Source organism: Hyla sarda, chromosome 1, assembly GCF_029499605.1.
Source record: "Hyla sarda isolate aHylSar1 chromosome 1, aHylSar1.hap1, whole genome shotgun sequence".
Classification (NCBI taxonomy): domain Eukaryota; kingdom Metazoa; phylum Chordata; class Amphibia; order Anura; family Hylidae; genus Hyla; species Hyla sarda.
The window spans coordinates 432108592-432180680 of NC_079189.1; the positions used below are offsets into that span (position 1 = coordinate 432108592).

At 43.7% G+C, this 72089-nt stretch overlaps 3 protein-coding genes across 3 annotated transcripts in view; 1 reads left to right on the forward strand and 2 right to left on the reverse strand.

The window, feature by feature from the left end:
* Positions 1-6255: 6255 nt before the first annotated feature.
* COQ5 (coenzyme Q5, methyltransferase) lies at positions 6256-34139 on the reverse strand. Its single transcript, XM_056530245.1, has 7 exons — positions 33972-34139; positions 33411-33560; positions 28557-28781; positions 28219-28325; positions 18372-18460; positions 16841-16952; positions 6256-6660 (listed from the first exon to the last, which is right to left on the reverse strand). The coding sequence occupies exons 1-7, from the start codon at positions 34123-34125 to the stop codon at positions 6559-6561; spliced, it is 939 nt and encodes a 312-aa protein (XP_056386220.1). The 5' UTR covers positions 34126-34139; the 3' UTR covers positions 6256-6558.
* Positions 34140-34255: 116 nt separating this feature from the next.
* Positions 34256-58710, forward strand: RNF10 (ring finger protein 10). Its single transcript, XM_056530239.1, has 17 exons — positions 34256-34807; positions 41505-41686; positions 42368-42564; positions 43305-43395; positions 47159-47343; positions 47638-47774; positions 49910-50070; positions 50255-50374; positions 51468-51687; positions 51771-51904; positions 51991-52108; positions 52361-52462; positions 53292-53453; positions 53546-53631; positions 53751-53808; positions 55307-55462; positions 55554-58710. The coding sequence occupies exons 1-17, from the start codon at positions 34702-34704 to the stop codon at positions 55625-55627; spliced, it is 2289 nt and encodes a 762-aa protein (XP_056386214.1). The 5' UTR covers positions 34256-34701; the 3' UTR covers positions 55628-58710.
* Positions 58711-61335: 2625 nt separating this feature from the next.
* POP5 (POP5 homolog, ribonuclease P/MRP subunit) overlaps positions 61336-72089 on the reverse strand; it is a 16801-nt gene continuing 6047 nt past the window's right edge. Inside the window, exons 3-5 of the mRNA XM_056552306.1 lie at positions 70492-70641; positions 62595-62678; positions 61336-62524 (exon numbers count right to left, since the gene is read on the reverse strand). Of these exons, the coding sequence (XP_056408281.1) occupies positions 62430-62524; positions 62595-62678; positions 70492-70641 (329 nt within the window). The 3' untranslated portion in view covers positions 61336-62429. The remainder of the gene's footprint in view (positions 62525-62594; positions 62679-70491; positions 70642-72089) is intronic.

A 72089-nucleotide genomic window follows, 5' to 3' on the forward strand; every position in this document is an offset into this window, starting at 1 on the left:
CAGCGAGCAGCAATCAAACTAGGCAATGCCTGTCCACTGCCTCATCACATCATTTTAGCAGGTTGAAAAATGTGTTGTTTGCGGCTGCACATCTTCCTGCACATAAAAAAATCTATTATTTGTTTGTAATAGGCTCCTTAAACAAGCTGCAGTCAGCTTTTGGCCGTATGTTCCCTATTACAATGGGGGAAAAGTGAGGCCAATGATTTTTCAACAGATCAGAATGGCCCGATTGGCTGACGAATGAGCAAACCGGTTTTCTAGGACGATATTCGCCTTTTAAGTCAATAATTGCCTTGTATAATAGGACCGTTATGTCATAACATAGTACTGATCAGTACTATTGTCAATCCTCTTGTGCTGCCTGACTGCAGCCTGCAAAAGAGGATCGACCATTCTGCATACCGGAGGAAGGTGAGATACCTCAGGCCACCATTTGCACTCATTGGACCCCCGTGATCGCACTGCCAGGGTTAGATATGCCCAACCCAACAGCACATCTATTTTGTCTATGGATGCTGCGATGCGGCGTTGATCATTACATTTTTTAGGGTTAATGGCAGACAAAAGCCTTGTCGCTGATGTCCACCATTAGCGGTGAGCAGTGGAACTTAGCCGCACCGTTCATTTACAGTGCGTGTCCTTATGGGGTTAACGTTATGGTTGATCATTGTATAACAAGCTTTGCAATGCTGGAACAGCAGAATCCTTGCACTATTGCATTCAGGTCTGAATCCACTTTGAGGCTGGCAGCTCATGCTGCGTTCCCTTAGGAACAGTATAAAATCTTGATGTTCACAGCAACGGATGTCTTCCTTAGTATGAATTCTAAATCAGCTCATCTTGATGCATGACAGTAGCTTGTTGTCTAGTTTAGATTTGTGAAAAGCTTTTGGTAAAGAAAACTTTCTAACAAATAAGCAGTGTCTAAAGTAGACGATGGCCCAAATTTACTAAAACGGTCTCAATCTTAGATGGAAAGACCTCAAATGTGCCAGATCTATCAAAGTGTCTCAGTCTAATTGATAATCTGCAGACTGTCTGATTTCAGTTTATTCCAACTTTTAGTTGGTGCACTTTAACCTCTTAAGGACCCATGACGTAAATGTATGTCCTGAATCCGCTCCCGTTTTATAACGCTGGGCCCGGCCTCTAACAACGGCCAGGACCTGTGGCTAATAGCGCGTGGCACTGATCACGGTGCCCCGCGCTTTTAACCCTTTAGACGCGGCGTTCAACAATGATTTACTAAAGTGAAAGTAAATCATTGCTGGTTAGCTCAGGGAGCTGTTCAGGATGTCCGCGGCGAAATCGCGGCATCCCGAACAGCTGAGACACAGCAGGAGGGTCCCAAACCTTGCCTCCTGTTGTCCGAACGACTGCTCAGTGCCTGAGATCCAGGCATGAGCAGTCGAGCAGCAGAATCATTGATCAATGGTTTCCTATGAGAAATCATTGAGAAATGTAAAAGATCAGTGTGTGCAGTGTTATAGCCCCCTATGGGAGCTATAACATTGCAAAATCATTTAACCCATTCCGTAATAAAAGTTTGAATCCACCCCCCTTTTCATATAAAAAAAAAACAAAAAAAACTTTGTAAATAAAAATAAACATATGTGGTATTGCCGCGTGCGGAAATGTCCGAATTATAAAAATATATTGTTAATTAAACCGCATGGTCAATGGCGTACGGCAAAAAAATTCCAAAGTCCAAAATGTATTTTTGGTCACTTTTTATATCCTGAAAAATGAATATAAAGTCGATCAATAAGTCCTATCAACACAAAAATGGTACCACTAAAAACTTCAGATCACTTCAAATCAGATCACAGCACAAAAAATGAGCCCTCATACCTCCCCATACGCGGAAAAATTTTAAAATTATAGGGGTCAGAAGATGACAATTTTAAAACGTATACATTTTCCTGCATGTAGTTATGATTTTTTCCATAAGTACGACAAAATCAAACCTATACAAGTAGGATATCATTTTAATTGTGTGGACCTACAGAATAAAGAGTAGGTGTCATTTTTACCGAAAAATCTACTGTGTAGAAACGGAAGCCCCCAAAGTTACAAAATGGCTTTTTATTTTGTCTCACAATGATTTTGGGGTAAATTGACTGACATCATTACAAAGTAGAATTGGTGGCGCAAAAAAAAGCCATCATGTGGATTTTTAGGTGCAAAATTGAAAGAGTTATGATTTTTTAAAGGTAAGGAGAAAAAAACGAAAATGCAAAAAAACAGAAAACCCCCGAGTCCTTAAGGGGTTAAAGCATGCGCCAACATTCTGAATAATTTTTGGTGCATATAGGTCACGCCCCCTATGTCAGAGCCTGCAGAAAAGTGCCACAAAAAGCATGTAAAACTCATTATAAACATGGTGCAAAGTCACGTACACCAGTACCCAATCATAAGCTAGGTTTCCTTTTGGCAGCCACTGCAGTTTTTGAACCACAGCCAGAAGTGGATTCGATAGGAACGGAAAATATAAGGAAGGAATTTAAATTTCTTCTTCCTCATGGATCCACTTCTGGTTTTGGCTCAAAAACTGGAGTGACTGTTCTCCAAAAACACGGCCAAGCGGAAACCCAGCCTAACTGCAGGCTTACCCTGGTAGCATGGTTTCATGGAATGTTGCTGAGGGCTCAGATAGCTGTCGATTGAGCAAGAACACTATTAGGCTAGATTCCCACACAGGTTTTTTTTTTTTTTTTTTCCTGGAATACTGCCACTGCAGTTTTTGAGCCAATGACAGAAGTGTATCCAGCAGGGAGGAGAAGTGTAAGTTCTTTCTTTATTTTTCCTATTCCTTTTGAATACACTTCTGGCTTTGAATCAAAAACTGCAGTGGCAGTTTTCCAAAAGGAGAAAAAACACCAGAAAAAAACCTTGCTGACACAGCAGAATTCCACAATTCTGCACAAATTCAGTTCAGCAAAGTTTGAAGAACGGAATTGCAACAGAGTTTTAGAGGACTTCTGTGTTCTTAAAGGGGTTGTCCAGTAACAGAAAAACCACTATTTTCTTTCAAAAACAGTGCCCTGTCTGTCTCCAGGTTGGGTGTGATATTACAACTTGGCTCCATTCAATTCAATGAAATGTAGCTGCAGAACCACACCCAACCTGGAGACAGACAGGACGCGGTTTTTGAAACTAATTTTCTCTGTTTTTTCTATTCCTAGACAACTGCTTTAAAACACAGAATGCTGAAATTCAAAGCCCCATTGACTTCAATGAGATTCTGCAGCAGAATTCCGCAAAATTAAAGACCGGTCTTTAAATTTAGCAGAATGCTAAACTTCTGCGGAAATTCTGCTGTGTGAATGGGAAAGCGGAATCCCATAAAAGTCAGAAGGCAGTACATTTTGGCAGAATTCTGAAATTAAATTCAGCCGTGTGAACATAATTTCAATTTACTTTCATAAAAATAACCTAGTATAAATACACTGAGTAAGGCATGTGATCGTTACACAGAAATTAGCTCCTAGTCCTACTGAAATAGGCAGTTTGTCAACTTGGCTGCATTAGGACAGAGTTTAGTAAAGAGCCATAATTGTTCACACAGGGCCTTTACTACATCTTCAAGGTAAGAGTAAGGTCGCACGGAGCGCATCCGCAGTGAAAAATACGCCGACGTCAGTCACAAGAGAGAGATCCCTGCTGCGGTTGGGTAGCTGTGTGTGTCCGCTCGTAACGGCAGATTTCCCGGTAATCCGCCACCACAAGCGGACATACAGAACTACCCAGTTACAGCAGGGAGCTTGCTCTTGTGACTGCTTCGGCGCATCCACAACGTGAAATATGCTGCGGATGCTCACCGTGTGACCCTACCCTTAAAAAGGTTATCTAGGAATAGAAAAAGAGAGAGATGTCCCCAGATTGTGTGTGTGGTATTATAACTTTGCTCTTTTCACTACAATGGAACTGAGCTGCAATACCACACACACAGCCTAAGGACACGCATGGTGCTGTTTTTGGTAGAAAATAGCTTTGTTTTTCTATTCCTAGATAACCCCTTTAACTGATACTCCCCATTGGATAATACTTTCTGCAGCCTCACAGAATGAAACTGTATGGGACTCTGTGCTACTATACAGTCTTCAAGACGTATGCATTGAGCTTTTGGACTTACTAAGAATTGTTTAGAAACATATTGCCATATTAATGAAGCCTAAACCATGAACAGCCCAACATGTTACAACAGTGTATAATTTGCTCTAAAACGCTAAGGCGTTCCAGAGAAAATAGTTTCAAAATCTGCTAGAAACTGCGCTTTGAATCACCAGGAAGGTCCTAATCAGCTTCCTTACACCCTGCCGGGCTTAAAGGGGTACTCTGCTACTTTACTTCTTTCCCATATCAACAGGGCTAGTCTGACCATCTCTCCATGTCCATCGAACCCAACCAACATGGCCCCTCCATACATCTCTTTGAAAGAGCCAGAGATACACAAAGCTCAGCGCTCATGTTCGGCTTTGATCAACGGGGGACTGACTGCTAGGACCCCCCGCCATCTCCTGTCTGGTGCCCTGGATCTCCTTGTGCATGGATCGGGGGATGGAACACTGGCTCTATGTATCTCTATGGGAGATCCAGAGGTACACGAATACAGCAGAGTGTATCTCCAGCACCCCATAGAGATGCATGGAGAGGGGGTGTGCCAACCCCGTTCCATACATGGAGAGCTGGGGGCCGTACAGAAGATCACAGGGGGTCCCAGTGGTTGGACCCCAGCAATCAGACATTAATTCTCTAACCTGTGAGTAGGGGATAACAAGTAAAATAGCGGGGTACTCCATTAAAGTGTACTAGTCAAAAGTTTTGATCAGGGGGGGTCCGTGTGTTCAGACTAGGGATCGACTGATTATCGGTTTGGCTGATATCGGCCGATAATCACGATTTTGGGCATTATAGGTATCGGCAATTACCTTGCCGATAATGCCCCCCCACCGCACCTGCCCCATTGCCTCCCCCATCCCCGGTTTTATAATTACCTCTTCCAGGGGTCCGCACTACTTCTGGCTCCTGCGCTGTCCTGTGTTATGCTGTGCGCTGCGCAATGACGAGTGACATCCTCAACGCGACGTCACAGTCAGTGCGCACAGTGACAGTTCAGGACGCTGTCGGAGCCAGAAGTAGCGTGGGCCCCGGGAACAGGTAATTATACAACCGGGGATGGGGTAGCAGTTAAACTCAGGACCGGCAGGGGGAGAGAAGCGGGCGGCGGCGGTAGCGCCGACCCCGGGAACAGGCAATTATAAAACCAGGGATGGGGGAGGCAATGGGCCAGCTGCGGTGGTTAAACTCAGGACAGGCAGGGGGAGAGAAGCGGGTGGCGGTGGCAGTCTCTGGCCCCGAAAAAGCCGCTGCAGTTCATTGATTTAAAGCTCCCACTTTAAATCATTGATCTGCAGGGGGGGGGGGGGGGGAATAACTTATACTGATATTCCGGTATAAATCATCAGCTATCGGCCGGAAAGTCCACAGATTATCAGTATTGGCCCTAAAAAAAATCAATATCGGTCGAACCCTAGTTCAGACCTTCACCAATCAGGAGAACAGGCCTGGAAAAGGCTGCTCCTCTCCCTGCTCTGTGTTACATGATCGAAACAGGCCCCGAAGACTTACATTAAATGTATCTCGATCATGTGATACAGAGCCGTGAGAGAATGCGCAGAGCATGGACTACTCCTGGCTTGTTCTCTTAATTGGTGGAGGTCTGAATACGCAGTCCCTCATCAATGAAAAAAACTTTTGACATCTATCTGTCCAAGTGACAGTGCCCATTTAATTGATAGTTCTCGTTCGTTCGTTCGCTCTCTCTCTCTCTTTCTTTCACCCTTACTCACCCCCATTTGCCAGGGGCGGGGATTATGTTTAAAGTCCCATACAAATCTATGGTAAATATATGTTACTGCATAACTTCCAAACGGCTGAAGATATTTTGATAATACTTGGTCACATGTTACTTATATCTCCACTTAAAATATAGGATAGTCAATTTAACCCTTAACTACCCCCATTTGTGAGGGTAGGTGTTTTTGTTTAAAGTCCCATGCAAATCAATGGGAAATGTTTATTCCCACATAACTTCCGTACGGCTGGAGATATTTCAATACCTGGTACACATATTACAGGTTGGGATAGGAGGTTGGGATAGGAGGACTGGATAGGAAGTCGGGATAGGAGGTCAGGATATGACAACAATATATAAGGACGGGATATGAAGTCAAAAGCTTCCTCTTGTTTATTTTCCGCCCCCAACAAGGATTAGGAAGGAAAAACTGGGCAACGCCAGGTACTCAGCTAGTATACAAATAAGAAGATAGTCATCAACATGTATATAGTTACATACTAACCATTTTCTCTGTTGACCTTGCTGTATCACATGGTTGCTTTTTTGTTCTTAAAGTTAAACATAATGAACACGTCTAAAGCAAAAGCTCTTTAATAAAAAATAATTTATACAGTTTTTGAAAAACTTTCCCATCAGGTTTATAGCTGGTCTGCATTACAGTTCCATGTTATTACAGAAACTGTATCTAAACAGAATCATAATTTAAAACCTGAGTGGACTGCCACAACGCCAGATGTCCAGTTGTGATAGGTGACCTTGAAAAAGCCAGCATCTTCTATCATCTCTTTAAACTCCTCCTTTAATAATAAAAAAAATATATAAAATAATTACACTATGAGTAAAAAGGTGTAAAATGGCTTTTTTTAAGGTGTAAAACGGCTGTTATGCATGTTATGTCATGTCATGCATTAAAAATAGACATTTTACATCTAATTTTTTTTGCCCTGAATTACATTAAATTTGGAACACAATTTGCTGCACAATTGATGTGCCATTTTTTTTTTATTACAGCTGTAATTACAGATAAAAAAGTGGCATACTTATATTGAAAACTATACGGCAATTTTACATACTTTTTATGCAATTTTTTTGTGTGTTTTTGACACTTTTTTTCATGTAAAAATACTTGCGAGCCATAATTTACATAAACCACAATACAAATGGCTGGAAAAAAACCCAACAAGAAATACATGCAAAAAACACTCTGTAAAACAATGCTTTAATTAGCAATAAAAACACTTCAGGCTCACTTTACTTGTAAGTAGAAACATATATTTGAGCCTGAAAATACGCTGTGTGCACCTAGCCCACAATAATCAGCCATAGCACCTAAACTGTAACTTCGAAAAATTTCGACATGTCATAGAGAAATGTTAAAAGTTTTTATTGGTGAGGTTTGCTGAGACCCCCCACCAAGAAAGAATGCCCAGCTGAACTCCCCGCTGTCTTGTGCTCACTGAAGACAGTCTCCATGGAAAGTCTACAAAGCCTGTGATCAGTGAGGATGCAACAGCTATTTTTGCCCGGTATCCGGTTTTCTGGCCAGAATGAAAACTGCAGGATACTACGGTTTTTGGTCTGGCCATAAAACTGGATACGGGGCAAAAATGAGCCAATTGGAGTCACTATCTGACTCTGGTTGGCTCATTCAAATGAATGAGATGCGGGCCGGGTCTGGCTGGGATATGCGAGTGTGTCAGCAAAAAAAAATCAGCACTCAGCGCTGTGTACTTATCCCCGCTGGTCTCAGCACCAGACACCCCGCCTATGAAAACTTATGACAAGTCAAAAGTTTCTAAAATGACAAACATTAAAACAAACAGCTTAATATTGTCTAGGTGCCCTGTCTGGGATCCCTCGCAATCTCTGGCCCGGCACCCGGTGTACTGAAAATTTATGTTCATCTGGAGACCAAATCAACACCTTGAGCTACCTTTTATGTTCCTCAGACTACTCCTGAACAATTTTTTTACAGTATGGTAGCGTGCATTATCCATCTAAAAGAGACTACCACCATTATTGAGCTCTGCTACCCTAAAGGGGAATAACGAAAGAAGACAGTTAGATCAGCTCACCCGGTATTATTTAAATCCAAGCGTCCAGCACAACCTCTCCACATGGAAGCTCGAGAACAGACACTGAGGCTGGGTCCTCAGGTGGTTTGATTGCAGACAAGGAAAATGGATTTCCAGCTCCCAACTCAGAGTAAAATTTCAGGTTTATTTCATATCAGATAAAATCCAAGTACAGCATGCAAATAAGGAAAAATAAAAAAACACTAACGAAACCCACCAACGCGTTTTGACTTATTAATAAGTCTTAGCCATGACTAAGACTTATTAATAAGTCGAAACGCGTTGGTGGGTTTCGTTAGTGTTTTTTTATTTTTCCTTATTTACATGCTGTACTTGGATTTTATCTGATTTGAAATAAACCTGAAATTTTACTCTGAGTTGGGAGCTGGAAACCCATTTTCCTTGTCTGCAACCTAAAGGGGAATACTTTATCTGCAACGATGCCTGGATCTGCCTGTCAGTCAGTATTGCACTGACCACTGCCTTTCTGCTCCCAGACATGTTATAAGAAAAATGTACTAAAGGACTTTATTTGCAGGGGAGTGCCGCTCCTTTTTCTTTTTTTGAGTTACAGTGTTGCTGCATTCCCATTTTAGTAATTTGTGCACCCCTGAATTTTTACTACTCCCTGCTGCTATTACTTGCTTTATTTAACAGCCTAGTAATGTTTGGTGGCACATGATAAAAGGGACATCTACATGAACGCCTGGACCCAAGGTTTCCCAGCAGAACATTGCCGAAAGCAGTACACTGCCTGCACCGGTTTGGCTTTTTCCAATAGCATCCTGGTGACATTTGTTCCTCAGATACATTACGTACACATAACTGGCCATCCCCATGATGTTAATAAAAAAAAAAAAAAGGGACACACATTATCGGACTAGGCCAAGCTCTTCCTTTTTATCCTTTTACGGTTCTGCTGCTACTTAGAACCCTGTGCATCATAGCTTTCTGCGTATGGGGGGCTGACACCATTCTATTATATAGACAGCAGAAACTATTTCGGGGAGATATATTTACCAAAAGCGAACAGTCAATTCTTCGAGTTCAAGCAATAAATAAGGAGAAAAAAAACACAACGCACTGACTTGCACAACATTTTTTAATTAGTATAAGCCTGGGTCAGAGCATCTCCCAAACAGTAAGTGTTGAAGGGTATTCAGTTGTTAGTACCCGGAAAGTAAGTGGTCCAAGTAAGGACAAGTGGTGAACCAGGGAGAGGAATATGAGTAACCAAAGCTCAATTATCTGCAAAGCTCAATTATCTGCATAGTGAAGGCTAGTCCTTTTGGTCACATCCTGCAGCAATGTAGCTGTAGCTGAAAAAGGTTGGTTAATATAGAAAAGGTCAAAATAGGTGCAGCTCACAACAAAAGGACCGAGGTAATTAACCCCTTAAGGACAAGGCCATTTTACACCTTAGGACCAGAGCGTTTTTTGAACATCTGACCACTGTCACTTTAAACATTAAAGGGTACCTCTCATCAAATAAACTTTTGATATACTTTAGATTAATGAATGTTGAATAACTTTCCAATAGCATGTTAATGAAAAATATGCTTGTTTCTATTGTATTTTTTCCCGATCAGTCCTGTCTGCAAGCATTTCTGACTCATGCTGGAGTCCTAAACACTCAGAGCTGCCAGCCTGCTTTGTTCACAGCCAAACAGGCTGTGAACAAAGCAGGCTGGCAGCTCTGAGTGTTCTCTTTTGTGAACAAAGCAGACTGGCAGCTCGTAGTGTTTAGGACTCCAGCATGAGTCTGAAATGCTTGCTGCCAGGACTGGTAGGGAGACCCCTAGTGGTCATTTCTTCAAAGTGGAAAATTTTATAGAAAGAAGCATATTTTTTAATAACATGCAATTGTAAAGTTATTCTGCATACATTAATCTATAATATATCAAAAGTTTTTTTGATGAGGTGCCCTTTAATAACTCTGGAATGCTTTTAGTTATCATTCTGATTCCGAGATAGTTTTTTCGTGACATATTCTACTTTAACACAGTGGTAAAATTTTTTGGTAACTTGCATCCTTTCTTGGTGAAAAATCCCAAAATTTGATGAAAAAATTGATAATTTTGCATTTTTCTAACTTTGAAGCTCTCTGCTTGTAAGGAAAATGGATATTCAAAATAATTTTTTTTTATTCACATATACAATATGTCTACTTTATGTTTGCATCATAAAATTGACAAGTTTTTACTTTTGGAAGACACCAGAGGGCTTCAAAGTTCAGCAGCAATTTTCCAATTTTTCACAAAATTTTCAAACTCACTATTTTTCAGGGACCAGTTCAGGTTTGAAGTGGATTTTAAGGGTCTTCATATTAGAAATACCCCATAAAAGACCCCATTATAAAAACTGCACCCCCCAAAGTATTCAAAATGACATTCAGTCAGAGTTTTAACCCTTTAGGTGTTTCACAGGAATAGCAGCAAAGTGAAGTAGAAAATACACAATCTTCATTTTTTACACTCGCATGTTCTTGCAGACACCATTTTTGAATTTTTACAAGGGGTAAAAGGAGAAAATTTAAACTTGTATTTGTAACCCATTTTCTCTCGAGTAAGCACATACCTCATATGTCTATCTAAAGTGTTCGGCGGGCGCAGTAGAGGGCTCAGAAGCGAAGGAGCGACAAGGGGATTTTGGAGAGTACGTTTTTCTGAAATGGTTTTTGGGGGGCATGTTGCATTTAGGAAGCCCCTATGGTGCCAGAACAGCAAAAAAAAAAAACACATGGCATACCATTTTGGAAACTAGACCCCTTGAGGAATTAAGTGAGCCTTAATACACCACAGGTGTTTCACGACTTTTGCATATGTAAAAAAATAAAATAAAAAATAAATAAAAAATTCACTAAAATGTGTTTCCCCCCCAAATTTCACATTTTTGCAAGGGTTAATAGCAGAAAATACCCACCAAAATTTGTAACCCCATCTCTTCTGAGTATGGAGGTACCCCATAAGTTGACCTGAAGTGCACTACAGGCAAACTACAATGCTCAGAAGAGAAGGAGTCATATTTGGCTTTTTGAGAGCAAATTTTGGTCGGGGGGCATGTCGCATTTAGGAAGCCCCTATGGTGCCAGAACAGCAAAAAAAACCTACATGGCATACCATTTTGGAAACTAGACCCCTTGAGGAACGTAACAAGGAATAAAGTGAGCCTTAATACCCCACAAGGGTTTCACAACTTTTGCATATGTAAAAAAAAAAAAAAAAAATGTTTTCACTAAAATGTGTGTTTCCCCCCAAATTTCACATTTTTGCAAGGGTTAATAGCAGAAAATACCGCACAAAATTTGTAACCCCATTTCTTCTGAGTTTGGAAATACCCCATGTGCTGACGTCAAGTGCCCTGCGGTCAAACTACAATGCTCAGAAGAGGAGGAGCGCCATTGAGCTTTTGAAGAGTGAATTTGTTTGGAATGGTAGTCAGGGGCCATGTGCGTTTACAAAGCCCCTCGTGGTGCCAGAACAGTGGACCCCCCACATGTGACCCCATTTTGTAAACTACACCCCTCACAGAATTTAATAAGGGGTGCAGTGAGTATTTACACCCCACTGGCATCTGACAGATCTTTGGAACAGTGGGCTGAGCAAATTAAAAATTTAATTTTTCATTTTCACGGACCACTGTTCCAAAAATCTGTCAGACACCTGTGGGGCGTAAATGCTCACTGCACCCCTTATTACATTACGTGAGGGGTGTAGTTTCCAAAATGGGGTCACATGTTGGGGGGGTCCATTGTTCTGGCACTATGGGGGCTTTGTAAACACACGTGGCCTTCAATTCCGGACACTTTCTCTTCAAAATCCCAATGGCGCTCCTTCTGTTCTGAGCATTGTAGTTCGGCCGCCGAACACTTTACATCCACATTTGGGGTATTTTCTTACTCAGAAGAAATGGGGTTACAAATTTTGGGGGGCTTTTTTTCCTATTTTCCCTTGTGAAAATGAAAAATTTAGGGTAACACCAGCATTTTAGTGAAAAAAAATATTTTTCTTCATTTTCCCATCCAACTTTAACGAAAATTTGTCAAACACCTGTGGGGTGTTAATGCTCACTATATGCCTTGTTACATTCCGTGAGGGGTGTAGTTTCCAAAATGGGGTCACATGTCGGTATTTATTTTTTTGCGTTTATGTCAGAACCGTTGTAAAATTAGCCACCCCTGTGCAAATCACCAATTTAAGCTTCAAATGTACATAGTGCACTCTCACTCCTGAGCCTTGTTGTGCATCCGCAGAGCAATTTTACGCCCACATATGGGGTATTTCCGTACTCAGGAGAAATTGCGTTACAAATTTTGGGGGTCTTTTTTTCCTTTTACCTCTTGTGAAAATAAAAAGTAAAGGGCAACACCAGCATGTTAGTGTAAAAAAAAAAAAATTTTTTACACTAACAGGCTGGTATAGACCCCAACTTTTCCTTTTCATAAGGGGTAAAAGGAGAAACAGTCCCCCAAAATTAGTAGTGTAATTTCTTCCGAGTACGGAGATACCCCATATGTGGCCCTAAACTGTTTCCTTGAAATACCGCAGGGCTCCGAAGTGAGAGAGCGCCATGCGCATTTGAGGACTAGATTAGGGATTGCATAGGGGTGGACATAGGGGTATTCTACGCCAGTGATTCCCAAACAGGGTGGCTCCAGCTGTTGCTAAACTCCAGTGACTGTCCAGAAACGCTGGGAGTTGTTGTTTTGCAACAACTGGAGGCTCCGTTTTGGAAACACTGCTGTAAAATACGTTTTTAATTTTTATTTGGGGGGGGGGGGGGCAGTGTAAGGGGTGTATATGTAGTGTTTTACCCTTTATTATGTGTTAGTGTAGTGCTTTTAGGGTACATTCGCACTGGCGGAGGTTTACAGTGAGTTCCCTGCTAGGAGTTTGCGCTGCGGCGAAAAATTTGCCGCAGCTCATACTTGAAGCAGAAAACTTATTGTAAGCTTGCCCGTGTGAATGTACCCTGTACGTTCACATGGGTGGGCAAACCTCCAGCTGTTTCAAAACTACAACTCCCAGCATGTACTGACAGATCGTGCATGCTGGGGGTTGTACTTTTGCAACAGCTGGAGGCACACTGGTTGGAAAACCTTCAGTTAGGTTCTGTTATCTAACTCAATATTTTCCAACCAGTGTGCCTCCAGCTGTTGCAAAACTACAACTCCCAGCATGTACTGATCACTGGAGGGCATGCTGGGAGATGTAGTTATGCAACAACTGGAGGGATCGCAACTACAACTCCCAGCATGCTGGGATTTGCAGTTTTGCAACATCTGGAGAGCTACAGTATAGAGACCACTGCAAACTGTGGCCCTCCAGATGCTGCAAAACTACAAATCTCAGCATGCCCAGACAGCAAACAGTTGTGTGGGCATGCTAGGAGTTGTAGTTTTGCAACATCTGGAGTGCTACAGTATAGAGACCACTATATAGTGGTCTCGGACTACAGCCCTCCAGATGTTGCTAGGCAACTTACCGGCTTCCGTCGGATCCAGGGAGCCTGCTGCACCACATCGCCGCCCGCCGATGTCCGACGCCGATCGTCGCCCGCAGCCTCCGCAGATCGGTAAGTGGACTCCGGCGCCGGTCCTCTGTCGTTTCCCCGTTCTGCCCCGCCTATTGTGGGTGGGCAGAACGGGGAAAACGAAAGTTAACCCCCCTCCCCCGATCTGCTATTGGTGGTCGCGTCTAGTCCACCAATAGCAGGGATAGGAGGGGTGGCACCCCTGCCACCTCACTCCTATCTCTTCAGGGGGATTGTGGGTGTCTTAGACACCCGCGATCCCCCTTATATTCCGGGTCACCATAGACCCATAATGACCCGGAATCGCGCAAATCGCAAGTGTGAATTCACTTGCGTTTTGCGGCGATCGTCGACATGTGGGGGTCCCGGGACCCCCTCGGTGTTTGCCTGGGACGCCTGCTGAATAATTTCAGCAGGTGTCCGGTTTCGCAACCCGCCCGGCGCACGGCGGGATGCGAAATATGCTGGGATGTAAGAGTACGTCCCTGGTCCTTAAGACCCAGGGCGCAGGGACGTACTCATACATCCGTGGTCCTTAAGGGGTTAAAGCTATAGCCGGACCCCACCGGCATCCAATTGAAAGAAAAAGTCAAAGCGTTAGCTTATACCTCAAGGACCTCACCATTCGTGGTGCATAATGATAGGAATGGAAATAAATAATAACAGCATCAATTTTAAAAATGTAATATTAAAATATAAAATATGGTCAATATCTTAAACACATTAACTGGCACTTTACAAGATATTCCCACTGGGCCCTAGTGGGATATCACATGAATAATAGTGAAAAAATGCTAAATTGTGAGAAAAATGCTGAAAATCGGAATATAGTCCAATAATCCGGTAAAAATCTGTTAGTCCTGCGAGTGCAGCGTGAGACCGCCGTGCCCCCCTGCCATTGGGGCAACGAGAGCAGCGTGGGAACGTGACATACGGGGTAGAGGACACTACAGCTGTCAGCGACTGACATCCAGCAGTGGTGAGAAACATCATTTATTGACTTTGCATTATTTCTTCCAAGTGCACATTTATTTTCACCATACAACGGGACTTTCATAGTGTTTCTGGACTAATGGATTTTTACCGGATTATTGGACTATATTCCGATTTTCAGCATTTTTCTCACAATTTAGCATTTTTTTTCACTATTATTCATGTGATATCCCACTAGGGCCCAGTGGGAATATCTTGTAAAGTGCCAGTTAATGTGTTAAGATATTGACCATATTTTATTATAAAAAAATTTAAATTGACGCTGTTATTATTTATTTCCATTCCTATCATTATGCACCACGAATGGTGAGGTCCTTGAGGTATAAGCTAATACTTTGACTCTTAATATAGAAAGGTGTCCGAACACACAGTGCATCACAGCGTACTGCCCAAGAGGATGCATAGCTGTAGACCAGTCAGAGTTTGGATGCTGACCCCTGTCCACCGCCAAAAGCTCCTACAATGGGCACATAAACATCAGAACTTAACCACTGAGCAAAGAAAAGTTGCCTGGTATGTAAGTATACAACAATTACCTGGGGAAGAGATGAAGCAATCCAGCACAATGGGAAGAAGGCAGGCTGGGCAAGGCAGACTAATACTCTGGGCAATGTGCTACAGTGAAACCTAGCATTCATGTGGATGTTATTCTGACACATACTACCTACCTAAACATTGTTGCAGAGCAAGAACACATAATAGAGGCCTATTATGGCAGGATAATGCACTCAAACTATTCTGAACAGTTTTTGTATAGATTTCAAGTTGTTGAATTGGCCTCCAAATCCAATTGAGTATCTGTGGGATGTAGCGGAAAAACAAGTCTGATCCAATAAAAGCGCTTCTTTCATTTTTTAGATGCCTCTTTATAAATGAAAGAAGCAATCTGATTGGTTGCTAAGGGCAACTGCACCACTCTTCCTCTACTCAAATTTCGGTAAATCTCCCTCCATAACTTTCTCACATATGTTGTGTATTTTATTTTAAACCTTTTATTTGCTTTTTGCATTTCAAGGTGTATTTTTTTTAAATTAATTTCTGTTGCCAAATTTTAAATTACTATACATCCTAAACAAATGCCCAACACCAGTTTGGACACTACTGTAATATGGTTGTATTTATGTACCTATATTACAGCTGCAAGTCTGGACCAACTGCAGGTCTAATGACCTGATCTATAGTGATCTGTGATGCTGTCAGTTTGGGTGGTTAGACCTGCGGTTGGGCTGGGACTTGCAGCTTCAAAACGTGCTTGTATTACGCTCATGTGAAACCGACCTTAGGGATATATGTGAATGGGACAACGGAATCCCATTGAGGGGACTGGCTATAAATTCATGCAGAATTTTCATGGAGAATTCCATGCAGAAATTCTGGCGTGTGAATATAGACTAACAGGTTATGTTAGGTCCGCACTTCACATGACCGTCTCCGAGACCTCTCCTGCGCTTCATCCATACACTGGAACTCGCTACCCCAGCACAACTGGCTTTCACCCACCATCAAGACCTTGAAGACCCATGTATTCAAGCAAGCCTATGACCTTCAATAATCCTGCTGCCTCTGCACCATTAATGGCTACTTCACTTGCTCACAGATGACTTGACGTCCCCCTCACCTACTGTTTCTTTCCCCTCTCCTTATATATTGTAAGCCCTCTGTCAGTCGGAAAGTTAATCTGTGTTCTGCTCAATGTTCCCATGTTAGAGTTATGTACTGCTACCTTTATCATATGTAAAGTGCCCTGGAACCTAGGGTGATATATATATATATATACACATACACACACACACACACACACACAGATGATACCGGGAGAAGCAGCACAACTAGAAGTTGATCAGGTGCCAGCTGGTATAGGCTCTGGTCCGGAGACTTGAAGTAAACATCCAAAAATAAGAAACTCCAGCAGCACACCAGTATAGTGAAAAACAATTGTGAAGTTTATTCACCCAAAGTCTTGCGACATTTCGGCCGTCCAATTACAGCCTTTCTCAAGCATTTGGGTGAATAAACTTCACAATTGTTTTTCACTATACTGGTGTGCTGCCGGAGTTTCTTATTTTTGGATATATATATATATATATATATATATATATATATATATATATATATATATATATAAATAAACAACAACAACAACAACAGGTATTTACACAGGACAGCCCTGGAAGCCTTTGCTAGCTTCAGGCCTGTCCCTTTAACTGGTCAGCCTCTAAGATTGCTATTGTCAGGGCTGTACATCTGGACCACAAGGATTAAATGGCTGGGATCAGAGTTTTCTGTTACTACGATTATAACTGCTGCCAGTCAAAAATAGTAAAAAGAAACATGTGCTATTAAAGAATTACATTGACTGGCTTATTTCATAGGTTACCTGAGGAGGAAAGCGCCGGATACTCTCTACTAGGTACTGGTAAGACTTCCAGTCTCCAGCAATGATTTCCCCAAGCACTGGAATAACCTGGAAACTATATAAGTCGTAAATGCTGCGAAGAAAGAGAAAACATCCAATAAATAAGACTGCTACCATATGTTTGGACTTGTATGTTTTGCTACACTTAATCTCTCTCTACAAGGAATGTGGGTGCATAAGAATGTGGTGGGGTGTGGGTGCACCAAGTCACTTCATTTACATATTTGGATTTTCATGTATAACTCAGGAACTGCACCATATATATGAAAAAAAAAAAAGGTAAACAAGCATTGGAATCAGCATCACCCATACTATTACCCTGCACCAGCAAGTTAGTGTGGGTGACAAATTCACTTCGAATGGCTCATGGATACACATAGGAGGAAATTACTGTCACTGACATTTAGTATGTTAAGGACTGCAATGTGTCTGTTAGACTGTTGCAACAGTCACAACAGCTGCCTATCTGTGGGTGTTGGAAAGAAAATTCTGAGCATTTGTAGTAAGTGGCATGTGTCCTGGACTGGAGCAAGCTGTATCTGTGTATGCCTCCAGAATATCTGTTGTCAGTGTTAGCTTGTGTTTGAATGAGAGGATTTCTTCAATAAACACACAGTCATAATTCCAGACTTAAAGGGAACCCGTCATGACATTTTAACCTCATGTAACCATTAGCAACAGATTCTAGAGCAGTGGTCTCAAACTGTGGCCCTCCAGATGTTGTAAAACTTCATCTCCCCGCATGCCTGGACAGCCAACGGCTGTCTGGGCATGCTGGGAGTTGAAGTTTTGCAACATCTGGAGGGCTATAGATTGAGACCCCTGTTCTAGAGAAATGAATTAGCGTACCTACCATGCCTCTATATCCGGTAATTATGCCAGCAATCTTCATAAAACAATGTTTAAAAATGCCCAATTTTTTACATTGTTTTATGAAGATTGCTGGCATAATTACCAGACATACAGGCATGGTACAAACGCCAGCTGATAGCTCATGAAATTGTTGTTAATGGTTACATGGGGTAAATGTCATGACATCTGAATCTGCAAACTTTGGTGAACAATCTAGGACTGTTATGGGAAAGAAGGATTGGGTATGTTGGATTTCGACATGCTCAATCCTTTTTTTCTTGGGAAGATAGGCCACTGCTAGAAGAGTATGGCAGCAGTTTACTATCCCTCTCACCACTATAAGACATATGAACACTTGAATGAGCAGAGCATTTACGTGAGCAGGAAAGATAGCCGTTCATTCGGTGTTCAGATATATTGAAGGTGTACTGCTTCCTTCAGCCTAGAATCCTCAAAACTCAGGCATTTTAGGATGATGAGGACTGGGCAGTAAGTAAGCCAATATCCTTTTCCCCATCTATGAAAGGAATTATTCATTTCTCAGTTACAGATATCTACAACTGTGACATGCAGTTTAAGTTAAGTAGAGATCACATGATAATAATAATAATATTAATACCATCACAACTACATTAATTACCGAGCTAGTAGTGGATTGTTAACTTGGCTGAATTCCAAACATAAAAATCTTCCTCCTGGTTTCAAGACACGGTAAGCTTCTTCAAGAGCCTGTAGAAATAAAGCATTGTAAAACATACAAAAATACAGGTTAGAAATGAGAAATTGATACATAGACATCTGCTGCTGTGACCCATTCATTTGCAGAACTCGTGAATGTCCCAGAGCACAGATCTACATTTCTGGCTGGATGACAACATGATGACAATGTTAGAGAAAAAGCCTGGCGATGACAACAGTGTAATTGCTTACTGGCACATTGGACCTAAAATGTGAAGGAACATCGCAGGCAGAACTGATTTTCCATTTCATACCCGTCGGCAGCACATTAAAGGGTTAACAGTTTCCTCTTTTCCTACTAGGACAGAAGAAAATACAATACGCCTGATTAGTTGATCAAAGCTAATTTACCACAAATAGCAATTAGAAGCCTATAAAGCTACCAGGAGACAAAGACCAGGCATATGATTTCTTCTGCTCTATTAGACAGATGTCTGTTAATCGGTGAGCACTATGATGGGCTGCGCTGTTGTTAAGTCTGCAAGCTGGAGAGCCAGCAGAGCTCAGGCACGCGGAGGAGAAAGGAGAAGCATAGGTATTGTCTACAGTGCAATCCGACGATTCCTGAGGACCTTTAAGGGGACGTTTGCCAGATCTGTGACATGCATCCTGTCATACTTATTGTAGGCCCCAAATATGAATCACTGTGTTTAATAGCATGATGTGTCTGCCATGGTGTATGTTCTAAATAGACTACAGTGTATTCTAAAGTTCTGGGAGATTACTTGTTGTCTCCTTAGATATTTGCGACAGTGATAAATAAGACAGAGGCGTTTGTTTAAGTTCTCACTGAAGAATAGAGCCATATTCTCTAGATGACACTACTACAATTCACCCAAGGTAAAGGGGGGGGGGGGTGAATGGAGAGAAGGGGGGTTGAGATAAGAAACTGTGAAATAATTATGTTTTATCTGAATGAACATATATAGATTAGATATAGATAGATATATAGAGAGAGATAGTAATCAGTGGGACATATGATAGTCATATATTGTAAGTATTGTAAAGGACATCATGATTCTTACTAGGAGTATTGCTAAGTCCTTGCATTCCTTAGGCTATGTTTCCACTTGGTTTTTTTTCTGGCAGTTTTTGGAGATCTGCCACTGCAGTTTTTGAGCCAAAGTCAGAAGTGTATCCATAAGGGAGGAGAAGTGTAAGTCCTTCCTTTATATGTCCTATTCCTTTTGAATACACTTCTGGCTTTGGCGCAAAAACTGCAGTGGAAACTTAGCCTAAGACATGGTGGTAAGGTTATAGCGTCTCAAGTAGGGATGCACCGATATATCGGCGGCCGATACATATGCAGGGGGGGGCGGCCGCAACATCTGGGGGGGGGGGGGGGCGCGCACTCTCCGGGATAGGAAAACTTCTTTTTATGTGCCCGGGCCGGCTCCCGTGTGTGTCTGCAGGCGGGTGCCGGCCAGAGCATTTAAAACCTAATACTGTATACTAAAAACCAGGGGGCCTCCAGCTGTTGTGAAGCTACAACTCCCAGCATGCCCAGACCGGCAAAGACTGTCCGGGCATGCTGGGAGTTGTAGTTTCACAACAGCTGGAGGCCCCCTGGTTTTTAGTATACAGTATTAGTTTTTATATGCTCTGGTCAGCCCCCGCCTGCAGACACACACGGGAGCCGGCCCGGGCACATAAAAAGAAGTATTAATATCCCGGACATCCCTGTGTCCCGAAAAATCTTTTCGGGACATAAGGATGTCCGCCGGTCACTCACCATTCCCCAGCCAGCGCGCGTCCTCCTTCGGTCCTTCACTTCTCCGCCTCTATGGTTGTACGCATGGGACGTCACTGACATCCCGTGCGTACAACCATAAAGACGCAGGAGGACCGCAGGATCTTCGCAGGAGAACGCGCGCTGGCCGGGGCCTGGTAAGTGACCGGCGGCGCATCATCTTCTTCGGTGTTCCGGTCACCGCTCCTCCGGTCCCAGCACCTACTGCTATGGTCCATAGGCCATAGCAGTAGATGTGACCCCGGGCCGGAGGAGCGGTGACCGGAACACTGTGGGGTCAGCAGTACAGACATACAGCCTCCAGCCATACACTGTATATGGCTGGAAGCTGTATGTCTGTGGGGTGGGGGGAAGCTGCCTACTATTGTGGGGGAACTGCTGACCTAATGTGGGGGGGGGAGCTGCCTAATATTGTTGGGGGGGGAGCTGCCTACAAATGTGGGGGGAGCCGCCTACTATTGTGGGGGGGGGGGGGGGGAGCCGCCTACAAATGTGGGGGGAGCTGCCTAATATTGTTGGGGGGAGCTGCCCAATATTGTGGGGGGAACTGCCTACTATTGTGGGGAACCTGCCTACTACTGTGGGGGAAATGCTGACCTAATGTGGGGGAGCTGCCTACTATTGTGGGGGAGCTGCCTACTATTGTTGGGGAGCTGCCTATTAATGTGGGGGAGCTGCCTACTATTGTGGGGGAGCTGCCTACTATTGTGGGGGAGCTGCCTACTATTGTGGGGGAGCTGCCTATTAACGTGGGGGAACTCCCGACCTAATGTGGGGAAGCTGGCATTCTAATGCGGGGGAATCTAATCTAATGAGCGGAGCGCTGCATTTTACCAGAAGACAGGGAGAAGTCATTTTCGGCCGGACATTTTTTATTTCGGTTTCGTTTCGGTTCTGAAATTTCCATTTCGGTGCACCTCTAGTCTCAAGTATAGATTTTGATAATGAGACCTTGTCCTAAGCTGTGCTAGTCTTGTGAATGTTATTCTGACTAACAATTACCCATTTGACTAGACACAGAAAGAGAGATTCACATGTCTGTGTGAGAGACCTCCATGGTATCCTTATCTTCTCTATAAATTTGATAGTTTGAGAAGTGTCTAGTTGGTGACTATGTCTGGAGAAACCATATTTTGATTACTTAAATGTGTCACACTTAATCCCCATACTACTGATTTAGGGTTCCATACGTCATGTCTTGTCCCGTACCCCTCCTCCCTGCCCCTGGGGGGCTATTCAGCAAATATGTGTCAGATTGTAACATGGAATGTCAAGGGACTACTGTGTTCCCCTCAGAAATGCATGAAAGTTCTGTGTTTTCTGAAGCGTCTGCATCCAGACGTGGTCTTGCTCCAGGAGACCCACCTTACGGAACAGGACTTTCAGAGAATGCAGAAGTTGTGGGTGGGTAAGGTGGTGGGCAGCTCAGCGGTAAAGGTAAATCTGGAGTATTGACATTGATCAATAAATCTCTCTCTCACTGCATTCTCTCACATGATCGGGACGAGGAGTGGCACTTTTCTCACTTACAGCTGGTCCATAATGGCAATACTTATCATATTTACAATGTCTATGCTCCCAATGGTGATAACTCTTCTTTTTTCCATTCTCTAGCAGCTACAGTTAATGGTGTTAATGGTCCGCTTACCATCCTGGGTGGGGACTTGAATTCAGTGGTAGACCTGCTAGTGGATCGTAGACGCTCGACCCCTCCGACTACCTCCCTGCATGAGAGTGACAAAGTCCTTTCCCCTTTCCTAACGCAAACAGGGCTTCTAGACTCTTGGCAGCACCTACACCCGGAAGGGCCGGAGTACACACACTTCTCACATGCACACGATTCTTGGTCTCGCATCGACTATTTCCCGATTAGTCCCATGCTGTGCTCCCGCTTGGGAGTGGTGGACATACGGGATCTGGTTGTTTCGGACCATACTCCGGTAGTTCTGGAGCTTCTGCAATCGTTCCCCCAAGGGCTCTGGTTTCTTATGGCGGTTTCTGTCTTATTTAACAAAAGAGGAGTCCTTTCTGAGTCTTCTCCGGGGTTGGTAGCTGGAATTCCTTCCCTCTGCTGGGAAACCCTTCGGGGTAAGATCAGGTCTTATAGTAACATGATCAAATGCAAAAAAACTCTGGAAGGTCATGCAACGGCAAGCGCAGCCCTCTCTGGAGGTGTACTCCCGTTTTCTAGACTCCCCCACAACAGCCCATAAACTTCTGTGGCAGAAAGCAAAGTCCTCATATGAACTCTGGTTAGACAGAAAAGAGATTATTTATAGGTCTCATTTTGAGGCAGACTTGTTTCGGTATGGCAATAAGGCTTCTAGCATGAATCGCGAAAGGGTCCTATACGCCTGCACACGTTCTAGCTTTGCGTGATTTGACGCGGAACATAACGCATGAACCGCATTCGATCAACTCTGTCTTGGGATCCTATTACGCTGCTCTTTATTCCTCCCCCCCCTGCTCCTACTGACGAGGGGGCACGGTTCCTGGAGGGAATGGCTTTACCATCCTTGGCAGCTAGCGTCTGCTCCCTAGCCAACGGGAAGGTGCCGTGACCAGATGGTTTCCCGGTGAGTTTTACAAACCCCTTGTGGATCAGGTGGTACCCTCCCTGACAGCATACTTTAATGAAATATTGCATACGGGTGTGCTATCTCCAGCAGCGAAACTAGCCTACATTAAAAGGTACTCCCCAAACCTGGTAAGGACCCCCTTAGATCCTAGTTCCTATCTTCCCATCTCTCTGATCAGGATGTGAAGCTGTTATCCAAAATCCTAGCTGATCGTCTGGCCAGATTTTTGCCCAAATTTATAGGGGACCACCAGGTAGGGTTCATGAAAACCCGCTCGGCGGTCACGACTATTAGAAAAGTACTAGCGGCGATGGATAGTCTTCGAGACCAGTCCCAGACAGTCACCCAGCCTGCTTTGCTCTCCTTAGATGCGGTGAAAGCTTTTGATAACGTTCTATGGGACTGACTGGGACTGATCCTATCCAAATTTGGGATAGCGGGAAGATTCAGCTCCTTCATAGAGGGCTTATACGAAGGTCTTACAGGTAGGGTGCATACACCAGATATACTGTTCACTCCACTCATGATTGCGAAAGGTACAGGCAAGGGTTGTCCCTTGTCGCCATTATGGTTTGATCTAGCATTAAGCCTCTGGCTCGAGTTCTGATCTCTACTAATCTCTACAGGGGCATAAGTGTGGGCATCCTGTAGCAGGTGCGGAAGGCCTTTGGACTAGCATTCCTTTTTGTCCAAACGGATGCCCTTGCTTGACCATCCAGAATTCCCGCAGGGTAGGTCCTCCCCATGGCTGAGACTGTGGATTTTAAAAGGGGTTAGGACGGTGGGGCGAATTATTCACAGTGGTGATTGCAGATGGCTCACACCGGGGGAGATGGTACAGACATTTGACCTTCCCCCTTCCTATGCTCTCTATGCCAACCAGGTTTACGCCTTCTGTTCCTCTAGATTACGGGACCTATCGAAGGAAGATCCATTTCACATCATGGATGAGGTTATAGGCAGCGAGCCACGGAGATTATGGATATGCAATTTTTATGTAGCTTTCCGAGGCCGCTTTCTTAAATATGATTCCAAGCGTGTGTTCCGTACATGGGAAAGGTGGACTGGGGACACCGACATTGCTGACATACTACGTGGTTGGGAGGCAGTGAGGAAACACGTTATTAATTAGAGATGGAGGGAGACTTATTTCAAGGTTGCTCACGCCACGTTGTACGGCTTTAATATTTAGCCCTCTCTTCTTTCCCAGATAGGATCACTCACTGTCCTAAGTGCAAAACCCTACTCAAAAAACATGTACCATGGGGTCTGGCAGTGTCCCCACTCAGTGGATTACTGGCATCTCTATAGATTAGATATAGATTAGATATAGATATATGTGACCATTGGAGGGTGCGGATACCATTTACACCACACTCATTACTCTTCCACCAGCTACGCCCCACCGGAGGGAGAAGGGGAAAGGGGGGGGAGGGGGTTTGAGGTTTCCACGGTTTCTTCATCATGTTCTTTTAGTGGCACTTCGGTATCTTTTCGCCAAATGGTTGGACCCCACTACTCCAGATTTGCCTGTGCTGATAGCACAATTGCGGTTATTTCTAGCTGTAGAGCGGTTAGATGCCGAGCGGCACTCTGACACAGAAATGGAGATTGTTACTCTCTTTGACTCTCAGGGGATCGCCGAAATTGTCCAGCCTTTTAGATACACAGCCTGGTATGGAATCTCAGAGGTTCTCTAGGAGCATTACATTTACCTGATACCTGATGCGCTATGACTACTCTCTATTGCCGCTTTTGATTTTATTTGAATCCCCTGGGAGTCAGAGGAGCAGTTGTTGGGCTCAATTGCGGTTTCTGGGACAGGTAACCGTGCTCGGCACCCCTTTGCCATGTATGGGGGACATGTGATGGTGTTACAGCTTCTGCTTGTCGTTAGACCCTACTATTTGCCTCGGACTGCCTTTTTACTGGTGGACCCCAGCGTCGTTCCCTGGGACTGCATCTCCTTTTCTTTGAGGACATTATATGATTGTTATTATGTCGAGGGGCGGGGACTGTTGTACTGGGTATGCTATCTGTTCCTGGTCGGGATCTTTATTGCTCTCCTCGAGAACCTGTGGTTTCTACCTTCTTATTTCTATAGTTTATACATTTGAGATGTTTTTGTTTATTGTTTTATGAAAATTTGTTTAATAAAACCAGAAGCAGAGGTCAAGTTTTTGTCTTCAAAAGTCCTATTCTTGGTAGCTATTACATTTGTGAAGAGGATAGGCAAATTTCAAACCTTTTATGTAAAGCATACTCTCACATTATTCAGGACGGTCTTATCTTGCGAACAAGGAAAGCCTGTCTCACCAAGATGGCATCTACAGAGAACCTCAACCAAGAAGTGTTTCTTCTCAACTTTGAAAATCCAGTGGGAGAAGACCAAATCAAGTGGCATTCTTTGGATGTTAAATGGGTCATAATTTTTTGGGGATAGATCTGCAGCTTTCAGAACCGGATTCTTTGTTTCTTCGATTTCAAACAGGGGGAAACCCTCAAAGGATTCCTTATCAGGATGGATCAGAGACAAAGTCTCGTTTTGCTACTCTTCTTCAAAAGTACCACCACTGGAAGGTTTTGATGCTGCAGATTTCAATGTAAACTGAATGACTGAACACAGCTTCAAATTAGGGATCGACCGATTATCGGTTTGGCCGATATTATCGGCCGATAATCACGATTTTGGGGATTATCGGTAATTACCTTGCCGATATGCCGATAATGCCCTGCCCCCCCCCCCGCCACCCCCCCCCACCGACCCGCACCTCCCCGGCCCCATTGCCTCGCCCATCCCCGGTTTTATAATTACCTGTTCCCGGGGCCCGGGGTCCACTCTACATCTGGCTCCTGCTGCGTCCTGCATTACGCTGTGCGCAATGAAGAGTGACGCGACGTCACCGTCAGTGCGCACAGTGACAGCTCAGGAGGACGCCACCGGAGCCAGATGTAGTGTGAACCCCGGGAACAGGTAATTATAAAACCGGGGATGGGGGAGGCAATGAGGCCGGGGCGGTGCGGTGGGGGGGGTGCGGCGGTAGGGGGCGCGGTGCGGCGGCCGGGGGGATGTGTGGTGGGGCGGTGATAGGACTCAGGACCCCCGGACAGGCGGGTGGCGGTCCATGGGGGGGGGGTAAATAGCCGATATCTTATACCGGAATATCGGTATAAGTTATCGGCTATAGGCCCTAACCTCCACAGATTATCGGTATCGGCCCTAAAAAAACGATATCGGTCGATCCCTACTTCAAATCCTGCGCATTAAATCTGCACAGAATACTGTACGTGTGAACAGACTCTAAAGGGGTATTAAAGTAAATAAAAAAATTTCATATCAGCTGGCTCCAGAAAGTTTAACAGATTTGTAAATTACTTCTATTAAAAAATCTTAATCCTTCCAGTGCTTATCAGCTGCTGAGGTTGAGTTGTTCTTTTCTGTCCAACAACAGTGTTCTCTGTTAACACCTGTCTGTCTGTCTCAGGAACTGTCAAGAGTAGGAGAAAACCCCCATAGCAAACCTCATGCTCTGGACAGTTCCTGAGACAGACAGACAGGTGTCAGCAGAGAGCATTGTTATCAGACAGAAAAGAACAACTCAACTTCAGCAGATAATAAGTACTGGAAGAATTAATATTTTTCAATAGAAATAATTTACAAATCTGTTTAACTTTCTGGAGCCAGTTGATATGCAAAAGAAAAAAAATGTTTTTTACTGGAATACCCCTTTAACATCATGGGCAGAGATAGTGCAGATTGACTAGATGAGATCTGATGAGCATCTACATGTTTACCTTGCATGGTCATCAAACATTATAGTGGATGTTCTAGCTCTTCAAGCAGGGGTCTTTGGCATTAGAGTGCAAGAGCAGATTCCCCATTTTCTTTTTATGTTTTTTTGTTATTGCTTCTTAAATCCCTTTGGTGTGCTGCCGAAGCGACATACATTCAATGCCTGGTCTTTGTCTCATGGTTGCTTTAAAGGGTTCTAATTGCTATTTGTGGATAATTAATGCTGATGAACTAATCAGGCGTAGTGTGTTTCCTCTGTCCTAGTAGGAAAAGAGGAGACTTAACCCTTTTGTGTGCTGCCTTGGGAAGTCTGAAAAGATGAAATTTTGTGTACATATTTTTTTATATGGAAAATGGGAAAAGGAGGGTGTTGATTTAAACTTTTGATATGGAAGGGGTTAATTTATGTAGTTTAAACCTTTATTTTAAAAAAATAAAAGGGTTTTTTATTATTATTATAATTTTTTTTATTTTTTTTAATTTTTTTTAGGAGGAATCATTAGGTACCACATACAGATAAATGTAGTTCCATAGAACTGCACTGAGCTTTGTGCTCTTTGCTCAATTGATAGAGCCTGCCACAGAGAGGCTCTATCAATCCCAGGGCCACAGACCAGGCTGGACCGGACGGACGGATGGGGGGGGGGGGGGGTTTGGGGCATCCACCAAGCTAGACCACCAAGGGCCATTTAAATGTCCCTTCAAATGCCTTTAAACCCCGCTAAATGCCCCCTTAAACAATCTAGAGGGTTTTTAGCCACCTGCGTGCCGGCCATTAGCGGCTGCCCTAAAGCAACAGAAATCAGCTGCCCAGTATAGCACAGGCTCGAGTCAGGAGCCCACGCCATACATCCTTAACAGTCCTGTATCCCCGAGCAACTCCCTGACTCTCCTTGCCCGAAGGAGGGCTAGATGGCTCAAAAATTCACCTGCCCGATGCCCGGACCTACATGCCTCGGGTGTCGGGCGATTCGATTTTCAAACCCCTAAAAAAAGCCTTTAATGCAGGGCCCTAGGGGTGGACACATAGCTTTAAGATATCTACTGCCACCTATTGGGAGGAAACTTTCCTATAGGTCAATATCTGAACCCTTAAAGGGGTTATCCACCATAAGGTTATTTTAGCACGTACCTGGCAGACAGTAATGGACATGCTTAGGAAGGATCTGCACTTGTCTTGGGGCTAAATGGCTATGTTGTGAGGTAACATAACACTGTAGCTAGCTTTTTGTGAACTGGTATTTCCTGTTTGACTTTTCTTTTTTTTACTACAAATCCCACAATTCCATTTTCCTCCCTCAATAGATGGTGCCATATGGACAGTTTACTTTCTTCTATAGCAGAGCTTGTTTGCATACATGGGAACAAAAAAACAGTACCAAAGAGGGAATCCCTTTTTATACTCTATCCCCTTAGTTCCTGCATTAGATATGGTATATTTGTTCCTGTAAAGCAGCTTAAAAAATATATCTACTGTAATGTAATGAGGTGAGGCAAGAGTGATGGTATGTAATGTCTTATTTAAGTAGGAATTCTAAAAATGTACTATAAGTTTGTGATTTTTTTTTTCATAGCCCCTAAAATAATGAGAGGGTAAGTTCATAATGTTATTTTTTTTAGTATTTACCTTCTCTATGTGGGTTACATTTCGAATACCAAAGGCGATGGTGTAGATGTCAAACTTTTCATCAGCAAAGGGCAATTCCTCAGCATCCCCAGCTACCCAAGAAAGCCCTAAGTAAGATAAAATACTGAAATTTTACTAAACAGTATGTCATTTTTTGCTGGGTGTCTGCATGACAAACGCAGGGGGGGGGGGGGGGGGTTGGGGAGGTTCTCAGGGGTGGGACCCCAGCCATCAGATCCCCAATCCTTTGGATAAGGGATAAGATGTCTAGCAATGGAGTACCCCTATAAAAATGCACCAAATAATCAGTACAAAGTGATGACTTCCTTTTCAAATACCTTCAGAATAACCCAGCCGCAATGACTTCTCCTTTCCGACTTTTAGCATTTCCTTGTTTATATCACAGATCACAGCTTTAGATCCCACCAATGAGTCCTCCTGTTCCTGGCTATAAGACTTTGAAATGTCTGACCATGACAGATTTTCTTGCTGATGGAGTCTATTACGGTTTAGTCTTTCCTTCTGTGCCTGGATATAGTTAATAAAGCGAAATGCAACATCTCCTGTAAAAAGAAAGTTATGTTAACATACAAAATTCTATAATAAATCTCTTAACCTTTTATGGGATATAAGTAATTACAAAAATCAAATGCCCTTTTAAGAGAAAAAAAAATAATGGACTGATTTGCAGATCTTTCTGTGTTTTTAACCTATTCCTGGATTTGCCTAAAGATACTGACCAAAATACTATGGGGGCGATTTACTAAGGCTGAACCAGCCTCCAGTGCATCTCTGATAGTAGCTTTTGGCCAAATCATTAAAAGGCTTCATGTTCTTAATGAATCGGGCATTGCTGTTCTTGTCCCACACGCCGTACTTTAAAATCTACACCAGCTTGATTTAAAGGGGTACTCTGGTGGAAAACAATTTTTAAATATCAACTGGCTCCAGAAAGTTAAACAGATTTGTAAATTACTTCTATATAAAAAAAAAACAAAAAAAAACGTAATGCTTCCAGTACTTATCAGCTGCTGTATACTACAGAGAAAGTTGTGTAGTTCCTTTCTGTCTGGCAACTGTGTTCTCTGCTGACACCTCTGTCCATGTCAGGAACTGTCCAGAGTAGACTCAAATCCCCGTAGCAAACCTCTCCTGCTCTGGACAGTTCCAGATATGGACAGAAGTGGCAGCCGAGAGCACTGTGGTTAGACAGAAAAGAACAACTCAACTTCCTCTATAGCAGTGTTCTTCAACCTGCGGACCTCCAGATGTTGTAAAACTACAACTCCCAGCATGCCCGGACAGCAAACTGCAGTTTCTCAACTTCTGGAGGTCCGCAGGTTGAAGTCCACTGCTCCAAAGTATACAGCAGCTGATAAGTACTGGAAGGATTAAGATTTTTAATAGAAGTCATTTACAAATCTGTTTAACTTTCTGGAGCTAGTTGATATGAAAAAAAATTGTTTTCCACCCCAGTACCCCTTTAAAGTTCAGACAATTGCCTAGCACCTGTGACAGCCATCTGTTTCACCATTTCGGTGCATTCACATCTCATTTTGTGCATCCAGCAGCCGTATACGACGAGAGAATTTCAAAGCCACCTCCTGCCGTATCCCTACTGGACTTGGGCTGTACCCATTCATTTTAATGAGTCGACCAGAATCAGCTAGTGACTCTAGATGGTTAATTTTCTGACTTTTAGACTAGACTTAAAAAAAGAGTTCTACAGCAGTTTTTAGTCCAGGTCAAAACCGGACACGGTCAGAAAATGATTTGACCTTATTCACTAAAGGTATGGCATGGATAGTGCAGGAGGCAGTTTTGAAATGAGTAAATATCCTTCATAGAGCTTTACTCGTCACATAGAAGTTAGTTGGAAATCTGTATTCCCATTGTCTCACATTTGACTTGACACCTGTCAAAGAAACACTGTCATTCTCACTGGTTTATTTGTTCATTACTATATGTAATAGTAGAGGGGTTATCCAGTGCTTTTTGATTTTTAACAAAAATAATAACCTCTTTACTTATCTCCCACCGCCCTACCTGTCCACTGATATCGATCTCCCGTCCTTTGGCCCTGGCCTTCTGGGGCACGACACATCACACTGTGCTGAGCTTGTCTTGCCTTGGCCAGTGATACACTGAGCAGCAGTGTGATGTACCAGGCTCAAGCACCAGAAAGAAAGCTAGGCTCAGGCCCACTCAGCGTATCACTGGTTGAAGAGAGACATGGCTGTGGCAGGTGATAAGCTTTGCACAGTGTGAAGTGTCAGGCTCCAGAATGCAGAAGAAGGTAGGGTCAAAGGATGGGAGGCTGATATTGGCGACACCAGGGGGGTATGAGTTTAAGTTTTTTATTTTTGTTGTTGCAGTCCTTGCAGAATAGGAAAAAAAAAAGCTGGATAGCCCCTTTAACGACAATGGACGTAAATGTACGTCATGGTGACGTGGTAATTAACGCACCATGACGCACATTTACGCACCAACATGATCGCGAGCACCGGAGCGGTGCACGCGTCATGCCCGGCAGGTCCTGGCTGCTATCAGCAGCCAGGGACCAGCCGTAATGGCGGACATCCGCGATCACGCGGATGTCCGCCATTAACCCCTCCGATGCCATGATCAATACAGATCACGGCATCTGCGGCATTGCGGTACTTTGAATGGATGATCGGATCGCCCGCGGCACTGCCGCGGGGATCCGATCATCCAGCATGGCAGCCGGAGGTCCCCTTCACGTGTCTCCGGCTGTCTCCCAAGGTCTTCTACTCTGGTCTGCGATCGAGCAGACCAGAGCAGAAGATGACCGATAATACTGAGCAGTGCTGTGTCCTATACATAGCACTGAACAGTATTAGCAATCAACTGATTGCTATGAATAGTCCCCTATGGGGACATAAAAAGTGTAAAAAAAAAAAAAAAAAAAAAAAAAAAGTTAAAAAATGTAAAATAAAAAAGTAAAAACATTTAAAATATCCCCTCCCCAATAAAAAAGTTAAACGTCCGTTTTTCCCATTTTATCCCCAAAAAAGCGTAAAAAAATAATTAATGCACATATTTGGTATCGCCGCGTGCATAAAAGTCTGAACTATTAAAATATATTGTTAATCATCCCATATGGTGAACGGCGTAAACGTAAAAAAAAAAAAATGTCCAAAATTGCTGCTTTTTTGTCACATTTTATTCCCAAAAAAATTAATAAAAAACATATAAAAAGTAAAACATAAGCAAAAGTGATACTGATAAAAACTACAGATCACGGCGCAAAAAATGAGCCCTCATATCGCCCCATATATGGAAAAATTAGAAAGTTAGAGGTGGTCAAAATAGGGCAATTTCAAACATACTAATTTTGTAAAAATGGTATGAGATTTTTTTTAAGCGGTACAATTATAGAAAAGCATATAACATGGGTATCATTTTAATCGTATTGACCCACAGAATAAAGAAAACATGTCATTTTTACCGGAAAGTGTACAGGGTGAAAACAAAACCTTCCAAAATTTGCTAAATTGCGGTTTTCTTTTCAATTTTCCCACATAAATAATATTTTTTGGGTTCGCCGTACATTTTATGGTAAAATAAGTGATGTAATTACAAAGAAGAATTGGTGGCACAAAAAACAAGCCCTCATATGGGTCTGTGGATGGAAATATAAGAGTTATGATTTTTAGAAGGCGAGGAGGAAAAAACGAAAATGCAAAAATAAAATTGGTCTGATCCTTAAAGGGTAGCTCCCACCATCATGTTTTTTTTTTCTGTCCCTGCCTATTGCCCTTCTATCCCTAACACCCTCCCTGCCTTTATTTATTTATTTTTACTATTTTAAAAATGGCATTTAGTCTGCCTGGTAGTGTGCTCACTACCAGACAGACTTCCCCAGCAGGCACCACGTCACTGATGCCTGCTGGGGGCCAACTTCCGCCCTTAGCTCTCCTAACAGGGTGCCTCCAGCTGTTTCAAAACTACAACTCCCAGCATGCCCTGACATCTATTGGCTGTCAGGAGTTGTAGTGGTAAAACAACTGGAGGCACCCTGTATTCGAAGGCAACCTCCGTGGCTCTGTACCGGGCGGACAGCGGCGGGAAGCTGGAGCTGAGCGAGAGCCCGGCCATGGAAGGCGGCAGCTACACCGGAGTGGAGCCGGAGGGGCCCCTGTGGTCCCTGGACTCCCCTCAGGCAACTGCTGAAGAAGGACGTGCGGAGCCCCTTCCAGCAGCGCTTCTTCCTGCACCAGGCCCACCCCCGCCCGGGGCTCTGCCGCCGCCCAGGACAGGAGCTTCATGGGGGAAGGAGTGAGCCGGAAGCCGATGCGGGAGGGACAGGTGCGGGGGAGCCTCTTCCTGCCCCCCCCCCCATACCTTGCAGCAGGGCCGTCGGCGAGTGCGGGGAGCCGATGCGCAGCCCTGGATGTTCCTACGCCTGCGCAAAATTACGACTGATGCCCTGCCGGAATCAGTCGGAATTTTGCAGTGACATCACTCCGCACTGCATTCGGCCACTAGAAGGTCGACCCCTAGTGGCCGAATTTCAAATTGCTTTTAAAATGTTTTTTAATATAAAAGTATATTAGAGATATGTTGTAGTACTTAAGAACTCCAAAATATCAAAAAAAAATTCATGACAGTGCCCATTTAAGGCCAAGATGGGCCTGGTCCTTAAGGGGTTAAAGGAAAACTGTCAGATATTTTGTCCCGCACTATCCACAGTACTGATGGATAGTGTGGGAGACGCTGATTAAAACAAGCCCCACCTTACCTGGATCGACCGGCTGTTCGCCCGCAATTGTAATTTTATTCTATGTGTATATCTTGCTGTAACTGGCACGGGCGGGGCTTCTGCAGGTTAACTGGCGTCAGCGCCGCTTATAAATATTCATCCCCCTCCCTCCAGCTCTCCCTCTCTTCGCCACTCCTAACTGGAGGGAGGGGGGATGAATATTCATAAGCGGCGCTGACGTCAGTGCCAGTTAACCTGCAGAAGCCCCGCCCGTGCCAGTTACAGCAAGATATACACATAGAATAAAACTACAATTGCGGACGAACGGCCGGGCAGATCCGGGCAAGGTAGGGCTCATTTTAATCAGCGTCTCCCGCAATATCCACCAGTAGTGTGGATAGTGCGGGAGAAAATATCTGACAGTTTTCCTTTAAGAGAAGATGACAAAACAATAAGATGAATCCATTACCTGTTCCTCCAGCTACATCTAGTAACTGAGAGCCTGGAGTAGGGTTCATGTGACGTAGCAGCCAGTCCTTCCACAGCCGATGGATTCCTAGGCTCATCGAGTCATTCATGAGGTCGTACTTTGTAGCGACACTTTCAAATACATGATACACTAAAAATGTCATAAACAGGAAAGTGAGACTAAAAATTATACACAGTAGAACTCGTAAAAATGTTAAATATTTTTTATTACATAAAAACTGGAGAAGATTTATCAAAAGTAGTAGAGGGAAAGAAGTATAAAGTGTGTGTGAAAAGATCTCCAAATAGTGGATGTACATATCTACAAACTATGGGGAGATAACAGCATAAACACTACATCTATTTCACAGGACAAAACTGCTATTTTTATTACATCACAATCCAGATTTTTTTTTTATAGAGCTATCAAAATGTCACAAGTAAGCAAGTAGAAATAAAATGTATATGTATATGTATATACACATGTGTGTATATATAGGGGCAGCAGAAAGGCTACTTCCCCCCTGTCCACCACCTACATCCCCAACCATAGGCCCTTTACCTCTCTCCCCCTTCTCCTCCTCCGGCACAGTCTGGAAGCCGAAGTGCGTCTCCTTCCCGGAGGCCTGTGTGTGGACGGGGCGCGGACAGACCGGCCTCAGCTTCCTCCATGAGGATAGACACCAGCGGCGGACACTATGTACAGGGGCCCCCATAGCTCCAGCACTATGACCTCTACACTAGGTGCCAGGCTCTGCCACAGACTACAAACTACATGTCCCAGAAGCCCTGGAGCTAAGCCACACCCCCTTATATAAAACCTCGTCATCCGGGAACTGTACACCGTCAGGCGGGCAGTCGCCATTACAGCCGCGGTTACAGTTGTCTGCCCCTTCACGGGAGCAGAGGGGAACCCCACACCGACCAGTCCCGTGAGTCCCCCAGGGCTCGCACCATCCGGGTCCAGCCCGTTCCCGGTGCTGTGGGGCCGCTGCTCCCGTCCAGGACTCCTTCCCCCGCACTCGTCTCCTCCGGCCGGGCCCGCTGTTCTCCGTTCTGTGCTCTGTAGGGCCGCAGCGCTCAGATCCCGACTCCTCCGGTGGAGCCCCGCGCTCCCGCTCCAGCCCCGCACTCTTCTCTCCGGCTTCTGTGTTCCTTTTTTCTTTTCTTTCTGGTTGGAGATCAAGATGTCGCCATGAATCCCGCTCTCCGTTGTCCGCAGCGTCTGAACGCCATGCTCTTGGCTTCACACCGGCCCCTGCACGGTGCTTCTCCCGCCCTCCCCGCGGTCTATGCCGCTGAGCTCAGCCACAGACATGGAGCCCGGATCCAGCAACGGCAGCAAGACCCAGAACCGCTCGGGCTCCGCGGGGCCTTCCGGGGATAAGCCCAAGAATGGTAATAATGGCCGGTAGTGGCCGCTGCCTGGGGCTCACTGCTGTCTGGGGAGGACGGTGGGGATCTACAGCATACAGGTGGTTGTCACCTCGTACTGATTTCATCCAGATAGTAATCTGTACTTGGGAAAGCTGGGTGATGACCGAGACTACATGGGGCGCCCCCAGCTTCTATAGCTACACATCAGTGCTGGATACATAGGAAAGCTGGGTGATAACTGAGACTACATCGGGTGTCCCCAGCTTGCATAGCTACATATCAGTGCTGAATACATACGAAAAGCTGGGTGATGACCGAGATTACATGGGGTGTCCCCAGCTTGTATAGCTACACATCAGTGCTGGATACATAGGAAAGCTGGGTGATGACCAAGATTACATGGGGTGTCCCCAGCTTGTATAGCTACACATCAGTGCTGGATACATAGGAAAGCTGGGTGATGACCGAGATTACATGGGGCGCCCCCAGCTTCTATAGCTACACATCAGTGCTGGATACATAGGAAAGCTGGGTGATAACCGAGACTACATCGGGTGTCCCCAGCTTGCATAGCTACATATCAGTGCTGAATACATACGAAAAGCTGGGTGATGACCGAGATTACATCGGGTGTCCCCAGCTTGTATAGCTACACATCAGTGCTGGATACATAGGAAAGCTGGGTGATGACCAAGATTACATGGGGTGTCCCCAGCTTGTATAGCTACACATCAGTGCTGGATACATAGGAAAGCTGGGTGATAATTGAGACTACATGGGGTGTCCCCAGCTTGTATAGCTACATATCAGTGCTGGATACATAGGAAAGCTGGGTGATGAGAGACTACATGGGGCGTCCCCAGCTTGTATAGCTACATATCAGTGCTGGATACATAGGAAAGCTGGGTGATGAGAGACTACATGGGGTGTCCCCAGCTTGTATAGCTACATATCAGTGCTGGATACATAGGAAAGCTGGGTGATGACAGAGACTACTTGGGGTGTCCCAAGCTTGTATAGCTACACATCAGTACTGGATACATAGGAAAGCTGGGTGACACTTTGTTGGATTCCTTAGCTTAGTGTCAGGACCCTGATAAACCAGTGCTGTAGATGGCCATGGTTTGGTAAAGTAGACTGGTGCCTTGCCCCATATTAATACCACTGCTGGCATAGTACTGGGACCAGTGCAAGGAGTAAGGGACTTGGAGAGTTTTTCCTCCTTCCCCTTATCAGCTCTGGGTACTCAGTATCCAACTCATGTGCTGAGATACAAGGCTCTGCTTATAGGCCACATTATCTGCCACAGCACAACAGGGTGGAGCGTCCATGTCAACCAGATCAGATGAAGTGAACTGAGGCAACATGACAGGCTGGGGGGAGTCTATCTCTATAGAGCAGTGGTCTCCAACCTATGGACCTCCAGACGTTTCAAAACTACAATTCCCAGCATGCCCGGACAGCCAACGGCTGTCCGGGCATGCTGGGAGTTGTAGTTTTGTAACATCTGCAGGTTGAAGATCACTGCTATAGAGTCTCTCTACCCGGCCTCAGTTCACTTCCCCATCTGATCTGGTTACATGGACGCTCCACCCTGTTGTGCTGTGGCAGATAATGTCTCCACCCTGTGTAATGTGTCCTCTGCTTTGTTTACTTACTGTACTTCAGGAAAATAAAACAAATGTCAGTCTTTTTTTTCTTCCAGTGAATGTAGGTGACAGTAGTATTCAGTAAATATAGCCTTGGTTTTACCTTGTACATTTCTCCCTCGGATACTTTGTATCTTAGCTGTGCTTGTATGCAATAGTATATCCATTTTTTGCCATAATGGAAGCAGAACAATGTACACTGGATCCATTGCATGACACTCAAACTTTACCCAGCAGACCATTGACTTTAATGGGTCGGCACGGTGTCTGGTATTTAAGCGGACAAAATAATTGTTTCCCCCACTGTCTTGGCTTATACTAAAGAATTAATCGTTGGCAGATCTGCAAGTTTAGGCTTAGCCTTTGTTTACATCTATGGGGCCACTGCAGACGCCGACGGATCCTGTTGACTTTAATGGTGTCTATCAGAAGGATTTAACCCCTTAAGGACTCGGACAATTTAATTTTTACGTTTTCATTTTTTCCTCCTCGCCTTCTAAAAATCATAACTCTTTTATATTTTCATCCACAGACTAGTATGAGGGCTTGTTTTTTGCGCGACCAGTTGTCCTTTGTAATGACATAACTCATTATTTCATACAATGTATGGCGCAACCAAAAAACACTATTTTTGTGGGGAAATTAAAACGAAAAACGCAATTTTGCTAATTTTGGAAGGTTTTGTTTTCACGCCGTACAATTTATGGTAAAAATGACATGTGTTCTTTATTCTGAGGGTCAATACGATTAAAATGATACCCATTATTACATACTTTTCTATTATTGTTGTGCTTAAAAAAAATCACAAACTTTTTAACCAAATTAGTACGTTTATAATCCCTTTATTTTGATGACCTATAACTTTTTTATTTTTCAGTTTAAGTGGCGGTATGGGGGCTCATTTTTTGCGCCATGATCTGTACTTTTTTTTGATACCACATTTGCATATAAAAAACTTTTAATACATTATTTTTTTTTTAAATAAAATGTATTTTTTTTTTCCGTTCACGCCGTTAACCGTACGGGATCATTAACATTTTATTTTAATAGTTCGGACATTTACGCACGCGGCGATACCAAATATGTCTATAAAAAAAATTTTTTACGCTTTTTGGGGGTAAAATAGGAAAAAACGGACGTTTTACTTTTTTATTGGGGGAGGGAATTTTTCACTTTTTTTTTACTTTTACTTTTACATTTTTTTTACATTTTTTTTTACACTTGAATAGTCCCCATAGGGGACTATTCATAGCAATACCATGATTGCTAATACTGATCTGTTCTATGTATAGGACATAGAACAGATCAGTGTTTTCGGTCATCTCCTGCTCTGGTCTGCTCGATCACAGACCAGAGCAGGAGATGCCGGGAGCCGCACGGAGGAAGGAGAGGGGACCTCCGTGCGGCGTTATGAATGATCGGATCCCCGCAGCAGCGCTGCGAGCGATCCGATCATTAATTCAAATCGCGCACTGCCGCAGATGCCGGGATCTGTATTGATCCCGGCACCTGAGGGGTTAATGGCAGACGCCCGCGAGATTGCGGGCGTCGGCCATTGCCGGCGGGTCCCTGGCTGCGATCAGCAGCTGGGATCAGCCGCGCATGACACGGGCATCGCTCCGATGCCCGCGGTTATGCTTAGGACGTAAATGTAAGTCCTGGTGCGTTAAGTACCACCTCACCAGGACGTACATTTACGTCCTGCGTCCTTAAGGGGTTAAAGGGGTATTCCAGGAAAAAAAACTTTTTATTTATATTATATCAACTGGTTCCAGAAAGTTAAACAGATTTGTAAATGACTTCTATTAAAAAATCTTAATCCTTTCACTAATTATCAGCTGCTAAAGTTGAGTTGTTTTCTGTCTGGCAACAGTGCTCTCTGCTGACATCTCTGCTTGTCTTGGGAACTACACAGAGTAGAATAGGTGTGCTATGGGGATTTGATTTTAAACTGGGCGGTTCCCAAGACAGGTGTCGTCAGAGAATTTAGACAGAAAACTCAACTTCAGCAGCTCATAAGTACTGAAAGGATTAATATTTTTTAATAGAAGTAATTTACAAATCTGTTTAACTTTCTGGAGCCAGTTGATATATAAAGTTTTCCTGGATAACCCCTTTAAGCAGACAAAGAATTTCCTGCAGTATCTAATTTTTTTTTTTTCCCCCCATGTTTCGTTTGGAATCCATTTTTAATAGTGGCATTTCAAGACAATTGTAAACTATGTCTGTAATGTTTTTCTTATTGCAGATCATGACTGCTAGAGCCATAGGGAGATTTATCAAAACCTGTCCAGACGAAAAGTTGCTTAGTTGCCCATAGCAACCAGATTGCTGCTTTCATTTCTGAAAAGGCCTGTGAATAATTAAAGCGATCTGATTGGTTGCTATGGGCAACTCAGCAACGTTTTGTCTGGACAAGTTTTAATAAATCTCCCCGATAGTCCTTACTCGTTCCCATTTTGTGAAGGTGCCTTCCCTCCAGCTTTCAGTCTTTCGACTGGCATATTTGCACAAGTGATTTCAAATGAAAACTGAAGCAAAATATTATCCTGTATTTACCTCACCCCTAGAAAACGCTGGTGTGACCATGTTAGACAACAAGAGGGTCAGTCTGCTAAATAAGCTAGAATACCCAATCCTTTTCCCAGGCCACTTCTGCCAGAATCGGCGGAAACCAACCAACTTCTCGCAAAACTTTAAAGGGGTTATCCAGGAAAAACTTTTTTTTATATATCAACTGGCTCCAGAAAGTTAAACAGATTTGTAAATTCTATTAAAAAAATCTTAATCCTTTCAGTACTTATGAGCTTCTGAAGTTAAGGTTGTTCTTTTCTGTCTTAAACGCTCTCTGATGACACCTGTCTCGGGAACCGCCCAGTTAAAAAGCAAATCCCCATAGCAAACCTCTTCTAAACTGGGTGGTTCCTGAGACAGGTGTCATCAGAGAGCACTAGAGATGAGCGAACTTGCAGTAAATTCGATTCGTCACGAACTTCTCGGCTTGGCAGTTGATGACTTATCCTGCATAAATTAGTTCAGCTTTCAGGTGCTCCCGTGGGCTGGAAAAGGTGGATACAGTCCTAGGAAAGAGTCTCCTAGGACTGTATCCAACTTTTCCAGCCCACGGGAGCACCTAAAAGCTGAACTAATTTATGCAGGATAAGTCATCAACTGCCGAGCCGAGAAGTTCGTGACGAATCGAATTTACTGTAAATTTGCTCATCTCTAGAGAGCACTTAGACAGAAAAGAACAATCTTAACTTCAGAAGCTCATAAGTACTGAAAGGATTAATAGAAGTAATTTACACATCTGTTAAACTTTCTGGAGCCAGTTGATATATAAAAAGTTTTTTCCTGGATAACCCCTTTAAGAGGTATTCCAGTATCATTTAATGGCACATTCACTTTAGAAAACTTTTGACATGTAAAAGAAACGTTGGTCATGGTCTGAACATTCAGTCAGAAGCTTGTTCACATGTGGCTCTGTGCTATGTGACTGTGATGAACTTTCAGTGCAAGTCTGTTTTTTTTTTTTTCTTCTTCTCTATCAGGTGCAGGGAAAGGAGCGCTCAGCCATGTGCGTTTTCTACCTGGTCGTTCTAGCAATCATGACACAGCTCAAAAAAAAAAAAATAATTTGAAAGTGACAGATACACTTTAAAATGAAGCTATCTTTCAAAGACAACTCACTGATAGTGTTATCACAAACTGTTCAGGCTTCAGCATGCTTTTGCTTAAAATACCCCTTGTTGTGTAGTCTTGACATTTTCAGTGCAGTGTTGTCTCGGCAGCTCCCAGGCTCCTCCCTCCTGAGAGAACGCTATATACAGTCATGGCCGTAAATGTTGGCACCCCTGAAATTTTTCTTGAAAACTAAGTATTTCTCACAGAAAAGGATTGCATGTCTGGCTATACACATGTTAATTCCCTTTGTGTGTATTGGAACTAAACCAAAAAAGGAGGAAGAAAAGCAAAGTGGACATAATGTGACACCAAACTCCCCAAATTTTCTGGACAAAATTATTGGCACCCTTAACTTAATATTTGGTTGCACACCCTTTGGAAAAAATAACTGAAATCAGTCGCTTCCTATAACCATCAATAAGCTATCGGTATCGGCAATTACCTTGCCAATAAGCCAATAATGCCCCGCCCGCACCGCGACTGACCCCCCCACCGCACCACGACCGCCCACGGTATCGATTTTTGCCCATACCGCTATACCGGTCGGGCCCCTCCCCCACCCTCCGAGTCAATAAAAAAAATTAAACTTGCCCGTAATGGGGGTGGTCCGGGCCATCCATCCTTCCTGTAGTGTCCGGCGGCATTCTGGGTGGAGGGTGAACCGGTCCAGGCTGTCCTCCGGGGGGGTCATTTTCTCCACTCCGGGCAGGCTCCGGCCTAGTACGCTGCATAGACGCTGCTACGCCGTGAAGCCAGGTGCGTCGCTGCGCACGGGCGTCACTGCGCAGCGGCGTCTATGCTGCGTTACTAGGCCGTAGCCTGCCCGGAGTGGAGAAGAGGACCCCCTGGAGAAGGACAGCCCGGACCGGTTCACCAGGAATGCCGCCGGACACTACAGGAAGGATGGATGGCCCGGACTACCCTGACAGGTAGGGGGAGAGAAGCGGGTGGTGGTGGTGGCGGCGGCAGCCTATGGCACCGCAAAAGCCACTGCAGTGCATTGATTTAAAGCGCCCGCTTTAAATCAATGATCTGCAGCGGTGTCGCGGGGGGGATAAATAGCCGATAACTTATATCGGAATATCAGTATAAGTTATCGGCTATCGGCCCTAACCTCCACCGATTATCGGCCCTAAAAAACTGATATTGGTCGATCCCTAATATTCGGATTCACTCATCTCTACATAACTGTAAATGCCGGAAGCCATGTAGCTGCTGAGCCTAACTTGCAGAAAGTACATTATATTTTCTAATATGGAATAGGTTGTCGCTCTCCTGCTGGCAGTTGGAGATGCTTCTCATTTTTTTTTTTTTTTTTTTCTCCAACCTTTTATTTTTAGCTTTTGTGTCAAATGTTACTAATATTTACTGTTTCTGAATTTCAGATGGAAAGAATGGCAGTAGCTCAAAGCAGCGATATAACCGTAAACGTGAAAACACTTACCCCAAAAATGAGAGCTTTGCCGGACAGACCCGCCGCCCCGGTCCACAGAAAAGCAAGACTTTTAACAAGGTTCCCCCTCAGAGAGGAGGATCAAAACAGTACATGTATGGCAGAAGAGAAGAGGTGAGATGCAAAACTAGGTTTTCTTGATGGTTTTTTGCATAGCTATTAAAAATAATCTTTCATTGCCACAAATGAAAATAACTGAGGTTTTCTTGGAAATGTCCTTAATTGAAGGGGTTTGCCCCTGATATCCCCTATCCTTAGGGTCAGGGATGACCATTTGACTGCAAGGGGCCAACTGCTGGGACTGCACACACGTGAGTGCTACTCCATTTTCAGGGGAGACACTGTTACCTGTTCTGGAGATCGGGGTGGCTCAGCGGTTGGACCCCTTTCAATAAGATGGTATCCCTTATCCTGAGCTTAGGTGATAACTTCCATTGATGGGTGAACCCCTTTTTAATCCTATGACTCCTTCTGAAATAAAAGAACAAACTTCCACGTACTTGCCTCACCCGCTTCACAAGCGCTGCAGTGGTCATATCTTCCCAAACTTGCTCCTTTGCTATCTTTACCTGTGATGGCTGTTTCCATGCTACAGGAGTGGTGACTGAAAGATCGGACATCTGCAGCAATGGGGGAGCAGGTGAGGTAAGTATGTCAGCTTTTGTTTTGTTGCACAGTAAGCCATAGGATTAACTATGACCTCTTTAACATGGCCTCCATAATGGTTGAGTTCATTGGGATGAAACATAAGATAAGATTGAATCTGAAAACTGACACTATATATCTTGTTTGTAGGTAGCAGAAACTCAACGGGCAGAGTTTAGCCCAGCCCAATATTCAGGACCTAAGAAAATAAGCTTGAACCACTTGTTAAACTTTACGTATGAACCACGTGGGCATCCTGGAGCTCATAGAGATGGACATGGAAATTGGGGCAGAAGAAACAAGTGGGGGAATAAACCTTTTAACAAGGAGTTGTTCCTGCAAGCCAAGTAAGTTCTCAGTTTGTCATTAGAGATGAGTGAACTTACAGTATATTCAATTCGTCACGAACTTCTCGGCTCAGCAGTTGATGACTTTTCCTGCATAAATTAGTTCAGCTTTCAGGTGCTCCCGTGGGCTGGAAAAGGTGGATACATTCCTAGGAAAGAGTCTCCTAGGACTGTATCCACCTTTTCCAGCCCACCAGAGCACCTGAAGGCTGAACTCATTTACGCAGGAAAAGTCATCAACTGCCGAGCCGAAAAGTTCGTGACAAATCGAATTTACTGTAACTTTGCTCATCTCTATTTGTCATGTCTAAATACAGTTTGAGTTATTTTGCTTTTAGATATCTGCAAGAAAACCAAAATATATTGAAAGGCTGGGAATATGTTACCGAATACACTTTTGGTCCCTATTAACCCCTGGTATGTTGTATTCAAGGTTAATGGGGACAAATGCATATTGTGAGTGTGTAGAAATGTATTAGGTGGCAAAGAATAGTGTGGTAACATGACTCCTCTGATGTGATCAGAACGTATGTTATATGGACAGGTAGCCACTGGCTTCAAAGAGGACATCCATTTATGGCCAAACCTCATCTGTATTGTATATTCTCATGTAAAAGAATGGTAAAGGTTTTGTCTTGCAATTGTGGACTCATGGTAACATCCAATTTTGTCTTCTCTATTAAACGCTATCTTAATGCATGGATTCTAATAGGTGTGTGTTCATGCCTTTGTTGTTCTAGTTGCCAGTTTGTGGTGTTGGAGGATAATGATTATAGTGTACATTTCACTGATCCAGACACACTTGTCAGCTGGGATCTGGTGGAGCAAGTGGTAAGTGATCAATTTTCTGCACAATGTCAGAATATATACATTTAAAATAAAAAAAAACTTGAAAACATTTTTTGCTTGCTTTGTACTGCTCTACAGCTTTAGTTTTGGTATAAACTGTTGTTTTTGGTTTAGAAAAGCAGCCATTTAGCATTTGCTGCAGTCTCTAGCCCTTGTCTTCTGAACTTTCATCTCTGCTGATTCAACCAGATCAACGTTGACCTTTGTTCTGATCATAAACCAGCTTGGACTGTTCTGGATATTAACGTAGCATTACTCCAGCTAGTTATTAATGTGTTACAGTGCTTATAGTGCTTTGCTTTTAAAGGATTTATCCTAGATAGAAATACATATCTGCTTTTTTTTCCGGAAACAGCACCACTCTGGTCCTAAGATTGTGCGTGGTATTGCAGCTCGGTTGCCTTCGAGTGGAGCAAAGTTGTAATACCACACCCAACCTGAGTACAGGCATGACACTGTTTTTAAAAGACGGCTATGTTTTTCTAATCTTGTATAACTTTAAATCCTTAAGGACACAGGGCGTACGGGTATGCCCCTATTCCGAGCCCTTAAGGACTCAGGGCGTACCTGTACGTCCTGTGTCCCGCTAAGGGGCTTAAACCGTTCTCACAAGCGGAGAATGGGTTAAACCGTGGGTCCCAGTTGCTACGGGCAGCCAAGACCCACGGCTAATGCCGGGCACCGCCGATCGGGCCGATGCCCGGCATTTACCTTATAGACAACTTTGATTGCGGCGTCTAAACTGAAAGTGAAACTATCCCGGCAGCTCAGCGGAGCTGATGTCCCGATCAGCTTACTGGACTACAGAAGTGTACCTACCTCCTCGTCCAATTGGTGACCTGTTTTTCCATGCCTAGAGCAGCAGAGCGCCGGTAACACTGATCAATGCTGTGCAATGGCATAGCATTGAACAGTGTATGCAATCAGAAGATTTCATAGTATAGCCCCTAAGGGGGCTAAAAAAAAAGTAAAAAGTGGTAAAATAAGAGAATACATGTGAATAAGCCGGGTGGGTACCCCCCCCCCCCCCCAAGGTTGCCCCCCCATAAGTTTAAATCACCCCTCTTTTTCTATTTTTTAAATAAAATAATGTAATAATATGTGGTACCGCCGCGTGCAAAATGTCTGAACTATTATAATGTAAGGTTAGCTAAACTGCACGGTCGATGGCGTACACGTAAACAAAATACCAAAGTCTAAAATAGTGAATTTTTGGTCACTTTATATTCCATAAAATATTAATAAAACGATCAAAAAGTCCTTTCAAAACAAAAATTGTACCGATAAAAACTACAGACCATGGCACAAAAAATAAGCCCTCATATAGCCCCATATGCGCAAAAAAAAAAAAAATGTATAGGGGTCAGAAGATGACAATTTTAAACATTCTAATTTTGGTGCATTTATTTTTTATTTTTTTTTTAAGTTGTCAAATAAATCCAACATAAATTGGGTATACCTGTAACCGTATGGACCTACAGAATAAAGACAATGGCCCTCATTTACTATTCTAAACCCGACTTCTTTTGTCGGGTTTTTCTGGCGCATCTTTGTCTGCGACATGTCGCAGACATCGTGCGCCAGTCTGCGACACGATGCGACATTTTTTCCCGACGGACCCGATGTGGATTCTCCCAAACCCGAAAAAGGGGCGTAACCCGACATTTCTGAGCTTTCCCACGTATTTATAAAGGTTTCCAACCCGAATTTGTTGAATTGTTGTGGATTTTTTCCCGACAACTCAGAGGAGTTGGAAACCAAAACCAACAAAACCCACGTGCGACAAACAGGATGCAACATAATAATAAATACCAGGGGAAAAAAGCAGTCGGGTAAGAATGCCAAGATAGAAAATCTGGTTGTAAGTCTAAGTAAATGAGGGCCAATGTCATTTTTACCGAAAAGTGCACTGTGTAGAACTGGAAGCCCTGAAGTTGCAAAATGGCATTTTTTTTTTCTTCATTTCACCCCACAAATACGTTTGTTTTTGTTTTTTTTCACCGCAGATTGTTATACTAGAAGTAATGTCATTACAAAGTGCAATTGGTGATGCAAAAAACAAGCCCTTATATGGGACTGTAGGTACTCCACCCCTAGACATCTTATCCCCTATCCAAAGGACAGGGGATAAGATGTCTGATCGTGGGGGTGACACCACTGGGGACCCCCGCAATATAGCATGCAGCACCCACCGTATCTGTTTCCGGAAACTCTGGAGGTTCTGGCTCCCGACCACAGGGACTGAAGATCGTGACGTCACGACTCTGTGCTGTGTGACGTCAGGCCCCACCCCCTCAATGCAAGTCTATGGGAGGGGGCGTGGCAGCCCAGGTTTTGATAAATGTCCTCACACTCGAAGCTGTCCTAGTTTATTCATTTTTATATGATGTAATTGACTAAATGGGCATTGTAATTATTTTTAAACAAAAAACTTTTGAATGGTCAAGGTCACATTTTCTCCAGACTTGAAGGTTGGTTATTTAAGTGGGATCAATGTAGAAACATTACCAATATTCCTAAGATTTTCAGGTTTATCAGTTTAAAGTCTTATGCTTTTTTACATTGCTGACTTGAGCCAAGCCAGACTTGTACAGCTCCTCACCATCCAGCAGGTTATTTCTGGTTACTCTAAAAATACTTAGAACTGAGCGGTCATTTGTTATTAGAATTTAAGGGGTGGTCCCAAGTAGGCAGCATCTCTTCAGCTAGAAGACTGGGCCCCAGAGATCAGCTGGCATTGCTTGGAGGAAGCTGTAGACAGCCGCACACTCCTCTTGTGTACGATCCAGTCTTTGTAGAGGCTCTTCCACTCTGCTAAAGTCTTGAGCGCATGGCCCATCTCTGATATAAATGTTCCCTTATATTAGGGCTGGCCGGTATGACCAAATATGTGTATCACGGTATTTTTGTAACTTATGGCGGTTCCACGGTATTTACCCGCCAGCGCTGTTCTGCTCCTTCCAATTATCAGCCCAGCGGGGTACTACTCACATGTCACCCGCAAGCACTGCCCTCCTCCTCTTTGTTGGGGGCCGCTGGCGCTGGAACGCACTGTACGCCAGTGGTCTCCAACCTGCAGACGTTGCAAAACTACAACTCCCAGCATGCCCGGACAGCCAACAGCTGTCCGGGCATGCTGGGAGTTGTAGTTTTGCAACAGCTGGAGGTCCACAGGTTTGAGACCACTGCTGTACACTGTATTCCTATGCCCGGGCTGCAAAAGATAAAGAAAATAAACTTTAACTTGCCTACGTCGGCCTTGTGCTGGGGATGGGAACTTCGGACAGCCGTCAGCCTATCACTAGCCACAGCGATGTCCCACCCCGGTCAGTGATAGGTTAAACGCACTGTCATGTAAGAAGCCGGCCAGAGCTCCTTACATGACAGTGGGCTCAGCCTATCACTGGCCGGGGCGGGACATCGGCGGGTCACATGATTTGGGGGGGGGGGAAGCAGAACAGCGCTGGCGGGTCACATGATTTCCCCGATGTGGGGACAGCGCAGCGCTGGGCTGATAATTCATTCCCAAGGGGGAGGGGCCCAACCGGTATTGCGGTATGGGAAAAACTCATATCGTGCAGCATAAAAATTCCGGTATTTGGAATGAATCGGTATACTGCCCAACCCTACCTTTTATATGTTTATATAGGAAAGGACTTTTTATTGAGGAAATCACCTTTTTGAATGCTTTAGGATCAAGTTGTAATTATAGCATTTATGGCATCTGTTTTTGCTTCTGCTTTAGCGCATCCCTTGTCATGAAGTGCCATCTTGTCCTATATGTCTATATCCTCCGGTTGCTGCGAAGATCACTCGATGTGGACATATCTACTGCTGGGCTTGTATATTGCACTACCTGTCGCTAAGTGAAAAAGACTGGAGTAGATGTCCAATTTGTTACAGCTCAGTCATTAAAAAAGACCTGAAAAGGTAATGGTGTTTAAAGTGTAATGGGGGGGGGGGGGGGGGCAAAAATGTGGCCTGCTTATAAGGAATGTAGATATGTAGCCCTTAATGGATTGCTATTTAAGGGCCATTGTTTACATGGTTGTCTACAAGTGCAGGGAAACTTGTACTTGTTACTGCTTATATCCTAATATTAGTGTTATCTATATGGCTTTACGAAATTAGTTAACCAATTTAAGACTTTATTGCAATTGTTTGAATCTCACGAATGAAATTCTGCCCATGTTTATCTACTTTTTTTCCCCCCCCAATCTTCAGTGTTGTCACAACAGAGCGACAACTGCATGTTGTTGGTGACACCATTACAATGCAGCTGATGAGAAGAGAGAAGGGTGTGTTGGTGGCTATGCCCAAATCTAAGTGGATGAAACTGGATGAGCCTATTCATCTGGGAGGTAAGAGATTAACCCTTTGGCCCAAATGTATTAACGTTGTTTAATGGCCAGACAGCATAAAGTGAAAGTAGACATGCTAGGGAAGTGGTACATTTTTCACACAGCTCATGCTGTTCACACTGTAGATGGTTCTGGCTCAGTTTAGAGTAGGGATGTCCTGATGCACTTTTTTTTTTTTAAAGACTGAGTACCGATACTTTAATTCTAGTACTCGCCGATACCAATTACGAGTACTTTTATTTTAAAGGGAATGTGACACCAGGGTGACCTGGTTTCTGGTGCTGCTTACCGTGCTGATATGTGGGTCCTTGTTGTAGCCCCATTGTAAATAGCCACCTGCCCCCCCTTGTAGACAGTGCAGGCACCCCCTCTTGTAGACATTAGAAGCAGCCCCCCCCCCTTTAGACATTAGTAGCAGGCCCCACCCTTGTAGACAGCTCACCTGCGGCTGTCCTCTGACAGGTGCTGCCGCTCTGCTGCCTCGTTCTCCCGTCCGCATCATGGCGTCCTATGGAGGAGTATGTGACGTGTGTGTGTGTGTCACATTCTCCTCCATGGAACGCCATGATGTGGACGGGGCAGCAGGTATCGGATTTGGTATCGGGGACATTGAACAAGTCCCCAATACCATGGAAATGGCTAGTATCGGCCCCGAGTTTAGAGTATTGGTTGACTATTGGCAAAACTTTGACTCAGGACATCACATTTAGGCCATGCCCCTTTTAAGAGGACCCATGGCCACTCCCAAAGAGAGGTTTTCCATCAATTTTCTTTAAATTAGGGTGTCCTGATCACACCTTTTTAGTTTCTTGATACACCCTCCTATTCTCAAGATATGAGGGTTCATAGTTTGTGTAACAATTCAGGGAATTGTCAGATGGATGTGAACTTTATTTTAATATTGGGAGGGACTACCAGGGGATGGGCAAGTTATACAGTCAGGTGGTGTGAATGTGGAATACATAGCCCGCTAACTGTGTAATCCTGATTATCAGCAACAATAAAGACCTGGTCTCAAATGGCTGGAGGTGCTCAACCCCCAATGCAGTTATACAATTGTGCATTTATACAGGGGGAGCAGATCCTGCCCTTGTAGTCCGCTGGGCGATCCCCAGCATAAAAATGCATACAATGGAGGATGCCTGCAGCGGACTACAAGTGCCACAATAGAATCCTACACCAGATAGATGGTGTGGATGTGTAACAATTAGAATAATACAAGAATTTAGGTGCACTACTGTGGTAGATGTAAACAATGACATTGGCTATCCCTCAACACTGATAATCATGATTATCACCTGATATTTATTTCCGTTATTAACGTTCACACCCATGTGACAATTTCCTGAATTGTTAGATAAATTCTAAACTCTCACATCTTGGGTACAGAAGGCTGGGATCAAACTGTTAAAGCGTGTAATCTATTTAACAAATTTAATTTTTTTTCCAGTTGGTCACAGGTCCTTCTGAACAAAACCACAACCTGAATTAATAGAGGCACAGAAGTGTCCAAACACGTAATAAATGTGATGCAAGTCATATACGCCATTTTTGGGAGGAGCAAATTGCACCAGAATTCTGTTGCATTTTAGTAGTGAATCTGGCCCACACTTACAATGATTTTGACCCAATTTTGGCTCCAAATGCACCAGATTTGTGATGCAAATCAATTAAGAAATTAAGACACATTTTATTGTGCTGTGTGCCAAACAGAATAGGAAAATACACCTTGCTTGAAAAGGTGTGATTCTCAGCTAAAGTGTGCCATGGACAGAAAGTGGATGTGGTCTAAAATGCCATGCACCAAAATCTTACTGCATTACCTAAAGTAAGCAAACTAATAATTGGTGTAAACTAAAACTTGACAGTGAAAACTTAGACTTTACATGTAAAAGAATCAGTAGAACGAGCAGGGAGAGAAGCCGTTGGCCATGCGTTTCTCTCTGCACGCTGTCTGTGAGCGAGACAGTCCCATAAACGTATGGGATTTACTTGGTCACAGATTCAGGGTAGAGCAGGCTTCTCCTGGCTCTTTTTACTGATTGGACCCAAACTGATAAACTGTCCCTTTTTGACATATAAAAAGCTTTATAATGACCGTTCCTATATAAGTAACAACAATATTTTATTTCCAGACGAGGAGCATACCCTATTCTCAAAGCTTCTTCTAGCATCAAGAGACCAGATCCTCAGCCAAGTGATATCTGAGGAGAAGGCTGCACTACTAGAGCAGTACAGTATTGAGGGGAAAACCCCAGAAGCCTGTTTTATAGAAGCTGCCATTCAGGAGCTGAAGGTAAGTGGTGAAACAAAATTATTGTGCCTGAGGCTATGGGGGTAGGCTGGGCAAAAAAGGTGAGAAGTTTCTCTCAATGTGAGGAAAGTTCTGTGCAGGTCATCAGTACATGAAGGTTGTGGTTGTGTTGTGGTTGGTGTGATTGGTTGTTGTTTCACGAAGCGTCATTTGTAAATCTTAACAGGATCGTCAGGAAAGTCTTCAGGCTCTGAGACATGAAGTTGAAGCAGCTGCTGTCTCTATGGAGGCTTTGACGTTGGATACAGACATAGAAGAGAGGAAGCCAGGCGGCTATGATATTAAGGTGTGTCAATACTTTAGTGTGACAAACTCCTATCGGATCTGGCAAAAATCCCCATTGGAAATGTCGCTGACATGAACCTACCATAGCATTTATTAATACAAATTTTAGTATTGTGTATTAAAAAGTACCAGTCACCAAATAAACTGTTCTAAACTAACTCAAGCTATGTTCCCGATCTACGAACACCCCTCCAGCCCTTAAAAAAAATCTTAAAAAAGCTGTGTATCTTGCCTTTCTTCTTGCTCATTGCAATTTCCCAGCAGAAGAAAATGGACATTTCCCAGCAGGCATGACATCACTGAAGCCTGCTGGGGGACCACTTTTGACCTCACATGGTGGCAGTGCTGTGATGAATAGAAGACCTCAGGCTCTGTGCATGTTTCAGTCTGTGTTGCTATCAGTGAGGCTCTCCTGCAGCTTTCAGTCTGTGCAGCTTCCTTTGAGAATCTGTGGTACTTTCACTTTCTGTGCAGCTTTCAATCAAGCTCAGTGCAGAGAAACACTTCCAGAGTTTGGTCTCCTGCCAGACCAGGAGGAGACCAAACTCACTGTATTAATTGTGGCAGGGAACAGAACAGAGCCACCTTGTGGCCGTTTTTTCTATTACATTTTAAAAACATTTATGTTGATTGTAAAAGCAAGTGAATGCGGAAGTGTCTGCTAATTACACAAGGAACACTATATGAAAAGTTTTATTTGGTGACCGGTACTCTTTAAGGTACAATACATTTAGAATGTCTGCCTGGAGTCTTTCTGGCGGCCAGCGGGCACCAGTGATATAAATTGCTATAAGCACGCAGACCTGCAGCAATCCCAATGACTTTAATGCAGTCTGCACAGAATTCCACCAAAAGAATAGACATGTTTATTGATTTGGCGGAATTGAATTCCGAATTCCCATCGCTTCTGCAAGCTGATTCTGCTCAGGAAGTTACAGGCAAAAAATTCTCTGCAGAATTTCTCAGTGTGACCTGGCCCTTACTGTTTCACAGAAATGATGGGTATGCACTGATGTCCGGCACTTTGCTTAGGTATTTGAACACTTGGTTTCAAAGAATATTAAACAACCTTTTTATGAATCTTGTGTTGATAGGTGGTGCAGTACCTCTCTGCTTTTGATGAGGAAACCATTGATCCACTAGATAAGGAACTTTGTGCAGCCACAAATCAAGCGACTGTGGAACCTGTGTCTGCCGAGGCCTGTGATTTAGCCCCTTCAGATGATTCAACTCTTACTGCAGACAGCCATCAGGAAGATGTTCCTTTGGAATCTGGACAACTTGCAAACCCGCATTACTACTACTTTTACCAAGGTGTGTGCGTGTACATGTGTTAAGTTGAATTATTTTATTTTTTTACAAAACAATTTTAATATATAATAATATTGCCCTTGTAGCTGTGGATGGACAGCATGTGTATCTCCACCCTGTCAATGTTCGCTGTCTGGTTCATGAATATGGCAGCCTTGAAAGATGTCCAGAAACTATAACCGCTTCAGTGGTTGAAATTGATGGCTTCACAGTGACTGAGGTGAACTGACATTTTACTGAGAAAAGCAAATACTTAACAAATGGATTGCAATTGTGTTTACTGGGGAATGTTAAATCCTTTTGCAGGAGGTGCGTAGGCGTCACCGTTACCTGTGCCATCTTCCACTTACCTGTGAATTCAGTATTTGTGAGATGTCGCTTGGACCCCCAGCTGTTTCGCAGGAAACTCTAACATACTTTTCCGGTGAGAGATATAGTTCCATACGTGCTCTTATTTGCATCCCTCTATTTCAGGGTTTCCCAACCAGGGTGCTTCCAGTTGTTGCAAAACTACAACTCCCAGCATGCCCAGACAGCCGAAGGCTGGGGGGGGGGGGGTCTTGAGGACCGCGCTTGAGAAACACTGACTTAGGGGGCTCATCTTTTTGTTCTTGAGGTTCCCCTTTGAGACACCTAATCCTTCGGTAATGTGTGTTTTGAAATTTTTAATTTTTAGATGAAGTGGAGAAGAGAAAAAGGCAACGTCAGCGGAAAGCTAGAGATGAAAGACGCAGAGAGAAAAGAATTGAGATTGAAGAGAACAAAAAGCAAGGAAAATGTAAGTTAATTCCTGAATTACTGTGAAATAGATTAAAGGAGTTTTGTTGTACCTCCACCTATTTCCATTTAATGTGTAGAGGTGTTTGACATCACTAGCACTGCATCCTCTTATTCTTCTGAGCAGTAGGCATCCCAGAAGGGCATATTAACTCATGTCGGAGGACCAGCAGACACTTCCACCATACTTCGCTATAGGGATGATATTGGGCAGGTGATGAGCAGTGCTTGGTTTGGGTGGGGGGTTATTTTTTTGCAAACCTTAGACAGGCTTTTGTGTTTTTCTGGACAGATTGGTGGAGTGCTGTAGCGATGCTTGACCCTTCTGGAAGTTACTACCATTTGCACATGGTGGGGGAGATCTATCAAAACCTGTCCAGAGGAAAAGTTGCCCATAGCAACCAATCAGTTCGCGTCTTTCATTTTTAACAAGGCCTTTGTAAAATGAAAGAAGCGATCTCATTGGTTGCTATGGGCAACTTTTCCTTTGCGTAGGGTTTGATAAATCTCCCCCGTGTCTTTGGAGGCCAGTCAGTGACCATTGTGGTGTTGGTCATTTTATTTACCATGGTCCTTTTCCTCTGAATACTTTGGGGTAGCCTGCTCTAGAAAGAGTTTTGGTTGTCTGCCATTTAAAACATTTTGAAAGCCACTGTGCAGATTTTTTTATTTTTTTGCAACATATGAAAATGTGAAAGGGTCTAAAAACGTTCCAAATGCTTTATGCATAACACAACCTGAATTAGTGAGGCTAATTTCAGTATGTAGCTACATATTGTATGTCCATAACCTTGTCATCTAGAAAATCAGTAACTTTACATTTATTTCAGATCCTGAGGTGCAGATTGCGCTTGAAAATCTCTACCAGTTCCCTGCAGTCAGTTCTGCAACAGAATCCACAGTGCCTGGTTCACTTTCTTTGCTGCCTGCTGCAGAAACTCCAAGTTCTTTAACACCTTCTCCATTGAGCTGTAGCCCTACCTCTCAATCCAGTAAGAATTGTTCACGTTTTGTATAGATATAAAATTTTTATTTTTAAATATATATTGGCAGTGATTTTCAATCCTGTTTATTCTTTATGAAGGCTCTAATTTTGGTCACTGTCCAGAAAGCCCCCTCGATTTCCATGGAATCTGTGAGGATGATGGAAAGTCTCCTTCCTTTGCTCAGGTGTGACACTGATAATGCATATTTGTATAAATATATATCTTATACTAACCAACAAATAATGGTTGTCACAGGTAGTGATAGTAATTTTTACAGTTGAAATGTTTGTTTCCCCCTTCTAGATGCTAAGGGTTGGCAAGGCAAAGCCAGAGTTGTGGCCAAAGGTTTCAGTAAAGAAAGGTATGTGCTGATGATGGTCTTCCATTAATTTAATAACCTACAGAAAAATCTATACCCAATAATGAATATTAAAATGAATGTATCTACACAAGTGGTATCAAAGTTTATAAATTTTATAATAATAATTTAATTCATATTGACAACAAGAAAACCTACAAACAAAAAACATAACACTCAGACAAGTTTAAAAATAACAGTGGGGGAACACTGAGTAAATATTATATATAGATAGATGCAAATAATATATACGCTCAAGATCAGTGCATGAAATAGTATCAGCTGGTCATAATATTTGGAAAATACACTAAATACCTCCTCAGAAATTAATGACTAATAATTTAATAAGAAGGAAGGTCCACAATAATATTGCACAAGTAATCCAACCATGGGCAGCATAACAGGCAGCATAAAGATACAATGCATGGTACACAGAGACTTACTCCAGTGTTCCCCCACCTCACACACCAACACGTTTCGCCCCGCTTCGTCCGAGAGTGATGAGGAGAGGGGACATCTGGAGCTATTTATATGGGAGGCAGCAGGGTCCTTACCAATAGAAAGGAGAAGCAATGGCGCCAAATGGAATGGCGCTTGAGATGCCATCCCCACGATCCGTGCGCTTGCCGGAACACAGTCATCCTCCCGCGAGATTAGCTGCACTATGTGACGTCACCTGAGGGAGGAGAACGGAGCACAGGGAAGCGACTGGCCCAGGCATGTGCACTCAAGCGCACCATTAGTGAAGAGAGAACTACGCCCATAGATGCCAGTAGATTTATAATGTAGTCAAATAGCGCTATTTATGCGCACATAACCTAATATTTTGTTACTAAAAATGAAATGGTGAAAGATGTGATGAGAATAAATAAGTGCCAGCACGCAAAGATATGTATTAAGTGCAAAAAGTGACAAAAGTGCAAAGTGCAAAATTACAAACACAATTCATATCTATGCAAATTAATTATAAATAGCATGCAAATCAATCATTCATATGGGCTGCATAATAATGCAGAAAGTAATAAAAATAACGAATACAATAATTATAAAAAAATGAAATAATGAATCATTAATTTAGTGGTCATGTTCATGGCAAGGCTTAACCCTAGACGATGCAGGGTATAAGTGTGTTCATGTCTGGAACTTATAGCACTTGGGCATAAATGTACACTGATGCAGCCTGGCAGAGCGCTGATCTCGCTGTTCAATGCAATAGCAGAGCATTGAACCATGAATGCAGTCTAATAATTGCATGTAAAAGTCCCCAATGGGGACAAAGTGTAAAATAGAAAAAATATATATTTTTTTTTAATTATATAAAAGCCCCTTCCCTTTTCCAAACAAATGTAAACATGGCATATTTGGTATAATCGGGGAATTGTCTGCACTATTAGGACTTTAATTACTTATTAGGACTGACCACTGAATTCCTAAGCTCAGAGCATGTAGAGATGGCCCTGTACAGAAGGGAGTTTTACTGACCAAATTTTATAATCAACAGAAAATCCAGTTATGAGCACAGCCCCTGCAGACAGTGATGGGGAGAGTGACTGTTCTGAGCGAGTCCCAGTACCAAGCTTCCAGAACTCATTCAGTGAAGCCATGGAGGCAGCCTTTCTAAAGCTAGACACTGCACTTCCAACTCCACCATTATCTGGTAAGATCATGATTACAACACCATCTATGTGATTTGGTAGTCTAAGTTGCTGTAATGTGTGTTTGTTTTTTTTTTGTTTTTTTTACTACAGTTGAGAAAGGAGGAAAGAGAAAGAAGAAGCAACAGAAACTTCTGTTCAGTACATCTATGGTTCACACAAAATAAGCAACCACTTCAATTTATTCTAACTTCCCTTCATATTTGCGCACATTGCTTGGTATAACATTAAAACTTTCTGCAGTATTTATGGTTGGAAATTTTTTTTTCTTCCTTTCCCCCTTAATTTGGTCACCAACTCAGGGTGGGCTATTTTTTTCTTTCCCTCCCCCAAGTAGTTCATCTGGTCTTGGGCAATTTTTGCTTTCAGTGCTTGTCCTGGCTCATGAACTGTAGGGCAGAATGTTATCAATGAGGAATTTACTAACTAACACGTTGGCCCTGATTTATGAAGAGTGGATTGTAGTTTTCTTTGTGGGTTTTAATTGCCTCCAAATGTTTTTTTTTTTTTTACCCACGGTATTTACCAAGGTTTCCCTACATTTCTCGGTTGCTCTTCATTGGGGCACACAGGCACTAATGGGTATATGCTCTTTCCACTAGGCGCTGACACTAGGAAAAAAGTCAGATCCTACTACTGTAAGCGAGGTAGTTTTAGCTAGTGTCAGTAGGAGGCGGTTTAGCTCTTCTTCTCCGGCACCCATCCCTGCAGTCTTTACATGTGGCTACTCTGCTGGAGGGACTGCAGTGCTGCTCTGCCCCTACAGCTATAGTGCCAAACGGCGCAGACGGCCACAGTCTTATCCCCCTGCTTCTCCCGCAGTATTCATTAGCACACCATGTCTGCACACTGCGCAGCTGCCGGCCCTTTCCAGAGTCGGCGTCCCGCGTGCGCTCCCATGCAGTCCACTGGCGCTTCTCTGGAGCGTTTTTGCTAGCGGGGTTTATTCCTTCCCTCTCCCCCTGCTGCTCTGCCATCGGACTTATACTGTGTATAGGGGACACTCTCAGCAGCACAGATCTTCTCCTTGGCCTTGTAGCCATGGAAATGAAATGTGTGTTTGTGTGTGTGTATATGTATGGATATATATGTGTGTTTTATATCATATAAATTTTTGCCCCCTTGTGATCGTCACATGTATTGCAGCTCCTGTTTTTATTCCTACCAATGAGCTCTCTGGGGAGGGTCGATTTAATCTTGGCACAATTTTGGTAGTACTTTTATTTTTTATTTTTTTTACTCCACATGACTTACCTCGGGTCCGCAAGGTTCCCCGGGTTACTCCCTTATGGACGGAGTTATGGTCCTTCCCTCTGTTTCTGAGAATTGGGACTTCTTTTGCCCCTATCCTTTTTTCCTCTGGAGGGGACCTTATGCGACACACCGTGGCAGGTCTTTGCCAAGGATGCATGTTCCCTTGAGACATACTGGGGATAAATTCTATGACCATGCCATGTCCGCTGCACCCGCGGCCAATTTCCAGTTCCACCATACGAGGGCAGACCACCGATGGGGTGCCCCAACCGGTGCCAATACATTTCTAGCAGAGGGACCCTTCCGAAGTGTTCCCTCCTCTATGCCTGAGCCTTCTTTGCCACCCCTGTGCCTTATGTTCAATCACCAGCTTTCGCAGCCAGGGCACTCTCCTCTGCTGGGGGAGTTTATAAGTCTTGTGTGATTCGGCCATAGCCGGTCTGACCGCCATCTGTTGTATGGTTCCTGCCTTTGCTCTCATCCATCCAGCGAGTTCTCACCAGGAAAGAGTTGTCCATCCTTCCATTTAACATTTACGCGGCACTGACACACCAGTCTTCTGGGGTGACCTTCATGTACCCTGACCCTGGGAGTCTCATCTGGGCTCCCTCTCTATTCCTCCCCTGATGGGTTGTTGTTTTTGGGGTCTTCTGATCTGTTTGTTTGGTCCGCTGGGTCCAAGGCTTGTTCTCCTTGTCAATCCCCTATTTACAAGTGTGGGGAGTTTTTTTTTTTTTTTCTCTTGTTGGGACCCCTCCTAGGCGGCAGTGGTGTGCCTTGATCTCTGGGATGGTTTTCACTTTTTCCTGGGGCCTTTGTAATGTGGTGGTCTCGGGCATGTGTGACACTCCTGTCCAGTTCTTCTTCGCAATCCCCTTTTGTGGGGCGGTCTCTCTGAGCCACATTACGTGTTATCCCAACATGGCAGTACGTCTCCTGGAGCTTTCCGCTTAATATAGGAATGCTCACACTTTACAGGTGTGGGGTTTCCAGGAGACCTAAGAGCTCCGGTATTCCGGGATGCTCTTCTCAGGACGTTCAGGTCCTTGTCCGGCTGGTTTACTTCTCGTTCAGGTCAGCCGGATTTCGCCATTCGGGCCAACTTGACCCTATGCGTGGATGTCATTCCCTCATTGCGCTTTTTACTGCTGTTCCGGCTCTGTCATACGCTGGGTCCACTCTTCCTCCCCTCATGGTAACCCTGAGACGGTAATCTGGAACCTGAAGCTTGTCAGTCCTGGTCATCGGTTAGATGCATCATGTCTCTCGGCATGGTTTCGTCTCTTCCTTTTTCCAGATGTTTCTGGCCTCCATTTTTTCCGTGCTCTCCTTCTTCCTGGTGTATGTTGCTCTCCCTGGCGTTTTCTCGCCCTATTCTCTTCAATCGGCTGGATGGGGTTCTTGTTGCCCCCCCTTTTTTTTCTTTGTACCAGTCGGGCTAGTCCTCTGTCTGGTTCCGTAGTTTCCTTTGGAATTGTTTCCTCTATCCTTCCTGGGTGGTGGAGCTTCCAGACTCTGGGTTTCCAGGCTCCGGATCTCGCCAGCAAGCCTTGCAGGTGGATGGGGTTCAGTCTCTGGACTGTGTCCCCTTCTCTGGTGGTTGTTGTTTCCCACCCCAGGGACTGCTTTAGTACGTCCCATCAGTGTCTGTGTCCCCCAATGAAGAGTGACCAAGAAAAGGAGTTTATTTTTTGTACTCACTGTAAAATCTTTCTCATAGCTTTCATTGGGGGAGACTGCACCCACCCATTTCTTTATTTCTGGTCCGGATAATCTTTTCCGGTTTTTATCCGGGATTCCTTTCTAGGGTCCTTCAGACATATCTCTTGTTGGCTACTGCTTTGTGACAAAACTGATTACCTCCCTTCCAGTGGGTGGGTGTATCCAGCCAGGGAGGAGCTGAATTTTTTTTTTCCTAGTGTCAGCACCTCCTAGTGGCAAGAGCATATACCCATCAATGTCCCCCAATGAAAGCTACCAGTTTTTATTTTTTTTTTATAACAGAATTTCTGGCGCAATGTGCCAGAATCTGGCGTACAACCCAACCTAAACATGTCGGGTTTACAGTAGGAAATCGGGGCCATTTTTGCAATGTTAAAGGGACTGAGCTGCTTAGCTGGTATTAGCTTGCAAAGGATGGACCAGAGAATTATTGCTTTTTTTTTTTTTTTCTTTTGTCCCACTCTCTGAAGATTGACATTACTTTTGGTTGTGGCTTTTTATGTGAAAGGAGACTAGTTTAAACAATAAATGACTTGTAATGTAATGTCTTGTGTCTTTACATTCTTTTCCTCTCAAATATATGATTTCTCAGCAAATAGTATAGTTGTGTATTTGAGGTAACATTAGTTTCAATCATTGACAAAAATCCAGTTCTCAAGGAGGCAAAGGAGATAGAGCCTCCCCATTTCAACAGGGATGTTCATGTAATAGGTTTGTGTTGCTTCAGTAAAGTCTAAAGGAAGAGCATAAGTACACTGCTCAAAAAAATAAAGGGAACACTTGAACACAATGTAACTCAAAGTCACACTTCAGTGACATCACACTGTCCACTCAAGAAACAACATTGACAATCAATTTCACATGCTGTTTTGCATATGGAACAGACAACAGGTGCAAATTATAGGTAATTAGCAAGACACCCAATAAAGGAGTGGTTCTGCAGGTGGTGACCACAGACCACTTCTCAGTTCCTATGCTTCCTAACTGATGTTTTGGTCACTCTTTAATGCTGGCAGTGCTTTCACTTGAGTGGTAGTATGAGACTGAGTCTACAATCCACACAAGTGGGTCAGGTAGTGCAGCTCATCCAGGATGGCACATCAATGCGAGCTGTGGCAAGGATGTTTGCGGTGTCTGTCAGCGTAGTGTCCAGAGCATGGAGGCCAGTAAATCAGGAGACGTGGAGGAGGCCAACAACCTAGCAGCAGGTCCGCTACCTCCACCTTTCTGCAAGGAGGAGCACTGCCAGAGCCCTGCAAAATGACCTCCAGCAGGCCACAAATGTGCCATGTGTCCACTCAAAGGATCAGAAACAGACTCCATGAGGGCCCGATGTCCACAGGTGTGGGTTGTGCTTACTCTACAGTTTGGTAGAGATGAGCGAAGTTAGAGATTCGATTTGTCATGAACTACTCGGCATTAGCTGACTTAAGCGTTCATAAAATAGTCCAGCTTTCAGGTGCTCTGGTGGGCTGGAGACTCTCCTAGGACTGTATCCACCTTTTCCAGCCCACCGGAGCACCTAAAAGCTGAACGCAGGATGAAGTCAGCAACAGCCGAGTGGTTCTTGACTAATTGAATTACTGTAACTTCGCTCATCTCTAACGTTTGGCATTTGCCAGAGTACACAAACATTGGCAAATTGGCCCTGGTTTCCTCCTAATGCAAGACAATGCTAGCCCTCATGTGGCTGGAGTGTGTCAGCAGTGCCTACAAGAGGAAGGCCATGGACTGGCCCGCCCATTGAATACGATTGAGCACATCTGGGATATCATGTGTCGATCCATCCACCAACGCCACGTTGCACCACAAACTGTCCAGGAGTTGGGGGATGATTTAGTCCAGGTCTGAGAGGACATCCCTCAGGAGACCATCTGCCACCTCAGCAGGAGCATGCCCAGGTGTTGTAGGGAGGTCATACAGGCACGTGGAGGACACACACACATTCATTTTGACTTGTTTTAAGGACATTATATCAAAGTTGAATCAGCCTGTAGTGTGGTTTTCCACTTTGATTTTGAGGGTGACTCCACATCCAGACCTCCATGGGTTGATAAATTTGGTTTCCATTGATAATTTTTGTGTGATTTTGTTGTCAGCGCATTCAACTATGTAAAGACGAAAGTATTTCATACGATTAGTTCATTCATTCAGATCTAGGATGTGTTATCTTAGTGTTCCCTTTATTTTCTTTTTTTGAGCAGTGTATCAGAAAAATGTGCAGCTGTCCCATTCATTTAAGGCTTATAAAAGCACATCCTACGTAATAGAGTAATTTGCCATCTTTATTCTTCACTGATGTAGTTGCCTACATTTTCCATGTCTTTGCAGACTGAGGGTAGATTCGTATCACACTACGAAATTTAAGCAGAATTCTGTGCAATTTCCAAGCAATATCTGCTGCACTGTTTACACTGCAGAATTTTTTTTCTTAGCAATGCTGTGCTCTACCAAAAGAATGAACATGTTCATCCCTTGGGTGGAACTGTGCGGACTGTATTGACATGAAAGGGGATGGTGTATGCCCACAGTCACAGCGCAATTGATTTTTGCTTGATGGCTGCAAGCAGAACCTCCATAGTGTGAAGGGCCCTTTAGTGTTTACATTTTACTTTACAGCAGCGATCTGATAGGTGATGAAATCGTGTAATTCACAAAAAGTCAAATTACACAGGAGAGCACATTAAAGGAGTTATCCACCATAAGGTGATTTTTAGTACTTACCTGCCAGATATAAATCAGCAATGTTATGATGCATTTACAACCTAACCAATTAAGCCCCATAGACAAATACAGATCTTTCCTAAGCATATCCATTACTTTTTGTGAAATGGCTTTTTCCTCTTGTAGTTGGAGGAAACTCAAAGTTCCAGAATTCCTTGTTTGTAGATGTGAGTTCACTTTTCTCCCTCCCACACAATCACCCCACCCATTAGAGCACAGGGGAGCTGTCTTCCATGTTGTAGTGTGAACACTAGACCAGTGTTTTCTAACCAGGATGCCTCCAGCTGTTGCAAAAACAATTCCATGCTCCACCCATTGAAGCAGACAGGATCCTATGAACACCTGACTAGTGATGCAATGGCTTGGGCTACACTGCAACCTGGGAAAAGCTGAGGACTAATTTTGTATACTGATAAACAATCAGGGCAAAGATCACATAAGAATTGCAAGGCCACCCCTCAAACATAAGTACAGACACTCATGAATGACAACATTACATCCCTTTGACTAATCAAAAAAAAAAAATCCCTTTAACTTACATTACACTTACACAAAAGTAGAGGTGAAAGAGTTCAAACTATTACCCCCACCCCCACATCAGCTTTAGTACATGTGCTTGCTAGGTGAGGCCCCAACCTTCATGGCGTCAGCCTATTCAAAGTAGTTGAGTACCACAGCATTCCTTGCTGGAAAATTCAGAAAGCCATCGCTACTTAAAGATGGTTATAGCAGTGCTATACTGCCTTTTGTGAAGTACTATTTTATCATGACAAAAGCTAGCAGTGACTTTCTGAATTTTACATCACAGTAGTTTTAGGGTTGTAAACTTTAGATCCAGAAAGAAAGGAACATTGAAAGCTTTGTCACACAAGGTCTGACTAAAACTGGATCAGGTCAAGATTTAGTTTGATCGAAATGACATTTAAAGCCGAAGCATCTTTATTTCAAATCCCCCTAGTGGAAGGGATACAGTAAATAAAACCTGCTAATGTTTCCCAACCAGGGTGCCTCCAGCTGTAGCAAAACTACAACTCCCAGCATGCCCGGACAGCCTTTGGCTGTCCAGGCATGCTGGGAGTTGTAGTTTTGCTACAGCTGGAGGCACCCTGGTTGGGAAACCTTGCTAAATAAACCTGAAGGCAACTTTATTACATGTTGTGGCAGCTAATGAAAAATGACTAGTATACAGTGCTGCTCTAGCAAAGTAATTTTTCATAAAACTGAAAAAAAAATTAAACAGATGAGAATATTTCCCAAAATTTCAGTAACCTAATCCTCTTCCTCCTCAGGCAGGAATTCTTTTGGCTCTTCTACATCTTGTAATGAACAACTTGCTATAGACTTCTGGATGGCCTCTTTCTCCTCTATAATACAAGCACAGATTAGTGGCATATAGTATTTTTTACTGCCTTTTAGGACATGCAGTTTACTCACCAGGATTAGTACAGTTCTTCAGCAGCAGCATCAGTTGTTTCCTGTTGTACCGAATGAGGAATTTTTGACATATCCGTATTGTGCCTGTAACAGAATACAATGTAACATTAAAAGGGGAATTCTGGGGTTATCAAAGCTATGTGGTGTAGAATGACATTACAGATTTCTATCTAGGGTTAGTAAACCAAACCATTCATTGACCAATTTGGGGAGATTTTTTTTTTTTTTTAACCTCTGCATAGGAAAAGCTGACCAGTTGCCCACAGCAACCACTCAGAGGGGTTTTGAAATTTAAGAAGCAATTTTTTTTTTTTTTAAAGTATTTATTCAAATTTTGCATGTTAATAAACAGACATTATCAACAAAACAAACAGCCTCCATAATGACAGGGAACAATACACAATGTTCCATTAGCAATAAGGAGGGCATCTCAACGGCCCATCTGGAGAAAGCCCCATACAACAACCACTCACGCACACTTCCCGGTAACCCCAAATGTGCCTGGACTGCGTGCTGAAGCTGAAGATACCTATAGAATGCATTCCCAGGGATGCTTTAATGCTCCATCATATCCGAAAAGGATAAGAAGACCTGATCCTCTGAAAACAAGTGGATCACAAATCTGACTCCATGAGAACCCCAGAAACTGACCTCCTGTAACCCATGTAGGTGAGGTAGATGTACATTTCCCCACAAAGGTGCTCTGGGAGATAGCAGAGGTTGTGGAAATTTGCTCGGCACGACGTACCACACTTTAGCTACAGTGTGCAGGGAAGGGAAAAGAAAAAAAAAGGAGTGAGAGTGGTACCTGTAGAGTGAGTTAGTGAGAGCCTCATAGGAACCCATAAGCGCTCCAGCCAGGGAAGTTGCCGAGTTCGACAGATACAAGTCAATCCACCGCTGCATAGACCAATTGGGAGGTAATAAAATAGTTCTATACATCAGGGGCTGCAAAGCCGCCATGTCTTTTTGGAGCCTGGAGATGAGCCTGACCGAGTCTGGGAGGCTTTCCCTGCCAATAGAAAGATCCTAGAGCACCACATAGAACACGAAAATATTTCTTGGGGGGAATTAAAAGGGCTAAGTGAAAAAGGTACAGAAATTTAGGAAGGTAAATCATTTTGAAGATATTTATACTGCCAGCTAGGGCCAGAGGGAGCAAGGACCAGGCAGTTAATCTTTGCACATTAGAGCATAAGAGCGGATTCAAATTCAGGGATAGATCTGTCAGGGAAGCAGTAACCTCCACCCCCTAGATATCTAAAACGGGAAACCAGTTACACCCCAGCTGGAAGGAAAGGAGGGAAGAAGAACCCCAGGTGAAATTGCCATTAAAGAGGACTTAGCCCCCTTTACCCGTAAGCCCAAGATCGAACCAAACCGGTCCAGTAGGTCAATTAAAGATAGGTGAGAACCTTCTGCATCCGCCAAATATACTAACGTATCATCCGCATAAAGGGAAACCTCTACAAAAGACCCCCTGGGTATGCAACAGATAGTGGGGCCTGTACAGATGGCCGCCGCCAAAGGCTCCACCGCAAGTGCAAAAAGAAATGGAGAAAGCGGGCACCTCTGCCTTGTCCCACGACCCAGGAGGAAAGGGGCAGAAACATCTAAGGTTAGTGCGAATGCGGGCCCTAGGGCTATCGTATGACAACCTAACCCAAGCACAGAATCGGGGGACCAAACCCAAATGCACCCAAAACTTCCCATAGAAAGGGTCACCCCACCGAGTCAAAGGCCTTATAACCCCTTAAGGACTGAGCCCTTTTTCGTAATTCTGACCACTATCACTTTATGCATTAATAACTCTGGGATGCCTTGACCGATTATTCTGATTCAGAGATTGTTTTTTTGTGACATATTCTAATTTAACACAGTGGTAAATTTTCGTCGTTACTTGCATCCTTTCTTTTCATGAAATTTGGGGATTTTTCACAAACTTAAAATTATGCATTTTTTCTAACAAACTCTCTGCTAGTAAGGAAAATGGATATTCCAAATAAATGATATATTGATTCACATATACAATATGTCTACTTTATACTTGCATCATAAAATTGACAAGTTTTTACTTTTGGAAGACAGGGCTTCAAAGTTCAGCAGTTCCAATTTTTCACAAAATTTAAAAAAATCGGAATTTTTCAGGGACCAGTTCAGTTTTGAAGTGGATTTGAGGGGTCTTCATATTAGAAATACCCCATAAATGTCCCCATTATAAAAACTGCACCCCCCCCCCAGAGTATTAAAAATGACATTCAGAAAGTGTGTTATAACCCTTTAGGTGTTTCATAGGAATAGCAGCAAAATGAAGGAGAAAATTCAATTTTTTTTTTTTTTTTTTTTTTTACCACACGTTCTTGTAGACTCAGTTTTTGAAATTAGGGGTGAAAGGAGAAAAAGCCCCCCAAAATTTGTAACCCAATTTCTCTCGAGTAAGGAAATTGGTGGATGTCAAGTGCTCTGTGGGTGCACAAGGCTCAGAAGGGAAGGAGCGACAATGGGATTTGGAGAGTAGGTTTTTCTGAAATGGTTTTTGGGAGGCATGTCACATTTAGGAAGCTATGATGCCAGAACAGCAAAAAAAAAAAAAAAAAAAAAAAGCAACATGGCATACTATTTTGTAAACTACACCACAAGGAACGTAACAAGGGGTCCATTGAGCCTTAACACCCCACAGGAGTTTGACAACTTTGTTAAAGTCGGATGTGTAAATGAATTTTTTTCCACTAAAATGCTGGTTTTCCCCCAAATTTTACATTTTTGCTAGGGTAGGAGAAAATGCTACCCAAAATTTGTAACCCCATCTCTTCTGAGTATGAAAATACCCCATGTGTGGACGTCAAGTGCATTGCGGGTGAACTACAATGCTCAGAAGAGTAGAAGTCGTATTTAGGAAGCCCCTATGGCGCCAGAAAAGCAAAAAAAAAAAACAAAACCCACATGGCATACTATTTTGGAAACTACACCCCTCAAGGAACGTAACAAGGGGTACAATGAGCCTTAACACCCCACAGGTGTTCGACAAATTTCTGCTAAAGTTGGACAGGAAAATGAAAAATTTGATTTTTTTCACTAAAATGCTGATGTTACCCTGAATTGTTCATTTTCACAAGGGGTAATTGGAGAAAAAGCCTCCCAAAATGTGTAACCACATTTTTTCTGAGTATGGAAATACCCCATATGTGGATGTAAAGTACTCTGCGGGCGAACTACAATGCTCAGAAGAGAAGGAGCGCCATTGAGCGTTTGGTGAGAGAATTTGGTTGGAATAGAAGTCGGGGGCCATGTGCGTTTACAAAGTCCCAGAACAGTGGACCCCCCATGTGAACCCATTTTGGAAACTACACCCCTCACAGAATTTAATAAGGGGTGCAGTGAACATTTACACCCCACTGGCGTTTGACAGATCTTTGGAACAGTGGGCTGTGCAAATGAAAAATTAAATTTTTCATTTTCACAGACCACTGTTCCAAAAATCTGTCAGACACCTGTGGGGCGTAAATGCTCACTGTACCCCTTATTACATTACGTGAGGGGTGTAGTTTCCAAAATGGGGTCACATGTGGGGGGGGGGGGTCCATTGTTCTGGCACTATGGGGGCTTTGTAAACACACATGGCCTTCAATTTCAGACACATTCTCTCTCCAAAATCCCAATGGCTCTCCTTCTCTTCTGAGCATTGTAGTTCGCCAGCAGAGCAATTTACATCCACATATGGGGTATTTATATACTCAGAAGCAATGGTACTAAAAATTTTGGCGGGCTTTTTGCCTATTCTCCCTTGTGAAAGTGAAAAATGTAGGGTAACACCAGCATTTTAGTGAAAAACTTTTTTTTCTTCATTTTCACAACCAACTTTAACAAAAAATTGTCAAACACCTGTGGGGTGTTAAGGCTCACTTTACCCCTTGTTACATTCCATGAGGGGTGCAGTTTCCAAAATGGTCACATCTGTGTATTTATTGTTTTGCGTTTATGCCAGAACCGCTGTAAAATCGGCCACCCCTGTGCAAATCACCAATTTTGGCCTCAAATGTACATGGTGCACTCTCACTCCTGAGCCTTGTTGTGTGCCCGCAGATCACGTTACACCCACATATGGGGTATTTCCGTATTCAGGAGAAATTGCGTTACAAATTTTGGGGGTCTTTTTTTCCTTTTACCGCTTGTGAAAATTAAAAGTATGGGGCAACACCAGCATGTTAGTGTAAAAAAAAAAAAAAAAAAGAGATTGTGTTAGGGTATGTGTATATGTAGTGTTTTACTTTTTATTTTGTGTAGGTGTAGTGTTTTTAGGATACATTCACACAGGCGGAGGTTTACAGTGAGTTTGAGCTGCGGCTGAAAATTTGCCGAATCTGAAACTTGCAGCAGAAAACTTTGTAAACCCACCCATGTGAATGTACCCTGGAGCTGTTGCAAAACTACAACTCCCAGCATGCATTGACAGACCATACATGCTGGGAGTTGTAGTTATGCAACAGCAGGAAGCACAGTTGCAAAACACTGAGCGTTTGTTACTTAACTCAGTGTTTCGCAACTGGCGTGCCTCCAGCTGTTGCAAAACCAACTCCCAGCATGTACAGTCTCAGTGCAAGCTAGGAGTTGTATTTTTGCAACAGCTGGAGGCACACACGTTGCGAAACACTGAGTTAGGTAACAAACGCTCAGTGTTTCACAACCAATGTGTCTTCAGCTGTTGCAAAACTGCAACAATCAGCATGCATTGACAGCTGAAGGGCATGCTGAGAGTTGTAGTCTTGCAACAGCTGGAGGTACATTGCTACAACTCCCAGCATTCCCTTTGGTAGTCTGTGCATGCTGGGAGTTGTAGTTATGCAACAGCTGAATGCACACTTTTTTCATAAAAGAAATGTGCCTCCAGCTGTTGCATAACTACAACCTCCAGCATGCACAGACTACCAAAGAGCATGCTGGGAGTTGTAGTTCGAACTACAGCTGTTGCAGAACTACAACTCCCAGCATGCCCTTTGGCTTTGCATGCTGCAAGTTGTTGCTAACCAAAAGTAGGAGGTGAACAGGCCTGCTGTAGCCTGCCACCGGGACCGATCCTGCTTCTCCTGTCGCCGCCACCGCACACGCGGGGACCCCCACCGGACCAGGGCAAGGTAGGAGTCCCCCGCCGGCCCCGATCGGCGCCATGATCGCCGTCCAGCAGGGTCGTGATTGGTCGTTCGTTCCGACCGATCAATCACGTGATCGTGAGGCGGCACCCATGCCACCTCACTCCAGCTGGGTAAGGGTGAACAGCCCCATTCACCTTTTTTTCCGGGTCACCTGAGACCCGATTGATCGGAATAGCCGCGATCGCAGACATGGGGGGGGAAGGGGGTCTCAGGATCCCCCTGGGCATAAAATCCCTTTGGTCAGGATGAATGATAGAGGACATTACCCCGCGTAGGCAAGTAGCCAGCACTCTAGTCAAAATTTCAATAACATTTAAAAGGGAGCTAGGTCTGTAAGGGTGCATGCACACCACGTTTTTATAATACAGTTCCCTTATCAGGTTTTTGATGAAAAACGGATTCCTTAAACCCTGACTAAACTGTATCAAAACGCGTGTACAAATTTTAACTCACGTATGGTTGAAAACCGTATACGGTTTGAAAAATGATATCCGGTTGCATCCGTTTTTTTTAAGAAAAACGTATACGTTATTTACTTTTCACACCATTTTGAATAAAGTGTCACTTGTTTGACGGAAATTCCAAGAAAATAAACTGTGCAAAGTCAAAAACTGTATGGAACCGTACACACACAGTTCTATATGGTTCCCATTGACTCCCATGTTAAAAAAAAAAAGTTTAAGGTTTAATACAGTTTTTCACCCGGACCAAAAAGTGTGTTAGACTACGGTTTTGGGTAAAGTTAAAAAAAAAAAAACTGACAAAACCGTACAGGATGCAAAACGAACTAAACCGGATGATGCGTTTGACATACGGTTTACAATGTTAAGTCAATGCATACAGTTTTTAACTTAACCTGATACGGGAACTGTATAGCAAAAATGTGGTGTGCATGCACCGGCAGCAACGGGTCCTTTCCAGGCTTTGGAAGTACCACTATTAACGCCTCCCTCATTGAATCTGGGAGAGACTCTTCACCATCCATCGAATGGTCTAGCTGGGACCCTATGAGCCCGTTCAACGAGAAATAAGGAGAGAAGGCGTCCACTGGAAGAATCTCCTTCAGCCATGTTTCAAGGAATAACACAGGATCATTCCCTTCCACCTTTTCAGGAAGGCCTACAAGGCGAATATTATTGCGCCTCAAACGGTTCTCCATATCATCCATACAGCTTAAAACGGTCGTTGTAGAGAATCAACCCGCTCCGGCAAGAGATGGACAGTATCCTCCAGTGTAGAAACTCTGCACTCCCCCTCCTCTGTGCGCTCACGTAATTTTGGGTCTCATGTCGCAAGATAAACTGCCGCAGTTCATCCACTTTAGTCACCATGATGGATTGACAGGAGGTAAGGCAGCCAATAACTCTGAACCGGTTGTCCATAGCTGTAGCATCAAAGAGAGGCCTTTCGGGGGACTGTTGCTGCTGGGGAGTCAGAGACCCCTCAAACAATGACCGAGGCGGTTCCGGGGAATCGCCCCTAGGACAATCCTGAGGTCTGGAGAATTGGCTCAGTGCTTTCACCGCTTGTGCAGAAACCTTAGTAGCAAGCAGGATCTGAGCACCAGGATCCCAATGAGAAGGGCCACAGGAACGGGAGGACCCATCATCAGAGGAGGATTCCTCATCCAAGGTCGGCCTCAGCATAATGTTTGGACTTCTTGCTCCGCTGACTACCGCGGGGGCCACCCATAGTTGACAGGGCCATGCAAAGAACAGGGAGTAAGACACCAGAATCAGTTCAGTGAGATAGGGTCACCTCCGAAGATACAGCAGACCTGAGGCACCACAAGACCCAGCAGAGTAAGGCAACACGGAGAGCAGGTGGAAAGTCACTAGGTATATAGAGCAGGCCGGGAAGGGAACCCTAGGGGATGAGACAGTTCACAGCAGGCAGCGGAAACACCACAAGTCCCAGCAAGACAGGGCCACACAGAGCAGGTAGAGAAGCACAGGTGATATATGGCAGGCAGTAGGAGGCATCCAAGAGAACCAGGCAGTCCACAGAGGACAGGGAGGGCTCCACAGGTCCCAGCAGGGCAGGTCCCAACTGAGAGCAGATAGAAAGTCACAAGCGATGTTATGCAGGCAGAGATATTTCAGTATATTGGCAGTCCACAGAAAACAAAAGAGCAACACAGGTTGTAGCAGGGGCCCCTCCAGGGCACAGAGGTACTCACTGCAGTGACTCCTGCAGTGCACCAGGAGCCAGCAGCGAGGATCAGGATGATGCAGAAGTCACCAGCTGAGTCCCCAGGATGATGTCAGCACCAGATGGCCCTGCCCACGAAGGCCGAAGATGGCACCCGCACTTCAGGAAGCTCACGCCAGCATCCAGGCCACGCCCCAACTTGTCAGGTTTTGATAAATATCCCCAATTGTTTCTAGTATCACATACCAACATTGGACATAAAAGTGTACGTCCGGGTACTTAAAGGGGTACTCCGCCCCAAGACATCGTATCCCCTATCCAAAGGATAGGGGATAAGATGTCTGATCGCGCGGTCCCGTCGATGGGGACCCCCGCGATCTCTGCTGTGGCACCCCAGACATCCGGTGCCCTCTCCCCACAGTACTAGGACAAAAAATAAAACATATACCAATCTATTGTTAGTTCACTGTTACAAAGCTGTGTCCTTAAAATGTTAAACCTTAATAAATGGGTCTAATAAAAAAACAAAATCAAAGTGGTGTCCTTTATAGACCAATGTCTAAGTTAACTTAAAGAATAATTCCAAGGTTACTCACCTCCAACATGTAGTGTGTTGATAAAGCATGCATAGCGCGGACCTCTGTTTTCAAGGCTGGTGATAAATGGCAGGGATGACCACAAAAGATGGTAAACGTCTTTCCGACACCGAAGCAAGATGATGCCGGTATAGGCATTAAGATATTTCACTATTAAAGAAATGTAGTCTCAACTTAGTTTAAATTGTTGGGTACAAAATATACTATAATTTAAGTAAAAATAAGTAAAGGGTTATTCTGAAGTAGTTAAAAATCGACCGGTCCAGCACTGGCACTAAAGTAGTTCTCTTTACTAAAGAAGCGGTGCTTAATCCGCTGATGTTCTGAACACACTGCAGCCGCAGTGACTGAAGGAAGTGTGCTCTGAACATCATCAGAAGAGCAGGGACCGTGTGTCAGGGCAAGTCAACAGATGGACCGGGGTACCAATGCTGGACCAGACAAGGTGAGCAGGCTTGCATGTGTTTGACACATTTGGAATAGCCCATTAATAATAAATTTCTATTCAATAAAGCTTTTATTCGCACGGATCACTTTTCAAATGAACATTTTAAATGTCATAAACCTTACAACTGTTTGAAGCCTTGTCTAAAGGGTTAATGCCAGACATCAGCCTGATCGGCGATGTCTGGCATTAGCCATGGGTCCTGGTTGCTTACAGCAACCGGGACCCACAGGGTATGATGCGTACTCACCTGCTGAGCGCAAGTCATACCTCGGGAGCAGCAAATGGATGTTAATGAATGTCCATTTGCGGCAAGGGGTTAAGGACTTTTATGTTTACGCTTTCATTTTTTCCTCCTCGCCGTCTAAAAATCATAACTTTTCATCCACAGATGAGTATGAGGGCTTGTTTTTTGCGCGACCAGTTGTCCTTTATAATGACACCTCTCTTTTTACCATAAAATGTATGGCGCAACCAAAAAAATTATTATTTGTGTGGGGAAATTGAAAAGAACCGCAATTTTGCAAATTTTGGAAGGTTTCATTTTCAAGCTGTACTCTATTCTGTGGGTCAATACGAATAAAATGATACCCATGATTACATACTTTATTATTATACCGCTTAAAAAATAAATAAAACAAAATCGCTAACTATTTTGCTGACCTATAACTTTTTCATTTTTTCGTATAAGCGGCGGTATGAGGCTCATTTTTGGCGCCGTGATCTGTATTTTCTGTTTATACCACATTTGCATTTATAAAATGTAATTCATTTTTTATAAAAAATTTTGGGAATATGGCGTTACAAAAAAGCAGCAATTTTGGTCTTTTTTTTACGTTTACGCCATTCACCGTAAGGAATCATTAACATAATATTTTAATAGTTCGGATATTTACGCACGTGGCAATACCAAATATGTTTAAACATTTTTATTTATTTATTTTTTTACACTTTTTGGGATAAAATGGGAAAAAGGGACAAATAAAATTTTTATTGGGGGGGGGGGAATTTTTTTACTTTTATTTTTACACTTTAAAGGGGTACTCTGCACCCCTAGACATCTTATCCCCTATCCATAGGATAGGGGATAAGATGTCAGATCGCCGGGTCCCGCTGCTGGGGACCCCCGGGATCTCGACTGCAGCACCCACCT

Bases quoted from the DNA above. Each gene is read 5' to 3' on its own strand.
- RNF10 (XM_056530239.1), top strand. From the start codon at position 34,702: ATGCCGCTGAGCTCAGCCACAGACATGGAGCCCGGATCCAGCAACGGC. The intron at 47,344-47,637 runs GTAATGGTGTTT...CCCAATCTTCAG, and splicing joins ATTAAAAAAGACCTGAAAAG to TGTTGTCACAACAGAGCGAC. The intron at 50,375-51,467 runs GTGTGTCAATAC...TTGTGTTGATAG, and splicing joins CAGGCGGCTATGATATTAAG to GTGGTGCAGTACCTCTCTGC.
- COQ5 (XM_056530245.1), bottom strand. From the start codon at position 34,125: ATGGGGGCCCCTGTACATAGTGTCCGCCGCTGGTGTCTATCCTCATGG. The intron at 18,461-28,218 runs GTAAATACTAAA...TTATTTCTACAG, and splicing joins ATGTAACCCACATAGAGAAG to GCTCTTGAAGAAGCTTACCG. The intron at 6,661-16,840 runs GTAACCTATGAA...TTATTATTAAAG, and splicing joins TCCGGCGCTTTCCTCCTCAG to GAGGAGTTTAAAGAGATGAT.